This window comes from Triticum aestivum, chromosome 7D (assembly GCF_018294505.1).
Source record: "Triticum aestivum cultivar Chinese Spring chromosome 7D, IWGSC CS RefSeq v2.1, whole genome shotgun sequence".
In the NCBI taxonomy this organism is placed as follows: Eukaryota; Viridiplantae; Streptophyta; class Magnoliopsida; order Poales; family Poaceae; genus Triticum; species Triticum aestivum.
The window spans coordinates 42,621,041-42,693,129 of record NC_057814.1 but is presented as its reverse complement, the minus strand read 5'-3'; the positions used below and the strand labels follow the sequence as shown (position 1 = coordinate 42,693,129).

General features: G+C 45.6%; 1 protein-coding gene, 1 long non-coding RNA gene and 1 pseudogene across 2 annotated transcripts; all 3 read right to left on the bottom strand.

The window, feature by feature from the left end:
* Nucleotides 1-17,592: 17,592 nt before the first annotated feature.
* Nucleotides 17,593-18,012, bottom strand: LOC123170725 (uncharacterized). Its single transcript, XM_044588515.1, has one exon. It carries the CDS (start codon nucleotides 18,010-18,012, stop codon nucleotides 17,593-17,595), a length of 420 nt encoding a protein of 139 aa, XP_044444450.1.
* A 10,117-nt stretch (nucleotides 18,013-28,129) lies between these two features.
* LOC123163648 (uncharacterized) lies at nucleotides 28,130-30,552 on the bottom strand. The gene is made up of 3 exons (XR_006481936.1): nucleotides 30,538-30,552; nucleotides 30,235-30,312; nucleotides 28,130-28,286 (listed from the first exon to the last, which is right to left on the bottom strand). It is a non-coding gene; the product is annotated as an uncharacterized lncRNA (long non-coding RNA).
* A 2,115-nt stretch (nucleotides 30,553-32,667) lies between these two features.
* On the bottom strand, nucleotides 32,668-33,556 carry LOC123166615 (uncharacterized protein At4g22758-like; annotated as a pseudogene).
* Between the last annotated feature and the right edge of the window lie 38,533 nt (nucleotides 33,557-72,089).

Genomic DNA, 72,089 nt, shown 5'->3' with positions numbered 1-72,089 from the left:
TTATTGGTTTACAAGGATTTAGCCTACCTTATGGAATCATTTTCTCTCCACTTGTTGCCACTGGGCTCGTTGATGGTGTTCACATTTACTTGGATGTGATCATCTATTCGTAACAATATAAATGTCAAACAAAAAAAATCTGAGATTAAAATCATGGGTGTCACTTCCCCGCAAAAAAAAAATCATGGGTGTCACTGATTGAAAGTGGCCCAATGGACGTTGGATGCCTCGCTGATTTCCCGGATTCAATAAAACAAAGTATAAATAGGAAAAAGCAGAATCACAAAAACATATACCTTTGAACACGAGCAAGGGTGGTGGATTAATTTGTTACCAATCCTAGCGCTGAATGGCATGATCTATAAACTTGGTCCTACTGTCTATTAGATGCATCTGTACTTGTCCAATCATGTGAACGATTCTCCATGGAGGTTATCCATGACTGCGGAGGTCCACTGCCAAGCTGCCTCCTATTACCTACTACTACTGTTGTGTGATGTGGTGTTACCACCGAGATACAAGCGCGGACGTTGGGCCTAAGTTCATCAGCCTGCTCTACTAGTTTGCCTTGGACTAGAGAGATCATTTTGGGTCAGGCTTTTCACGAGCCGACAATACATCGATCTAGCCCGTGCCAATGTTCAAAGTTGCATGAGATTTAATAAATTACTTTGCTGTATCCTCTCGAACCTAGCACCAGGCCGGGCCCATAGGCGTACAAAAGGTGCGGCCCGCACAGGGCCCATAAATTTTAGGGGCCCCAAATTATAAGGGCATTGCTATTTGTCACGTTCAGCGAGTCGAGCGTTCCAGCTCGCTGAAGCCAGCGAGCATATGGGCCGGCCCACATGCATGGGTAAGCAGCCGCCTATTTCCTGTTTTTTTTTCATGATTTTCACTTTTTTCTTTTCTTTTTTACTGTTGTTTATACTTTAAAATATTCTAAATACATATATTACAAAAACACTCTCCCAAAAACACTTTTGAAAAATGTTGAATAGGAATTAAAAAATGTTGAACGAGAATTTGAATTTTTTTTGAACAAGTATTAAAAAGTGTTGAATAAGTATTAAAATGTTGAACACGTATTTGACAAAATGTTGAATAAGTATTAAAAATGTTGAACGGGTATATGAAAAATGTTGAAAAAGTATTTTAAAATGTTGAACGAGTATTTGAGAAATGTTGATTAAGTATTTGAAAAAATGTAGAACTAGTATTTGAAAAGATTTTGAACAAAATATTTGAAAAAATGTTGATCATGTATATAAAAATATTGAAAAACTATTTGAAAAATGTTGAACAAATATTTGAAAAAATGTTGAACAAAGTATTTGAAAAAATGTTGAACAAGTATTTGAAAAAAATGTTGATCATGTATTTGAAAAATGTTGAACAAGTATTTGAATTTTTTTGGCCATGTATATACGTATGTAGAATGAAAACAAAAAGGGAAACCAAAGAAGAATAAAAAAACAAAGAAAAAGGAAAATGGAAAAAAAACTGACAAACAAATGAAAATCTCGGAGAAGAAAAAAGAAAAAAGAAAAGAAAATGAAACAAACGGATAAGAAAAAACGGAGAATCAGGAGAAAAACAAAAAATCATGCTTTTCTCCTTCTAGCAGTTCGCGGCCTGCTTATTGAGCATGAACTTGCTTCTAGCGTAGCGGCAACGCTACTGCGTCCCAACCAGCTGATCGTGAGATCGATCCCACGCAAAAGATATATGAAAAATGTCGAATAAGTATTAAAAAATGTTGAACGAGTATTTGAGAAATTTTGAACATGTATTTGAAAAATGTTGACATAAGTAAATGTTGAACAAATATTTGAAGTTTTTTGAATAAGCGTTGGGACAACATTCAATGTGTACACAAAAAATGTTGATCACTTATATACAAATGTTGATCAAGTATATAGAAATGTTGGTCGCTTATTAAAAAACATTGATCAGGTATTAAAAAATGTTGATCAGGTACAAAAAAATGTAGAATGGAATATAAAAGGAAAGGAAAATGTTGAACAAGTATTTAAAGAAAATGATGATCATGTATATAAAAAATGTTTAACAGGTATTTCAAAAATACTAACCAAGTATTTTAAGAAATGTTGAACATGTATATAGAAAAGTAGAATGACAAACAAAGAAAAACAAAGAAAAAACCAAAAAATGAAACAAAATAGAGAATGAAAAAGAAAAGAATAAAAAAAATTGGAGAATAAAAAAGAAAGAAAATATTGAACAAGTGTTTGAATTTTTTTTGATCATGTATATCAGAATGTAGAATGAAAAACAAAAAGAAAGAAAAACAAATAGAAAGGAAAAAAGAAAACAGAAAAAGAAACATAATAAACCAAAGGAAAAACAAAATGAAAAATACAGAAGAAACAAATGAGAAAACCCGGAGAAAGAAAATGAAAACCGGAGAAGAAAAGAAACCAAATAAAACTAAAAAAGGAAAAAAATAGTCGCCGCGAGCGCAGCCAGTTATTTACATGGTCGCCGTGTAGTTTTAAGTACGGGGCGTCCCTAGTTATTTACATGAAACGAACTTGGTGTGGTGGCTAGCTTAACTTGCGATCCCGCTCGATACCAGAGTTCAACCCCTACATCTCACAATTCCCAGTTTCTTCAGCGAGCGCAGCCAGTTCGATCGCTTAACGCAATAAATAGTCGCCGCGAAATTTTAATATAGGCCTAATATCTATTTCTCAAAAAAAAAAAAGAGCTCTTCCTGGGCCGCTAGTGACCGCGTGTCCAGGCCGCTGCAGCGCTGCTCGATCGATCAGAAACAGGATCGTCACACCTAAAAAAAAAGGAAACTGGATCGTCGGGACTCGGATCGATCGCAAAAGGCAAGAGCTATCGCGTCGCCGTCGCTACAGAGGATCGATCGGCGACAGCCCGAAAGCCGGTTCCGGCCAACCTGGCAGCCAGCATGGGCCATCAGCGGGAGAAGGTCACGTGGTCATCGCGGGCGCTACCAGCGCCTTCACTGCTGCTAGTAGGGGTGGAATTCGAGCCGCTAAAGCTCGTTTCATTAATGAGCTAGCTCGACTCGACTCGCTACTATAACGAGCTTAAATCCAAGATTAGCTCGACTCGTATAACTAACGAGTTTCCTTGTTTAGCTTGTTAAGCTCGTTAAAGATATTAACATTAGACCTTACAAATACAATAAAAAGATTAACTGAGAATTTAGCATGTGCATATGTGGTCATTGATTTTTTTACCGAGCTTAATGAGTTACCCGAGTATTCATGAGATCGGCTCGTTTAACTTGGTATGTAAACGATCTTAAACTAAAGCTCGGCTCAGCTCGTTATTCTTCAAGTTCGAGTCGATTCGAGCCGAGTCACGAGCTACTCGTTTAGCTCGCGAGCTTCGACCTTTTTTCCAGCCCTAGCTGCCAGTAGCTCTTCTGGCAAGGCACCGCCTTGTCATTGGTAATCTCAATCTCACCCGCAAAAAAAAGTAATCTCAATCTCAAATTATTATGTATCAGAGTTTTCTACATTTTTTTAGTAAACTCCTAACTGAGGATTAGCAGTAGTACCAGAGGATGGCTTTCCTAACTTCCCTCTCCCCTCCCTCCCCTCACGCCGACCATGGCCGTCGATCCGCGCTGCCGGCAACTCATGCTGACGCCGTTCCACTAGAGACGGTGGTCGTGAGAAGGGCGCACTGGGCGAGGCGCTGGTCGGTTCGGTAGGGGCGCCAGATGTTAGTGCGGTGGTGGCGGGGGCGGCCGCAACCTGGTCTAGACGGGCGACATCGACAACGGTGGGCAGAACTCCTCCAACATGGACCCCAGGCGTGGGCAGTCCGACAAGGGGAGATGGGAGGCCACGCCCATGGAGTCGCAAAGTGATGGCCATTGGAACGAGAAGTGGGGTGACAACAATCAAGGCGCAGTGGGAGCTGGGATTGCTGGCCATCGACAACAACAGCAAGATCTTCACCAGCAACAGGACCGTCGATATCAAACTCCCGGCAAGAGGAATGCCTCCCCACTAGGGGGTCGTGCTGAGGTTTGGGTTACTTGCAAAGAACCTGGGCACTTGCCCGTATGCTGTCCTAATATGTGGAAGGTGTGGTTTACACAGGCATCTTGTCCCAATCTACAATACTGTGCTTCCTTGGGAATGTGTGGCACCAATGTGTGTATTTCATGCTAAGGGGAAGGGTTTTTATTACATATATGACTCCAGCACACCAAATCAGAACACTGATACGAATAGATTTATTGTGATCACTAGGCATGCCTCACGCAGACAGTTAGAGGAATTTTTTAACACTTACATAAATACTAATTGGAAGTGTTCTGCCAGATCAATTGGTCCTAATACTTTTGTGATGAGGTTTCCTTCACCCAAAGATGTGGATAAAGCTTGTTTCGCTGAAAGTATGAATATCAAGAGTTGTGGAGCTGTTGTGAGCTTGAGAAAGTGGTCGGAGTCTATGGGTGCCAAGGGTGTACTTAACATTGCTTGGGTCAATGTTAGCAACATTCCTTTGGATAAGGGACATGAGAAGAACATCGCTTATGTGGGCTCTTTGGTTGGGGTGACCCTAGAAATTGATCAATCCACTGTTAGCAGACCTGAATCTGTTAGAATTAAGCTGGGATGTAGAGATGCTGAGAATATTCCTGCTAAGGCTGAGGGGGTATTGGGTGGTCATTTTTATGACTTTTTTACTCTGTGGATAAGATCTTAGTGAAAAATCCCCGAAAAGAAAAAGTAGTTGTGCAACAAGATGCCGATGGCGGGGCTTCTCCTAAAAGAGCTAGACTTATTGCGGGTGGGCGACCTGAGGGACAGGGGGCCTCTTCATCTACTATGGGTGGTTGTTCTACCCCTTCCAATTTGGTTGAGGGACAAAAAAATTACCTATGAGGTTGGGGACTGTAGAAGAAACTGGGGAGAATACGAATGCAAATGTGAACAGTGATGAAGACCCTTCGGAGGAGGAAAGTGAGGAGGTGGACAATGAACTTCTCATTGATACTATAGCGGCAGAAAATGAAAGGGAGTAGATGAACGAGAGGGAAAACTTATCACCTGAAAAAATGTCTTATGACAAGATTGTGGTGAATTCTATGCAAATTATCCCTAGTCCTATGAAATAAGGAAATATAAAATAACAACTTTATTATTGCCTCTAGGGCATATTTCCTTCAATAACCTCCCGTCAACTTTTACTAGTCCATTAGAGCTTGTGATCAATGGCCTTTCCGCTCCTCTGTCCCTTGCCATGCCCCCACCTCCTCGTTTTAGCCTTGCACAGATAAGTAATGGAGATCCTTTTGATGATTGTTTTTCTTACTCGGTAGATACTGTTGGAGCATTTGAATTGATCTCCTCTACTGAAGCTAGTGATTAGTCTTCGAGTTTTACCCATGTTTGGTGCTTTGTTCGTGAGGCTTTGGGCCCGACCGGGGGGGGGGGGGGGCGTGGACCTCGCTGGGTTTCTCCAAACCCGGACCAACCAAATTGCGAGGAGGATATGCCTCTTCTAGTTTGTGTTCGTGAGGTTGGCTTGGACCCCTATGGACGACACACAACAAGATGGTCATTGAGCGATTTTCTTACGATGGGCTTCTGACTCCATACTTAAATTCCTTGCCTTTTTGCAGCATTGACACTTGCTATCTAGATAAGGAGATCGTAGCTGACTAGGCAACATGATGGATGCGGTGAATGTAGTTGCACGCCAACTTGCCTCATCTCACTATGGACGTGATGGTGCGTCAGATGTGATGGTGTTGATTGCCTATACTTCTGTGTTTGGCTACGGAGGCGCTGCACCAGACTATGGGCGCTGATGAATGCGTATGGGTGCCATCATGCAAAGTTCTCTAGGTTGGATGGCGACGTCTTAGCTCTCAAACTTTCCCCATTTCCCGTAACCTCTCGTGCACTCTTGGTTTCCATGGTGGCCTGACAGGGTGTCCTTTCCCTTGGTTGTCGACTGCTTTGTGCACCTTCCTCGATCGCACTACATCACATGATTCCTTGTTGGGTGCCCCTAGCCTTGGTGACAGGTAGTCTTATGCTTGCATCCGCTCTCTTGTTATGTGCATCAGACGCGCGGTGGTGCCAACTTTCCATACTACTGCACCACTGATGGTGGTGCCTGAGCGTGTGGCTATGGGAGCGCTCCAACATATGGTGGACGTAGATGAATGCTTATGGGTGCGTTCGTGCATAGTGCTCTAGCTTCTGCACTGTCCTCGATCCCGCAGGATCACGCCGTTCCCTACTAGGCATAGAGAAATATGAGTCAGACATGGTGTGGGCTTACAACACGTTTAGCGCTTTTCCTATCTTTCATAGAGTGTTTCCTTGTCCCACAATGTCGTTCGATGGAAGATCTCCTACTAACGGGCTTCATGGGTCGATGTTTTATCCTTGAGAGGGGGTGGGGTTGGAGTGGCGATGGGAGCCAGGCGGTAGATAATTTGACTTATCATTGACAAACATGACCATAAAATTTCAATTTTTTTCTTTAACAATTAATAACGTGTAAGAGTCATCTTGTACACCTGAATGTGCTAAGAACTTAAAGCTAGATTTAGGTATGACTTTCGGTAGTATGGAAGGATTCAAGAAGTTCTACAAGATTTATACACACAATGTTGGCTTCACACTTCAGAATGGGCAGAGGAAGATTGTAGATAATGGGATGGTCAGGATGCATTTTCTTTGTGGCAAATAATTTTTTCAAACATTGGAGAATGAAGCTAAAAGTATTCGAATGGAGGGAAGAATATAAGTAAACATTTAAGAGAGATCACTAGATGTGGTTGTGAGGCCAAGATAACTGTCAAGCAGAATGGAAAATACTTAGATATCATATTACCATGTAAAACACGCCAGTGAATTTGTCACCTAGCAAGGAACATTTATTCGAGCCTAACATAGAAGTGGGCGAAAAAATTTTAAGACACCACTATTCACAAGTCATGTAGCTAACATTGGTATATCTTGGGCCTTTCAGTTTGCTTTGTGTTGGCTCGGATGGATTTTAGTTTGTGGGGCACATAATGAGGGCCTGGTCAACAACAAATGACAAGTAACATATCATATGGTAGGAGCAAATACCCCTGGCCTCTTCATTGGATGATGCACACCGACATATTATTGAAACAATGCCAAGCCAAGCTAAGCATTAAGGCCGATCAACTCGGTATGAACAAAACTAAAAGAAAGAAAAAACCATGGGCATCCGCCTAGGGCAAGCTCTGTGCCAGCTTCTCCACATTCTACCACAAAACCTATAAGCTATATAGTTATAGTCCAATGGTTTATCACTCCAAGAATTAGTTAATAATGATCAGTCAAGTGAGTTTTGGAAGAACCCATGTTGGCATCGACCACTTCTTACTCCTGTCGAGACAACTCATTTCTCCTAGCCGATTTTTTTCCGGCCGTGCGACGTGCAAAGCTGGCTTGCATACCTGGCTAATCTGATACAACATCCAAGAGCTGGTCTAGCAAAGCTACCTAACAGAAGAGAACCTTGGGCTAAAGAACTGTCCAACTACCCTTCAGCTCAGCTGGTTATTTCTCAACAATGATGTAGAGCACGAGCTCAGAAGATCTAAGAACAACATGCTGTAGGGTAACGCAGAAAAAGACAAAAAAATTCCGACCTACGCACCAGCCCAGGACCACTATGGAGACTGCATACATGGTTTGATCTTTTTCGTTACCGACTCGTAGCGCAGCGGAAAGCAGAGTCGATGACGATCGGCGGTGCAGATCCCCGCAGCTAGGATTTACAACCTCCCAACCGCGAGGATGTATACCCTCATCCGCTCCTCAGACAGCCCTCCGGGAGGCGGTCGAACAGCCCCCCCCCCCGGACGGTGTCGTGGACAGCCCTTCGGGAGGACCTTCGAAACTCGAACGGTCACTCGGACAGCCCTTCGGGAGGACCTTCGAAACTCGGACGATCACACGGACAGCCCTTCGGGAGGCACTCACGAACTAAGACCGAAACTACGATCTCTCTACAGAGTTGCAAACATACGGTGTCATCTATCCGGCAGGGCTTCGCCGTCCAGAACTAGTTCCCACCGGAACCCAGACAGCCTTTCGGCTCTACAAAACTATTTCGCTGGGAGGGAGAGAGAAGCCAGATCATGCATGGCACTTGTATGTGAGAAGGGATGATCCTTTAGGCAGCCCCCTCCACCCCTATTTATAGGCCAAGCCCAAGGGTGGCTTCTCCAAGAAGCCAAGGGGGGAAATACCAAAAAGGCCCTCAAGGTGGCTTCTCCAAGAAGTCAAGCAAAAAACACTTTCACTATTCATGACGACATTTTTCAGCGTCCGTTCGAACTGAAAATATTTATGTGGGCTCAGAACATTTCCAGTACCCACTAAAATAATTTGCAACGCGTTCCGAAACAATTTCGGTTTAGTGATTTTCATCTACGAAAAGCAAACAAGAATGCGTTTTCACTATTCATGAAGACAATTTTTCACGTCCACTAAATCCGAAAATATTTCTGTGGGTCTTAGAATAATTCCAGTACCCACTAAAATGATTTTGGATTCGTTCTGAAACAATTTCAGATTAGTGAATTTCATCTGCGAAAAACAACCAAAGCGGTACCGGCAGCTCCGAAACATTTTCGGTTTTTATTTCTGAAAATTCCAAAAAGTTTCCAGAATGATTCTGGCACCCTCCAAGAATTATCAGGCATGTGCCGAAACCATTTTGACTTAATGGCATACCCCGAAACAACTTTTTCGGTTTCACCGAAACTCATCCGGTGACCTCTCTCTGCGGAACTTTTCCGCTGTCCGAAACTTTTCGGTGTCCGAAACTTTTTCGGTGATTTTCTCTCAGACTCCCTATCTAGTATTCAGCAGATAGATGACCCTTAAGCGTGTGACCCTATAGGTTCGGTGAAGTATAGACATGACCCGGAACCCCTTCCGATCAATGATCAACATCGGAGCCGTGGACACCCATATTGACCCCTATACTCACACGAATAAATATTCGAGTGAACCTCCAGTTGCCGTGTGCTATTCCTTTTGCTTCGCGATATGTTACAAATACCCGAGGTGAGACATGTTGGCATTTCCGTGGATTAACAACTTGTCCACTATGCTAGTTACCTCGTTACCGGTTTTGTTCTTTTTTCTCGTTTCGTGTTCCGGCATTCCCGTGATCAAATCACAAAGTGTCTGGCCAGACGATGATGGACACCGTAACACCGAGAGGGCCCGAGTATATCTCTCCATCGTCGGAGGAGCAAATCCCAATCTCGAGCTATCAAGTTACTTAACATACTTTTCCATGAACCTGTAAGCCGCCGTAATAGCCATCCAGTTACGGATGACGTTTAACAAACCCTAAAGTTCATGAAGCAAGCATGAAGAAACTTGATACTCTCATGGTCTAAGGAATTATGCAAACATTAACTATCTCTGTGTTATAAACCATTAACTTGTGACGAATGTATCTCATAGCATAACATCAATCCGGGTCGATTCAACACAAATGTTCTCTTAACATTGTGCCCTCAAAATTGCTGGCATAGACATGCCCATGATCAGGAAAACAGAACCATCATGCAACACTTGAGCTAGTCTTAGAGGCCAGACTAGGAATACTTCTTACCGTTTATTATTCCACACGTGCATATGAGTCTTCCTCCGAGCCTCGTGGATATTGCAGACTCGAGAATCATTGCAGTTATAGCATGGAACATAAACATAATTATGAACTCGGAGATAAATAATATCATTTATTATTGCCTCTAGGGCATATCTCCTACACATGCGAGGGACCGAGGGCGCTCATAGTGAAGAAACCAGTGTCCTCATAACATGAAACGGTGGTAGGTGTACAGAGGAATGTCAATCTCATTCCCGAGGTCTCCTATTCTGAGACTGTAGTTGTTCTTCATAGTACTTATTTTACTTCCTCTGCCATGTATTCCCCAGGCTAGCTTCTTTGCTTTTCCTTGCATGTGATCTACTCTTTTTTGTTGCAGCAAAAGGAGTTTTTGCCAACTGGTAGCTTGTGGAGCTTGCCTCTCCTTCGGTTGAGATTGAGCAACATATATATGTGCTAGAAATTATTTGTATGTTCTAAGGTGGTTGAGTATGTACTATTTTACATCGATTTTATGGCGATAAGTAGTACATTTATTGTGAGTGACCTTTTACGTGTTATGAATTACATTCATTGGTTTGGATTGATTGGGGGCAAATCATGCATGCATTTTGACAGAGAATTATTGTATCTCTCACAAAAAATAGCGGTTCCTTTTAGAGATTGGTACTTGGCCTCATAGTTAACCCACATTTTTAAAAATTTACTCAGATAATCATTGGTGTTATTTGCCAAGACCCGACCCCGTGGTCCGCTGGTTTCGATGTTCGAAACATGTACAATTGCCACAAATGTGGGTTTTTTTATGATAATGTTGCAGACAATTAATGCATAAAACGATCATAAATGAAGCATTTTCTTAACTACATAACGGACTGTTGTTCGGAAAAACCCACCGATGCGGCACACCAATCCAAATCATGTCTACGGAGACCCCGTACATCTAAGGGCAAACAACACGTGTGAAACAAGTGTCAGTATTCCACCGTGAATTTCCTGTGGACGGAAAGAATATATTGGTGGATGTTCTATCTAGTGTTCCCTGGAATATTGCCTTTCGACATATTGCCTTTCAAGAGAAAACATGTATTACATGTGGATGTTCTATCTAGTGTTCCATGTAACATTGCCTTTCGACAGTCGACTTGTCTTCAGTTAGTGCATCATCTAATGGCAGTCAACCTCACACAGGATCCAAATGTTGGACTAAACTAATCTAGTATCACGGTGACTACTTGTTAGCCATGAAAGCCAAATTTTGCGCACCAATGTATTATCATAGACAAAAGACTAGCCAACGAACCTGTAGATGACCAATGCGCATTCTGAACCTGAATTCGATGAACTAAGTATTATCACGTACAAACAACATATCTGGATCTTATTCTTACCCTAACGACACACATCTAAATATTAAACATATTGTACCAGTTATAACAATGTATGGGTGGGATACTGCCAGTATCTTATGGAAATTTTCACATGAAGATATTCATATAATCGCACAAGGGGTGCTACATTTAGACTTTGATGTTTCACTAATTATGTTTCTTATATCATTTATTTTACTTTACCTTACATGGCTAGGAAAAGCAACCAGTCAATGGAGCACTAGCCCATCTTTCTTGGGTTGATCGACATATTTCTATTCTATGACTTGTATTCTTGAGTGCACAGGTTCAACTCCATAAGATTTGATGTTGATCAGGCCAAGAGAAAATTTTGCCTCTTTCCCGGTGCATTCTATTCCTTGAAACTCTTCATATTTCCGTTGTTTGTAACTGCCTCTAGATAGGCTACTAAATATGTGTTTAGCTTTAGCCGTCCAAGACTACCACTGCAAGATGCATGAAATGAATGTTTGGAACTGATCATTTGTTACATGTTTCAATCAATTAGCTAGATTATGATTAAATTTATCTAGCTTAATTACTATAGATGGAAATAGCCCATTCAGTTTGCACTCATGAAATGTGCTGATGTCCTAGTTAAGTAACTCATTTTTAGGGAGCATGTGCTAGTTAACCGGGAACTAATTAAAACTAGTGAGTTGCGCTTAGAGGAGATAGGAGCGGGGAACTTAGTGTCGAGCACATCTCTCACTCAATCTATCAGTGGGTGATTGCAAGTACGAGGCAGTCAATATCGCACAAAGTACAACAACAAGGTAAATTTTGTATAGTTAAACTCTAGAAGAAAATTTCAAATAGATGAAACAAATCAAGATTGTGTGTCCTTAGTAGTTACATTCATTATCTAAAGATACTAAACTCCGTCTATTTCAAAGATCTTATGACGTTCTAGATCTCAGAAGATGGATTGCTAGCCCCCTCCATTAGAAAACTGAGTGGCACCAAAGGCACATATTGTGTGTTACGAAGCGTTTACAGAGGGTTTCCTTCGTGTGATGTCTTCCTTTCCTAATGTCTCCTATTCTCAAGCTCATCTATCTCTTTTTTTCCTTACATTCTACTACCTCCAGTCCTAATTATAAGATGTTTTGGATACTTCAATATGGACTATATACAGACTGAAATGAGTGAACAAACACACCAAAACACGTCTATATCATTCGATTCAAAAAAGTTGGAATATCATATAGTTCGGAACAGAGAGATAGTATCTAAGAGTTGATGCAGGACAAAAGGTAGGTGCCAATTCAAATGATTCATCATGCAAAGAACATACTCGATGTATGGTTCTTGGTGTATAAATTTGTGAGCCAATCGTGTGGTTGCTAGAACATTTATATCGGATTAATTATGTGCGGTTTTTTTATTGAAGCTCTTTTACATATAATTCAGTGTTATCTAGCAGTAGAATGGTAAAATTTGTGTAGCATGAATCGTCATCAAACCATGGATATGGTTAAGGATTTCTTCGATTCTTTGCTCCAAAAGATATAAATCTTTTATTTATAAGCATATATCAAGTCGCTAGTCAGCTTGTCTAACCAATCGCTGCAACTAACAAACTGCTAGTTGAAAAATTGAAAAATAGCGAGTACTAGGGTGCAAGATATGGGTGATCCTCACCTGTAACCTAATCAACACAAATTCGGTGAATGATATTGACAAATAATATAAAGGTTAATGTTTGTGGGCTGCATGACTTGCTTTATTTGTCAAACTATACAATTCTACTACGTTCATGCAAGCTCAAGGCACACTACTAGAAAAACAGTACTGGTTGATTGATCATCACAGATGGGAGAGGAAAACCGGTAGTATTTAGTACCAATGGTCACCTCACTCCCCATCAAAGTTAGAGTTATGAAGACAAACCTTGGAATCGAAAGGGTTTAGGCTTAGTAGAACTAAAACCGAGTACATGATGTGCGGTTTCAGTACTACTAGGTGTGAGGAGGAGGAGGTTAGCCTTGATGGCCGGGTGGTACCTCGGAAGGACACCTTTCGGTATTTGGGGTCAATGTTGCAGGAGGATGGGGGTATTGATGAAGATGTGAACCATCGAATCAAAGCCGGATGGATGAAGTGGCGCCAAGCTTCTGGCATTCTCTGTGACAAGAGAGTGCCACAAAAGCTAAAAGGCAAGTTCTACAGGACGGCGGTTCGACCCGCAATGTTGTATGGCGCGGAGTGTTGGCCGACTAAAAGGCAACATGTTCAACAGTTAGGTGTGGCGGAGATGCGTATGTTGAGATGGATGTGTAGCCACACGAGGAATGATCGAGTTCGGAATGATGATATACGAGATAGAGTTGGGGTAGCACCAATTGAGGAGAAGCTTGTCCAACATTGTCTGAGATGGTTTGGGCATATTCAGCGCAGGCCTCCAGAAGCTCCAGTGCATAGCGGACGGCTAAAGCGTGCTGAGAATGTCATGAGAGGGCGGGATAGACCGAATTTGACATGGGAGGAGTCCGTTAAGAGAGACCTGAAGGATTGGAGTATCACCAAAGAGCTAGCTATGGACAGAGGTGAGTGGAAGCTTGCTATCCATTTGCCAGAGCCATGAGTTGGTTGCGAGATCTTCACCTCTAGCCTACCCCAATTTGTTTGGGACTAAAGGCTTTGTTGTTGTTGTTGGTCACCTCGCTCCCCATCAGTGCTGTCATCATCAAATGGAACATTGTTAGCAAAAAAGACACCACCGTGAGCTGGAATTGTGTACATTATTACCATCGGACTCTATACTAGGCCTTCACTAGTTAAATACACGATAGAGATGAGACGCATATTAGGCTCACAAGTGTTGAATTATTTGCGATCAAAGATTCCACCTCACCTCCCTATAGCATATAAAACCCCTACTTATCCTAATTTCCTTTAGCTTACCCTTAGTCCCCTCCTATACCATTTCTCCCCACAACACACCCTCTCACTCCCTTCTCCCATTTCTTCCGATCCACTCTCTCTGTGCAACCGATTCACAAGTGTAGATTTCATAATTGTTTGCAAAGAAGAAAATTCACATCTTAAGAAGGCCACACAATGAAAAAGTAGTAGAAAACTAAAAAAATGTAAGGAAAATATGCGAGGGTGCATGCTTTGGTCCAAACTTGACTTCCAAAATTATGGGGGGCACTTAGTGTCGAACACATCTCCTGCTCGATCTTTGGTGGGTGGGTGCAAGTACGTTGGCTAGGCGGTCGATACCGCACATAATACAACAACGACGTGAATTTTGTATAGTTAAACTCTGAAAGGAAATTGCAAAGAGACGAAACAGATGGAGGTTGTGTATCCTTAGTACGTAGATTCATTACCTAAATAGACTAAACATATGTTATAGCTTCAAAGATCTCACAATTCTTACACCGTAGAAGCTGAAATGGTAGCCTGTGCCATTAGAAAATGAAGTGGCATCGCAGCAACATACATTTTGTTACAATGCGTCTGCTTCCTTCAAAGCCTTTCTCTCCAGATGTCTCCTCGAAACAGGCTTTCGCCCCGTATATATATAAAGTAACATGGCACAATACAGTGCATGGCCGAGCAATACAATATGGTGAGAAGGCTCTCTTACAAGACAGTATAAAAGATATAACAAGAAATCTAGAGCTAGCCTAACACACAGGATTTGCCGTCGCACAATCGCCCCCCGCACGTACGGGTTTCTTTGTATTTCACCACGAGCACGAACTCGTTCTCCTCAACGACTCACACAGGGAGAGAGGGTTTTATACCCGAGCGCACGGACATGCCTGAGCTGCTCCACGACTCACCCACCTCCCACTCGCCGCGCCCTGCACGCTCTGGCTCGCGCCCGCCCATCGCGCTCTGACGCGATCGCCGCGGCCACTCCACACGCCCTACGCGGCCCACGCCCTGGTCCTTCGCTAACTGAACCCACACACACGCGCTAACTCACGCACACACGCACACCTACACTTGGGCGCGCACGCACGCACCCAAGTTCGCTCCGGCCCGAGCCCGACGCGGCCCCTGCGGGCACGCACGCGCTCGCCGTGTGCAACCCTAGCCGAGGCTTATTGCCTAGATTTCACCCCCTTAAGCCGAGGCTCAGAGCAGGCCACCGTCCTCGACTGCCGGCGTCCGCCATCATCGCATGCTCCGCCGCCGCCGCCTTGCGCAGCTGCGGGCAATCCCGCTTGAAATGGCCCCGTTCGCCGCACTTGTAGCAGCGGCCGCGCTTGTTGCCGCCGAAGCCCGATGCCTGGCTGCGCGCGTTGTCGTCGTCCCGCGCTCCGCCTTGCTGCCGCTCCCGCACTCGCCACTGCGCCGCCGTGTACACAAGCCGCCCGCTCGCCGCTGCTTTGCCCACGGCGCCCCACCCACTACTAGGAAAAGGGCTATAGATAATATGGACACTAATGGCGCACCACACATGTGGTGCGCCACTACTATATAGTAATGGCGCACCATGTGTTGGTACGCCATTAATTTTTTTATTTTTTTTACAAAACTAGTAATGGCGCACCAGGGGATAGTGCGCCATTACTAGCGCACCACACCCTTGGTGCGCCACTACTAACAATTTTTTTTTATTTTTTTTAAAACTAGTAATGGCGCACCAGGGACAGTGCGCCACTACTAACAATTTTTTTTTATTTTTTTTCAAAGTTAGTAATGACGCACCGTGGGTGTGGTGCGCCATTACTAGTTAAACTAGTAATGGCACCCACGGTGCGCCATTACTAACTTTGCCCAAAAATTCCACCGAATGCACACCCCCACCCCCCACCCCCCGGACACCTTTTCAGTTTAAAAAAAATAAAGGAAAATGATGGAAATGTCAAAAAAATAAAATAAAATAAGTTTCCCATGTGATATGTGGTCTAGTTGTTGGGAAAATTTACAAATATGAATTTCGACTTTATTTGCAAAATCTCTCTGAAATTTGTAAAATGGACATAACTTTTGCATACGAACTCGGATTAAAAAATTTTATATATGAAAAATCATCTACTCGAAAAGTTACATACGAATTGAACCAGGGGAACCTTGTTCAACGTCTTCAAAATCCCCAAAAACCTAACAGAACGAAAGATACGGGGCTTTTAAGATCTAGAGGGGGAAAATGAAAAAAAAATTCAAACTTACTAGTGGCGCACCATTTGCTAGGTGCGCCACTAGTAACAGAAAAAAAATTGGTTTCAAAAAAACTTTTTTTTGGAATTTTTTTTCAAAATATGATACGTAATATTATCGGGAAGTTTGAAATATTTTTTCAAAATTTCATCACACTCATGCACAAAGTCCTAGACATCAACAAGGTTTAATAGGATTGATATGATAGATATATCAACAAGTGCCTGTCAAGTGAGCTGGTGCTGGGGTTGGATAGAACTCTGAAGTTAAGCGTGCTTGGGCTGGAGTAGTGTGAGGATGGGTGACCTTTTGGGAAGTTTGACCACGGAGTGCGATTTGACTTGAGATTAAGCCATAGTGACCCGAGATTAAGAAAAAAACAAAAAAAAATTGAAAAAAAATTATTTCTGAAAAAAATTTGAAAAAAAATTTAGTAATGGCGCACTTCTATGTGGTGCGCCATTACTAAGTCAGATAGTAATGGCGCACCATGTGGTGTACTAATGGCGCACTGCCTGGTGCGCCATTAGTATCATCATTAGTATGTGCGCCATTAGTAAAAAAAACTCTAATGGCGTGATGCTAGTGACGCACCTGTAGTGCGCCATTAGTAGGCAAAACAGGTGCGCCACTAGCAGGCCTTTTCCTAGTAGTGACCCGCTCGTCGAATGCGCGCAGCCGCCCGAGCGCCTCGTCGTACGTCAGCTCCTCGAGGACGCAGAACTGTTCGATGCAGGCGACGACGGGGAAGAGTCGGTCCGGCACCGTGTCCGGAGCTTCTTCACCAGCTCCGTCTCGCCCAACGTCTCGCCTAGGCCAGCAAATCGCGCTGCCATGCCTACAAGTCTTCCCGCGTACGCGTCCAGCGACTCGCCGTCCTCCATCTTCAGCCGATCAAGCTCGCCGCGCAGCGTCGCTCTCCTCGCCGCGCGCACCCGCTCGGCCCCGACGAACCTCACCTTCAGGAAGTCCCATACCTCCCTGGCGGTGGGCTTCGTCGCCACCGAGAGCAGCACGTCCTCCGGCAGCCCCGACAGGATCATCGCCCGCGCCGTCTTGCACTTTTTGCCATTCACCGCCGCGTCGTCCGCCGGCGCCACCGCCTCCCGCAGCGTGTGGGCATCAAGGATCGCCTGTGCCTTGATCGCCCACACGGTGTAGCCGTCCGGCGTGAGCACCAGCATCCCCATGGACACTGATCCGCCCGCGCTGCCTCTGCCATGTGGAACCAGAGCCATCGACGCCGGCGATCTCCCTCACCTCGCTCTGATACCAATCGTTGGTGCAGCGGGCTACGGCACACGACGGTGTCACCGGAGACAAGCTCGGCAGGGAGGAGAAGGAACACACAGGATTTGCCGGCGCACGAACGCCCCCCCCCCCCCCCCACGTACGGGTTTCACTGTATTTCACCACGAGCACGAACTCGTTCTCCTCAGCGACTCACACAGCGGGGAGAGGGTTTTATACCCAAGCGCACGGACATGCCCGAGCTGCTCCACGACTCACCCACCTCCCACTCGCCGCGCCTTGCACGCTCTGGCTCGTGCCCGCCCATCGCGCTCTGACGCGATTGCCGCGGCCACTCAAACCGTGCGGCCGCGTCTGTGGCGGTGTCATCGGCAGGGAGCGGCGGCCTGCGCCCCTCGGCGGCATAGGCGGCGACGGCGGCACACGCGAGGTCGGCCACGGTGGCGTCGGCGCCCAGCAGCACGTGCACCGGCCACAGGCTCCGCTCCACCGTGACGTTTAACAGCAGCCGCGTCAGCCGCGGGGCCCGCCTCTCCGACAGGGCCGCCACTGGGTGGCCCAGCAGCGCCTCCACCGCGGCTGGCACGTGCACTGAGCTCCTCATGGCCGGCCGGGACGGAGAGAGAAATCAATTAAGATTGTGCGTACGTACTCGTGGGTTCTAAAGGCGCGAGAGAGTGGACCGTTGTCTGCCTGACTGTTGTTTGCACTGACACTGACAACTTATATATATGCATGTATAGGCTTTGTGTACGTGGCTACGTGGCTACGTGGTGGGTAGTGACAGTGAGCAAATTCGATATGGTATTGGTCGCGGTCGCAGGGTAGAAGACGACGACTGAATCAGTGCTGGGTCGTGATAGGTGGAGGGAGCGAAGAGGCACGTACGAACGATACGAGGCTACGGGGCGCGGGATGACGGCAAATACGACGGCGTCGATGGAGTTCAACCGGGGGAGGCGTTAGCTGACTCTGGCTATGCGGTGATCGGTCGTTGTAACGTGCTTCGATTGGGGTACGTGCTGGACGGCCGGGGGCACGGCGGCCGGGGCGGCGAATGTACGTCCACGTCCTCCCCAAGACTCGAACGGAATTCATTACGGAAATGGCCCATGATTGATCGGGGTACGTGCTGGATGGCCGGGGGCACGGCGGCCGTGACGACGAATGTACGTCCACGTCTTCCCCAAGACTCGAACAGAATCCACTATATATGGAGACTGCCCATGATGGATCGCCTAACTGACAAAATGGGACACGCAGTTTTAGGAGCATGAAGAACCTGTCCAGTCCAGTCTGGCTTCCCGATTGATTGCAATATTTTTGTTGATAACTTATCAAGCTGACCACTTGGTGGCTGCCCCATTGTCTGATCCCTAAAGCAGTTGGATCCTGCATGAGGGCACGATAAATTTTAAGTTTTAATTTTTGAGACGTGCAATTTTGCATCTGAAATTTACAATTTTATCGGCCACTCATATCAAGTTTCAGAGTTGAAACTTTAAACATGTTTTTTCGGCCGTGGGTACTAAAGTTATGATTTTGGCGGTCGCTCGTACTAAGTTTTAAAAGTTGGAACTTAACAGAATTTTTAAAAAGTCATCAAAAGGTATTCAAATTGGATTTTATTTGAAAGCCTTCGTTACGAGAAACACAAATATAAAAACATAATTTAATTTGGATTTTTCATTCAAAAGATATGCAATGTTGAAAATCGAAAGCCAAAAGGAAAAACACGCTTGAGGGGCTTGGTGCCCCCGCACCTGCGTGTCACAAATCCTTTCCCTAGCTTGTCCCGGACTTCAATTAAACTCCCATTTCTTGGTGCATTCTGTTTTTCCCTTTCAACATGTCCTTTTGCGATCTTGTAACTTTTTTTTGTTGTTTTCATTGAAAAAGGCAGATGACCGGTTTTAAAATAACTTTGCGATTGGTTTAATTTGATCGCTCGAGCTCTCTTCGTGCAGGTCCAACTTTGATAAGTTAGATTGAACCACACAGATTGGCGCATTTACCACGAAACATAATGGCTACATTCGACAAACATGAGCTGGATGGGGCAATTTTGCTGGGAGTTGGTGCTTTGAAAGTGGGGGAATAAAAAGCCGAAGATATGAAGGGTCCATGGTTGGCCCCACAAGACAAAGCACACGAATTGACATGAAATCGTATACAATGGACAAAGCAAAACCCTTCCCATGCAGCAAAACCTGGAGATGCCTAGGAAAATTAAAATGTGGCAGTTTTTTTGTCGGACCGGCGGTTATTTTGCCGGATGTCTCTGTTTGCTAGAGATGCTCTGACTCCCGACGTCTCCTATTCCCTACAACTTATCTATTGCATTCACTTTCCGTCTGTCTCATCTAGATTTTTACTCTAATATTGGCCTTTCCCACCCATGACCATTTGATATGATAGCTATATAGAAAAGTTCATGTCGCCTAAATATATAAGGGGAGCGCTAGCAATCAGACTACTGGTAGTTGGCTTTCATCAGACTAGTGCTGCATCGTTGGATTGAAGTCTTGGACGTCTGATTGGAGACGTGGGCCTTGGTAGTTTGCATGTGCTAGTGTACTAATTACTACGTTTTGTTTCTGTCAATTACTCCCTGCAAATCACGTCAATAGCACTAATTTGTCTGACTGACTGACTGATGCTCGCACTGACACTGACAACCTATATACATGTGGAGGCACGTACTGAGCTGAATTGGTGCTGGGTACTGGCAGTGAGCAAATTCGATATGGTATTGGTGACGGTCGCAGGGTGGAAGACGACGACTAAATCGGTGCTGGGTGGTGATAGGTGGAGGGAGCGAAGAGGCACGTACGAACGATATGTGGCCATGGGGCGAGGAGGAGGCCGCCGGATGACGGCATGCATGCAGGACGGCGCCGATGAAGTTCAACCTGGGGAGGCGCTAGCTGACTCTGGCTGTGCGGTGATTGGTGGTCGTTACGTGCTGGATGGCCGGGGCACGGCGGCTGGGGCAACGAATATACGTCCACGTCTTGCCGAACTCTCGAACCGATTCCACCATGGAAACGGTCGCCTATAACTGACAAAATGGGCATGGCAGGGCAGGCTACCATGTCTCGGACTTCAATTGAACTCTCAATTCTGAGCGGGTTGTTTTCTTTCCCTTCGTGGAGCTGACAACGGCGCTCCTGCAACTACTGGATATATGATTCTTCCCCAAGCCTGTGTTGGTGTCCTATGTGGTGCTCTGCTCGCTTAGGAGGGCTTCTCTGGCTTCTAGCTGCATTCGCACTTTACTTTTCATATCTTTGCTAGGGGCGTTGCTGATGCGCGCACGTGCGAACGCTCGCTTTCCAACATGATGGGATGTCCTGATTTGGAAAGTGTGCAGCAGGTTACGTATAGGATTAGGGAAAGGATGATGGGGTAATTAGTGTGGCCCCCCGGACCCCTAAAAATCAGGGGGAAGATTATATATGGAGATTAATGAGTGGGCTTTGCACGTCTTGGCACATCTTTGCGATCATTTGGTGGCCCCCCGGCACGATACGAGGGAAGTTGTCGGAGAAGGCTCCGCTTTGATCGATTCGATCGCTCCAACGGGCGCATGCGAAGGAGCGTTTCCGCTTTGCTAGTACTCCTTCTGTCCCAAAATTCTTGTCTTAGATTTGTCTAAATACGGATGTATCAAGTCACGTTTTAGTATTAGATACATCCGTATCTAACAAATCTAAGACAAGAATTTTGGGACGGAGGGAGTAGTTTTGTTGTAGCCTGACGGCTTTTACACAGCACCATGTATCTTCTTGTTGTTTCGTTTTCCTTTGGTTCCTATGTTCTTTCAATGCAGTGCTGGCCGGTTGATAGATTTGTTAATTAAAGTCGGGTTCTCCTTGAGCCTTTGTTCGAAAAAACACACACAAGAATTGACATGAGTATAGAGTGGACAAAGCAAAACACCTCCCCATCGAGCATAACCTGGAGATCCCTAGGAATATAATGTGGCAGTTTGGTTGGAGTGAATATAAATGTGTTAGAAGCAATTAGCCCTTCTTTGTTACTAGAATAGTTTTTTTGGGGAGCAATATTACTAGAATTGTTAAAAACAAACAGAATAACTTGGTCATTGCGATTACAACTGTATATAGCTTTGCTTATAAAGAAAGGAAGCAACCTTTTATTTATGAATTACATGAGATGTTTCTAAATAGGCCAGGGCCTTCTATTGTCGATAACAGCCAAGGTCCACTACTGAGCCGCCTCCTCAATTATGCAAGCAAGAGATCTTGCTAACTAGCTTCTACTGTTGCGGAGTTGCCACCACGATACAATGCGGCTGCGGGGCCTGATCTTATCAGCCCACCTCTTGAGATTTGCTTCGGTGAGAGATTAATCTGAGCATGTCTTTTTGGAAGTCATCAATACAATTGCCAGTATATGGAAAGTTGCATGCGCGTGAATTAATTACTTAACTACATTCTCGAGCATAGCAAGGGGAGGCGTGTGTTCCCTGCAATTTCGCTAGCAGCACCTACGGGTAATGAAGCCTCATGTGCATTGTGTGTTTGGGATCAAATATGAAAGTGTCCCTAGTCCTAGGGATACATTAGAGACCTGTGAGGTGAAGCAAGACCCGTGCACTGATTCCCGATGTCTCTTATTCCCTACTACTAATCTGTTGCATAATCTTTCCATCACGTCCCATCTAGATTCATACTACTACCATTGGCCTTTCCCATCCATGATTGTTTGATATGATAGCTACAAAAGTGTGTGTCGCCTAACAAACCTGTGAGGTCATGGCTCTTATTAATTGTGCATGTGGGTGCATATATATTACTCGTCTGTCTTCACCCGAGAAGACAGGCAAGTAATATAGAGGGCATGTAGTCTTCTCGAGTAATATATATGTCACCATGGCCTCTCTGTCTTCGACATTGTGGCGAGACGGAGACTTGCTCTCTATCGACCGTGAGCCCTCATGCTCCAATGGCATGGGAGAAAAATCTTATACGATGAGGTCGTTCCTCTCATCAAGAGAGACTCGGTCCAAAAGATGCCACTTGACCACACATATGTCAAAGCAGAGCAATCTCTTTTTCCCCAATTTTCTTACTGCAGTTCTATTGTCAAAACCAGTGCCAGATCTACAGAAATCAGAATCAATCACGTTTGTAGAAATCATTCACATGTGATATGACACTTGCCCACGAGATAGGTGTTGGCCCAATCATCAACCAATTATTCGTCAAACAGATACGATGTGTCCGCCGCCATGGCCGGTAATACTCGTGCTCTCTTGCAGACGGCCACGCCTGTCACACATTTTTTATTTTGCATTGAGACCTGCTGCGAACTATGAGAATGAGGATTCTATCAGTCTCTGCTAGCTGAGGACATTGTCGCAACAGGGATATGGTACGCCTAGCGATGGTGCATGTGTTCTGGGCTTCTCTTCATCTACACTAGATAGGAAATGCGGCTTGCCGCATATTTATGTTCAATCTATTTACACAACCGCCAAAGCACTCCAAGTATAAAAAATGGCAAACACAATAAAGTAAATATAGTGGTACTCCTTCAGAGAAGAGTTCGAAAATAGATAATATAACATCAAGAAAAGTCACGGAACACAATCGTTCAAACCCAGCATCCAATTCACTCATTTCAAAGCTTAAATAAAAGACCGGATGGATAGTCCATAGTTGTACAGATCAAGCGTGAGTAAATACTCGTCAGATCCAACATTTGCTTGATAAACAAAATAAAGAGGGCCTAGTAGTGATAGCATCCAATCTTCTTCTTCGTCCAGGTGACCCCGGCTCTGCTGCTGTTGAAGGTACCAGCGCCCCTCCCAGAAATTGTTGTCATATGGAAAAATTGATGTGAGATTGTTTGGATAACATCATTGTAGATCAGATTGATGTGAAATTGATTTGAATTAGATCACCAGTGGATCATCCAGTTGGATTAATTGGATGTTTGTTCTGTAATTTGATGAGCGCCTAAACTGAATTGTATATCCTGTATAGTGACTGTAATTTGGAGTAGTGGCTGTAATTTGGATTAATTGGAGTAACCAAATGTTCAGTCTAAGCTAAGAATTAATGGACTGGGTTGACTAACTAAACTTGAAAACTGCATTAGATACGATTCAGTATGTTTCAGAACTTCAGATTCAGTAAATAAAAATGGAGTATAGCATTGGTTGCATCCTCATCTTCTTGCATCTTGATTCAGTAAGCTTCAGAACTGAGTGAATTGCAGAAAACATCGACATTCACGGCTAGGGTTGCAGAAACCACACTTCTACAGTTTTGTGCCAAAAACCACTAATTCCGAGGCTAATTTTTTGCAAATAACACTAAGTGGCCTATTTGTCCGTTTTAATGACAATTATGACAGATAGGACCCACATTTGCTGATGTGGCGTACCGGTTCGCAATGGACGACGTTAGACCAGGCCTTTTTCCAGAAAAACTCCTCCCCTTCCAAACAATTCCCCTGCCCAGCCCGATCCAGATCGGATCGAGTATTCCCAACTGGCGCACAAGACCGCCCTCGCCTCCTCTGACATCGTCGCCGGCGTGTCGCCGTTGGTGTACGGCGCACCGCCGCGGCCTGGACCAAGGTGGTCGCTGCCTCCTTTCTGTCGGGCGCCCTCGTCGTCGTATTCCCTGTCACCGTCGCGCACATCGGGATGGACGACAGCTTCCGCTGCGTGGTCGCCGGCGACGTAGATCCGCCCTCCAGCGGCTGCCGCGGGTCCGTTCCACAGCGTCACCACAGCAGTAGCAGTCTCAGCTGCTGCACCATGGCGGCGACTCAGACGCGAGCCCGAACCTGGCGGGCGCGTCGTCGGCCCAGTCGTCGACCCACAGACAGCCACTGTCGAGTCGGGTAGCCCCGCCGCTGCATGTGCACGGCCTTGTCCAGCCGCTGGTCCACTTCACCGCGCCGCCGCGTGCTCTGGCCGTCGCCTCGTCCAGCCGTTCGCCCGCGTCGCCATACCTCCGGGCGTGCTCTGGCCGTCACCTCGTCCAGCAGCTCGTCTGTGGCGGAAGAAGGCAGGGTGGGCCGGCGCCGGCGGAGGAAGATGGGAGGGCGTCGGGGCGGCGCCAGCAAGGGAAGATGGAGGCAGGAGTCGAGCGCTCGGGCTGGTTGCCCCGAGGAAGATGGGAGGGGCTGATTGCTTTCTTGCATTTTGAAGAAGGGTGTCCTTGTAAAATTATAGGGACTGTTTTGTAAATCTATACAAATGCCCCACGTCAGCAAATGTGGGCTCCACTGTCATAATCGCGCTCAAAACGGCCTAAGCCACCGAATAGTGATTTTTGCAAAAAATTAGCCTCGGAATTAATGATTTTTGGCCCAAAACCGTAGAAGTGTGATTTCTGCAACCCTAGTTTTCAATGTCGATATTTTTTGCAATTCACTCTTCAGAACTTTAGATTGGTTCTTGTTAGCTTGGTTGCAGCTCCATTTTGCCCTGCTCCTACTGTTAGTTCAGTAAGTTTCAGTAAGAATGGAGTATATTTTCCTGGTTGAACCAAGTTCAGACAAAACAAGACAAATTGCATTCAGTAAAGCAAAGTTTTGAATAAATTTTTGTCAAACAAGAGGACACATCTATCACCACGTGCTCTTGGCTGAACCAAGGTCACCACAGGGTGTGATTGGAATACAAGAAAAGAAAAGTGTGTCTATGGATGACACATCACACAGAATGGTAACCTACGGGCCATTAGTTACATATATGCACCTTCAAGCGGCACATAAATCAAAGAAGAAACTATCTGGTTCCAGTTTACAATTTTTTAGTACTGTAAATGTATTATCTAGGAGTAGAATTTTTTTTCATTTTTGAAAAAAAAGGTCAACCTGACCAGTCACTACTTCGCAGATTAGACAAGCAAAAAGAAGAAGGCATGACAGTTTTAATCAAGGACCAAATCTTAGACCATTGATAACAAAACAAATTACTTGAAGAAAAATAAGAATATGAGAAAATTATTTCTGTTAATAGCCTCTTCAACTTTGATGCTTGCAGCCTACAACATCTGAACCGTACAGTGCCAGCTAGCTCAAACAAGATGGAAATCAACATATTGTGGACTATATTTCTACAGTTGTATGGAACAAGGGAGCTGGGATGATTATGCATGTACTAATTCAGTCACTGATCATGTACTGATTGCCAATAAATGTATTACTGGCAATAATTTGATGCCAACTTACATGACACTAGTAGAAAACAGGGTTTTGGTCACAGGGCAAGATTCACATTAGTCCCGGTTCAGTCACGAACCGGGACTAATGTGAGCATTGGTCCCGGTTCGTGCGGCTAAGGCATTAGTCCCGGTTCACCTGGGCCCTTTAGTCCCGGTTGGTGCCACGAACCGGGAATAAAGGGTTCAAAGCCCATTAGTCCCGGTTGGTGGCACCAACCGGGATTAAAGGTCACCTTTAGTCCCGGTTGGTGCCACCAACCGGGACTAATGGGCTTTGAGGCATTAGAGCCGGTTCATGGCACGCACCGAGACTAAAGGGCCCATTTTCAAACTCCACGCCCCCCCCCCGGACCGCCTTTTCAGCTTTAGAAAAAACAAAAGAAAATGATGGAAATGTCAAAAAAATAAAATAAAATAAGTTTCCCATGTGATATGTGGTCTAGTTGTTGGGAAAATTTACAAATACGAATTTCGACTTTATTTGCAAAATCTCTCTGGAATTTGTAAAATGGGCATAACTTTTGCATACGAACTCGGATTAAAAAGTTTTTTATATGAAAAATCATCTACTCGAAAAGTTAACAGAAAAAAACCTAACAGAAAAAAGTTACGGGGCTTTTAAGATCTAGAGGCAAAAGCATTCAAAAAATTTCAAACTTACTAGTGGCGCACCGTTTGCTAGGTGCGCCACTAGTAACAGAAAAAAAGATTGGTTTCGATTTTTTTTTTTGGAAAAAATGTGGTCAAATCTGGTCAAACTGTGGTCAAACAATGGTCAAACTAATTATTCTAGAACATTAGTGTTACTAAATAATTATTTCAGTTTTTTTGAATTTTGGTCAAACTGTGGTCAAACAATGGTCAAACTATTTTTTCAAGAAATATTAGTGTTACTAAATAATTATTGTTTTTTAAAACAATAGTTTCAAACTCAAACAGTGAAATGTGTCACTTCATGCTCAAGCTAAATTCCTGAGGGTTAATAGGATTGACATCTTACTATTGTCAGGAAAACAACAAGTGTAGACTTGGAAACGAGGGAGAATAGAACCCGGAAGTTAAGCGTGCTCAGGCTGGAGTAGTGAGAGGATGGGTGACCGTCCGGGAAGTTAGATGATTTGGAATGATGAGGGGTGATTAGAGATTAGAGGATAAATAGAGCAGTGATGAGGGGTGGTGATTAGAGATTAGAGGTTAAAATAATTCAGAAATTTGAAAATAAAAAAAAATTCAAAAAAAAATCATAAAATTTCCTTTAGTCCCGGTTGGTGTTACCAACCGAACACTAACCGAGACTAAAGGTGGAGCTTCATGTGGCCGCGGCCTTTAGTCCCGGTTCGTGTAAGAACCAGGACTAAAGGGGGGAGGCATTAGTAACGATCCTTTAGTCCCGGTTCAAAAACCGGGACTAAAGGCCCTTACCAACCGGGACTAAAGCCCCTTTTTCTACTAGTGTGAGTTGCCAATTTTCTACTGATTAAGTTGGAATTATTTGATGCCAGTATGCACAGCAAAGCAGACATCTAAATCACTTCACAACATCCACAATTATCCCCAAAGATTAACAATGCCTACACCATTAACAATGTCAAACTAACAGTGTAAACTGAATTTTTGACAACTCTGTTGTAGCAAATGTGAAGTCCCAGATTTTCAGTTTAAACGGTTTTGTTAAACTGATAATTCCATTGTTGTAGCAACTCTGAAAACAGTCCGAGATTTTTGACAATGTAAATGGACTTCACAGTCCCAGATTATTGTCTGGTCAGTGTAAGATCTATGTTGAATAGGTTGAAGTTCTGTCCGTACTACAAATATCCAATTTTTGGGAAGCAGCAAACTTGGAATCACCAATGAAGATTCAAACAGGAAGACAACAGCATATTTGACTTTCATAAAAGCACTTCCGTATTTTGACCATTTATATATATCAAGTATATACACCATCGACTCAATTTCAGTCTTCTTTAATCTCTAACTGAAGCAAATGACAGAAGCTTAAGCTTAAGCATCTACACACACAGAAAATGCAAAACAAATCTCACATAAAACGGGCCCAAGTCAGATATGTTTCTGATAGGAAACAATAACCATAGGTAAATACATGCATTATTCTCCTGTCAGAAGGTACTTAGTTGTACTCCAAGTGGTACTGGGACATGAAACAAGCCATTGAAATTTTCAAAACAGAATAGATGATAACACCAGTGTAGGCCATGAACAAAATTACAAAGAAGAACATAATCAAGCATAACCCACCTCGACCGAAGCAATGGTTGATCAACAGCAGGAACCTGAACCTCGTGATGCTAGACCATATATCTATGGTTACCCTTTTATTTCCCCTGTCTAACAGAAGTAGTTATCTGGACAAAATAGGGAGGCAAACTTCAACAAATCAGTTCTTAGTAATTATAGAATGCCCTGTATGAAAGGAAGTAAAATCAAGCATGTATGTGCTCTAACTTTCATAACTGCTAGTAAACCCAGTAACTAACTTTATATACCAGAGTGTACGATTCTCAAGTTTAGCTGCAGAGACAAAAACAGGGATAGAGAGCGTGCACCTGAAACCTGACGGAGTTTGCTTGGGCGTCCCTCTCAATGGCCAACCTAGAACATAATCATCAACCATGTGCGCCTCCCCCATGCACTCCACAAGCATCTAAAAAAGATGGAATTGACATCAGCCATAAATCACAAGTTCTTGGCAAAGAAAATAGAACCCTACAAACAAGCCAGTGTTTTCAAATTAAGTTTGGCGACAGACACAACTTTAAATCATCAGACGAACCGGGACTAATGTGAGCATTGGTCCCGGTTCGTGCGGCTAAGGCATTAGTCCCGGTTCACCTGAGCCCTTTAGTCCCGGTTTGAGACACGAACCGGGACTAAAGGGTGCCATGCCCATTAGTACCGGTTCGTGGCGCCAACCGGTACTAAAGGTTAGACCTTTAGTCCCGGTTCGAGCCACCAACCGGTACTAATGGGGTTTGAGGCATTAGTACCGGTTCATGGCACGAACCGGTACTAAAGGTCCCATTTTCAAACTCTACCCTCCCCCCCTGTGGATCGCCTTTTCAGTTTTGTAAAAAGCAAAAGAAAATGATAAAAACTTCAAAAATTAAAATCCTTCCAGATGTAGTTATGTTACTACATGTACTAGTTAGGAAAATTTAAAAACTTAAATTTGGACATGTTTTGCAAAAAGTGTAGGGAAAATGTAAAACGGCTATAACTTTTGCATACGATGTCAGAAAAAAACGTATAGTATATCAAAATGTTCAGCACAAAAATGTATTAGTGTTACTAAATAATTATTCAAGAATATTAGTGTTACTAAATAATTATTTCAGTTTTTTTGAATTTTGGTCAAATCTGGTCAAACTGTGGTCAAACTATGGTAAAACTAATTATTCAAGAATATTAGTGTTACTAAATAATTATTTCAGTTTTTTTGAATTTTGGTCAAATCTGGTCAAACTATGGCCAAACTGTGGTCAAACTATGGTCAAACTACTTATTCAAGAAATATTAGTGTTACTAAATAATTATTTCAGTTTTTTTGAATTTTGGTCAAATATGGTCAAACTGTGGTCAAACAATGGTCAAACTAATTATTCAAGAAATATTAGTGTTACTAAATAATCATTTCAGTTTTTTTGAATTTTGGTCAAATCTGGTCAAACTACTTATTCAAGAAATATTAGTGTTACTAAATAATAATTATTTTTTAAAACAATAGTTTCAAACTCAAACAGTGAAATGTGTGACTTCATGCTCAAGCTAAATCCCTGAGGGTTAATAGGATTGACATCTTACTATTGTCAGGAAAAAACAACAAGTGCAGACATGGAAACGTGGGAGAATAGAACCCGGAAGTTAAGCGTGCTCAGGCTGGAGTAGTGAGAGGATGGGTGACCGTCCGGGAAGTTAGATGATTTGGAATGATGAGGGGTGATTAGAGATTAGAGGTTAAATTGAGCAGTGATGAGGGGTGGTGATTAGAGATTAGAGGTTAAAATAATTCAGAAATTTGAAAATAAAAAAAATTCAAAAAAAATTCATAAAATTTCCACCAACCGGGACTAAAGGTGGAGCTACAGGCTGCGGCCACGTGGACGGCCATTAGTCCCGGTTCGTGTAAGAACCGGGACTAAAGGGGGAGGCTTTAGTAACAAGGACAAAAGGCCCTTTTTCTACTAGTGTATCAAAAAGTCAATGGTAGAGACCGCAACCCCAGCGCTGAGCAACCATCCAAAGCAGCCCTACATAGCAGCAGCACCGGCGCAAGAACGGCGACGACGCGAGCGTAACAGGCAGCAAGCTCATAAGAAAGGAGAGGACAACCACCCAAGGTGTGGAGGCGGCCCACCACTATTATGTGCAACAAACCTTAACTGGCCAACATCTAAAATAGTTGCCATATCGGCAAGGAAGGAACAACCAACACAAAGACACACTAGTTTGTCCATACACATGTAAATAAAACAAGCTGAGAAGGAATTAACAAGCTATAGAAGTACATGTAGCCATTCGGAGAAAACAACTGCCTAGCACATAGAACTAAAGATGCATGGACGGGCAAAAAAAATTGAATCACCGGTGCGTACCTCTCAGACGACGACACCTCTCGAATCAGACAAACCTGTCTAGGAGGCGATGATGTTACAACCAACGGCGAGCAAGACCTGCAAAATAATAGATCGAGCCTACACATTAGCCCATGCTCAAAGAAGCCAGGACAACTAGGAGAAGGCATATTGAGGAAGAGGAAATGGAAACATATCGTCTGAGGAGAATGGATATGGCAGCGCCACCCTCTCCTCAACTGAGACTTCTCCACAAGCCGGATGGTGGGGTTACGACAGTAGGGAAGGAGAGGAAGGGGCCAGGGAGGGGATGTGAGAAATTACCTTTGCCATGAGGAGTCACAGGTCGTCCTCGTCACCTATCCCGCTCCGCCGCGGATCTGTGTCTCCGGCGCCGATGCCTAACCACTGCCCACCCTCGTTCCCATCTCCCATCCTCTTCTTTGCTGCAACATCAAATTAGAAGATCCTCGGGCAGATCAATCTCTTAACCCACTCTAACATCTCCCAAAGATTAATCTCAAACTACAGCCAAATTCCGAAGTGCTCATGCCCAAATTCCACAAAACATCTTAAGTACAGTAATACACATTGTAGCAAACCGACTGGACGACTTTAGTTTGAACAATCGACCAAACAATTCAGCAATAACAACATACAACTACAGTAAAGCAGGGCATAATTCAGTTCTAATCTGCATGGCTGAAACTTCTCCAATTTTGGTCCTAATCTGTAGGTATACAACATGCATCAGTGACCACGGAGCATACGGCCATAGTGAAGCAGGGGCGTAATTCAGTTCAGGCTAGTCGCCAGGCAGAGCAAAGTGGGGAATAAACGCACGAACCTATTGAGCAGCGAGGCGGACTTGGCCCAGAAGAAGAGGATGACGGCGAGGAGGAGGACGGCGTTGGAGAGGACCGACGCGAGGCTGTACCCGGCGTGCTCGAAGAGGAACCACACGAGCATGGCGTCCCCCGCGAGGCGTTCCTCCGCCTCCAGAGGAGCGGGTCGGTGACTGGGCGAGGAACGGCGAGGCAGGGTCAGTCAGCCTCGCGGAGGGAGCGGGCGCAGCGTGCCGTCCTTGCCGCCGTCGCCCCTGGAGGGAGCGGGCGCGGGCGGAGCGGAGGGGGAGGAAGGAAGAGGACGCGGAGGCGAGATGACGGCGGTGTGGGGCTGGCCCTGGACGGGAGCGGGGCAGGGAGGCGCGGGCGGGAGGAAGAGGAGAGGAGGCGACGGCGGGAGCGAGCGAGGGAGGAGGCGGCTAGGTCTCCGTCAAAGGAGCGGCCCCCTTTTATACCCCACTACGCGAAATGATCGAAATGCCCTGGTGGGGGCACAGTATTTACATTCTGTTGCCATTGGAATTTTATCCGACGGCTCACAGCGATTTGGTAAATATCCGACGCCTCACGTGAGCCGAGCCCGAGATCCGATGGCCCGAATCGCATCAGGAAACCGATCCGATGGCTGAGAATCCAAAGAGCTGGGGAGGCTTCATTTTGTCTCAGACTCTAACAATGGGATATATTTGCAGCTCATCTGAGCACATCTTCCTACTCATGCACTTTTGCACTCAGCATCACCTTGATCCTATTGGCATTCGAGAACGATGGTGCTCCTCGACTGAATGTGGATGCGTGATAATAGAAGAAAGAAGAAAATCAGAAAAGAAGAAGACTACAGTGCTCTTAGATTGGTGTTTCCACATGGCATCTTTGTGGCTGGGTCCCACTTGATAAGAGAAAAGACCTAGTCGTATTGGAATTTTTTTTCCGACGGCACATGAGCCATAGCCCTCCATTGGCTTTGACTATTCCTTGAGAGGTCATGATCAACGGTCTTGCGGCTCCTCTCTCCCTCGCCATGCCCCATCCTCCTTGTAGCCTTGCACATGCAAGTAATGGGGTTCCTGTTCAAGATTGTTTTTCTCCGTCAAACTATAATACCGAAACATCTGAATTGATTTGGTCTACTGAAGCTAGTTATTAGTCTTCAAGTTTTACCCATATTTATCAATGTTGCCGATGAGACCAAGGATAATTGGATTGTTAAATATCCGTAGCCAGTTTGTGCTGAAGTTATTTGTGTTGTTCCTGGAAAAATTAGACATCCATGAAACATTGAGCCATGCAGACATTGTATATCCATTCACAAATATGTTTGCTTCAAGTTGGCTGGACAAATGAAGCAAGGCTATTCTGAAACATTATGTGGCAGGCCATTCGTGGTCGCCTTTACGGCCCTCTGTTGGCCGTAAGCCGCCTTTCGACACCAGTTAGACATGGCTCACCGCCAGGTTTGAAGAGAGAAAGACGTGGTGAGATGGGTGCCCTTTCCTTCTGAATCTTGGTTCTTGGTCGACCCAAGCAGCGTGTGACGCTGCCCTTATTATGCAATAATCCATGTGCATGTGTGCGTATGTGCGTGCGTGCGTGCAGAGAATGCATTCAGTTAGTCCAGAAACGTAACATCATGGCACTAGGTACATACATAAACGTTGCATCTTGCAGCTGTATACATACAGCGTCGCCACGTACATATCTTGAGCTCGTAAATACGCCGGACATGTATCTGTATGTATCGTTGCTTGGCCGAACTGTATGTATACCTAAGCTAACACTACGTACACACTGATGCAGAGGATCTGGCAGACCGATCAACCAAAGAAGGATCGAACATGAGTTATATATACTCCACATATATAGGCCGACATGCCAACTCGTTTTACATGGCACACACTTTTTTCCTTCAGACATCAAGACATGTCAGTGATGAGCGAAGTCGCAGATGATGATCTGATCCCAGCGTCGACCTGGCGGCGCAGAGGAAGAAGTTGCGAGAGCCCAGGTCAAGCACCTTCTCTTCCGGGTCAAGAGCTGCATCAACAAATTAAGCTTGATTAATCAAGGTGGGGGAGATTTTATCTTCTTGTGATGGGCGGCTTCCTGCTTACCGTCGAGGGCGTACTTGGAGAGGTGCAGCTCGAACCGCGCGGCCGCGTCGGTGGCGCCGTCATCGGTGGGGAGCGGCGGCCTGCGCCCCTCGGCGGCATAGGCGTCGACGGCGGCGCGCGCCAGGTCGGCCACCGTGGCATCGGCGCCCAGCAGCACGTGCACCGGCCACAGGCTCCGCTCCACCGTCACGTTCACCAGCAGCCGCGTTAGCCGCGGCGCCGGCCTCTCCGACAGTGCCGCCACCGGGTGGCCCAGCAGCGCCTCTACCGCGGCTGGCACGTGCACTGAGCTCCTCATGGCCGGCCGGGACGGAGAGAGAAATCAATCAAGATTGATCTACGTACTCGTGGTTTCTAAAGGCGCGAGAGAGTGGTCCGTTGTCTGACTGACTGTTGTTTGCACTGACACTGACCACTTATATATATGCATGTACAGGCTTTGTGTACGTGGCTACGTGGTGGGTAGTGATAGTGAGCAAATTCGATATGGTATTGGTGGCGGTCGCAGGGTGGAAGACGACGACTGAATCGGTGCTGGGTGGTGATAGGTGGAGGGAGCGAAGAGGCGCGTACGAACGATACGAGGCCACGAGGCGGGGATGACGGCATGCACGACGGCGTCGATGGAGTTCGTTCAACCGGGGGAGGCGCTAGCTGACTCTGGCTATGCGGTGATCAGTCGTTGTAACGTGCTCCGATCGGGGGTACGTGCTGGTCTGCTGGATGCCCACGGGCAGGGCGGCCGGGGCACGAATGTGCGTCCACGTCTTCGCCAAGACTCGAACGGAATCCACTATGCAGACGGCCCATGATGGATCGCCTAACTGACAAAATGGGCAGGGCAGGCTAGCTTGTCCCAGTAATTCGCCGGACACGCAGGTGCAGGAGCATGAAGAACCTGCCCAGTCCCGCCTGACTGCCCGATTGCCTCGTGATCCATAAAGTAGTTGGGTCCTGCACAGAGGCACAGTCAATTTTAAGTTTTAATTTTTGAGACGTGCAATTTTGCATCTGAAACATACAATTTTATCAATTGCTCGTATCAACTTTCAGAGTTGAAACTTTAAAAGTTTTTTTTGATCGCGGGTACTAAAGTTGTGATTTTATCGGCCGCTCGTGCAAAGTATTAAAAGTTGGAACTTCATAGAATTCTTAAAAACTCGTCAAAACGTATTCAAATTGGATCTTCTTTGAAAGCCCTCATTACGAAAAACACGAATATGAAAGTAGAATTTAATTAGGATGTTCCATTCAAAACATATGCAATGTTGAAAATCGGAAGCCAAAAGGAAAAACATGTGTGATGGTCTTTGGTGCCCCCGCACCTGCGTGTCCCAAATTCTCTCCCTAGCTTGTCACAAACTTTAATTAAACTTCCAGTTGCGAACCAACCTGTGATTGGATAGTTAGAGAGACTGTGGTAACCCCAGTCCACCAGGGTTCAAGTCCTATGCTCGCATTTATTCCTGGATTTATTTCAGGATTTCCGGCGATGCGCATTCAGTGGGAGAAGACGTTCCCGTCGACGACGAGGTGCATACGGTGACTTCGTAAATTTTAAGATGATATGACGGCTCAGTCTTTCGGAGGTGCTCATAGGGGTAGGGTGTGCGTGTGTGCGTTCATATGGGTGAGTGTATGCGTGTGTATATGAGCACTTGCGTCTGTACTGTGTTCAAAAAGAAATTTAAACTCCCAATTCTGGGTGCGTTGTGTTTTTCCCTTTCAACATGTCTTTTTGCTATCTTGTAATTTTTTTTTGTTGTTTTCATTGAAAATTTTGTGAGAAAGGCAGATGACCGGTTTTAAAATAACTTTGCGATTGGTTTAATTTGAACGCTCGAGCTCTCTTCGTGCAGGTCCGACTTTCATAAGTTAGATAAGAATTAAAGCACACAAATTGGTGCATTTACCACAAAACATAATGGCCACCTTCGACAAACTTGAGCTCAATGGGGCAGTTTTGCTGGGAGTTGGTGCTTTGAAAGTGGGGGAATAAAAAACCGAAGATAAGAACGGTCCATGGTTGGGCCCACAAGACAAAGCACACGAATTGACATGAACGTATACAATGGACAAAGCAAAACCTGGAGATCCCTAGGAAAATTAAAATGTGGCAGTTTTTATGTCGGACCGGCCGTTATTTTGCCGGATGGCCCGGTTTGCGGGGTCTGCTAGAGATGCTCTGACTCTTGACGTCTCCTATCACTAGTAGAAAAAGAGGCTTCCATACGCCCCATTAGTCCCTAAAATAATCGAACCGCGACCAAAGGGGTCTTTAGTCGCGGTTCGGGAGGAGACCCGCGACCAACTATCTGGGCCCAGCGCGCTTGGTCGACAGCTGGCGGACGGGAGGGGCTTTAGCGGTCCTCAGGCTGGCCCGAAGGCCTTTAGTTGCGGTTGGCCAGGCCAACCGGGACTAAAGGCCCATCCCTATATATAGGACTCAGCTCACTTCACTTAGCCACAATTCAGAAGGGGGTGGTGGGTTTGCTTTTGGTTCCTCCTATGCAGACAAGGTGTTCGATGAAATGCCCGAGAGCATGAAACAAACATGATATGAAGTGTCCGAGCCACACTTGAGCTTTCTCATTTATTTTTCCTCCGCGATCGCGGTTAGCAACTTGAACCTTTCATGTGTCATTGATAAAATATGCATGTGTGTAGTTCATTGTTTAATTTGTATTATTTCTAGCTAGTTAGTTTAACAAGTGCATGATGGTTAATTATATACTTTATATAATAATAATGCAGATGAATCGGCAATGGATGTACGGTCCCCGACTCTCCGGCGAGTTCACTACGGGTTTGAAAGATTTCCTCGTAGTGGCAAATGCGAACAAGCAGCGAGGTTTTATTATCTGTCCATGTGCTGTCTGTAAGAATCAGAAGGGTTACTCCTCCTCAAGAGACGTTCACATGCACCTGCTTCGGCACGGTTTCATGCGAAGCTATAATTGTTGGACCAAGCATGGAGAAAGAGGGGTTAGAATGGAAGAAGATGAAGAAGGGGATGATATCGATGACAACTATCATGATCATTTCGGTGATACTTTCATGGAGGATGATGCTGAAGGTGGGGAAGGGTTAGGTGAAGGTGAAGAAGAGGCACATGATGAGCCCGCTGATGATCTTGGTCGGACCATTGCTGATGCACGGAGACGCTGCGAAACTGACAAGGAGAGGGAGAATTTGGATCGCATGTTAGAGGATCACAAAAAGTCGTTGTACCCAGGATGCGATAATAGTCTGAAAAAGCTGGGCTGCACACTGGATTTGCTAAAATGGAAGGCACGGGAAGGTGTAGCTGACTCATCATTTGAAAATTTGCTGAAAATGTTGAAGAATATGTTTCCGAAGAATAACGAGTTGCCCGCCAGTACGTACGAAGCAAAGAAGGTTGTCTGCCCTCTAGGTTTAGAGGTTCTGAAGATACATGCATGCATTAACGACTGCATCCTCTACCGCGGTGAATACGAGAATTTGAATGAATGCCCTGTATGCACTGCATTGCGTTATAAGATCAGAGGCGATGACCCTGGTGACGATGTTGAGGGCGAGAAACCCAGGAAGAGGGTTCCCGCCAAGGTGATGTGGTATGCTCCTATAATACCACGGTTGAAACGTCTGTTCAGGAACAAAAAGCATGCCAAGTCGTTGCGATGGCACAAAGAGGACCGTAAGTCCGACGGGGAGTTGAGACACACCGCTGATGGAACGCAATGGAGAAAGATCGACAGAGTGTTCAAAGATTTTGCAGCTGACGCAAGGAACATAAGATTTGGTCTAAGTACTGATGGCATGAATCCTTTTGGCGAGCAGAGCTCCAGCCATAGCACCTGGCCCGTGACTCTATGCATCTACAACCTTCCTCCTTGGTTGTGCATGAAGCGGAAGTTCATTATGATGCCAGTGCTCATCCAAGGTCCAAAGCAACCCGGGAACGACATCGATGTGTACCTAAGGCCATTAGTTGATGAACTTTTACAGTTGTGGGGCAGACCTGGTGTACGTGTCTGGGATGAGCACAAAGAAGAGGAATTTGACCTACGAGCGTTGCTTTTTGTAACCATCAACGATTGGCCTGCTCTCAGTAACCTTTCGGGACAGACAAATAAGGGATACAATGCATGCACGCACTGCTTACATGAGACTGAAAGTGTACGTTTGGGTAATTGTAAGAAGAACGTGTACCTGGGTCATCGTCGATTTCTTCCCCGAAATCATAACGTAAGAAAGAAAGGCAAGCATTTCAACGGCAAGGCAGATCACCGGCCGAAGCCTGCGGAACGTACTGGTGCTGAGATATTTGATATGGTCAAGGATTTGAAAGTCATCTTTGGAAAGGGTCCTGGCGGACAATCAGTTCCGCGGGGAGTTGACGGGCACGCACCCATGTGGAAGAAGAAATCTATATTTTGGGAGCTAGAATATTGGAAAGTCCTAGATGTCCGCTCTGCAATCGACGTGATGCATGTTACGAAGAATATTTGCGTGAACCTGCTAAGCTTCTTGGGCGTGTATGGGAAGACAAATGATACAAAGGAAGCACGGCAGGACCAGCAACTTTTGAAAGACCCAGATGACCGGCATCCGGAATGGTTTCAAGGTCGTGCCAGCTACGCTCTTACCAAAGAAGAGAAGGTCATTTTTTTTGAATGCCTGAGCAGTATGAAGGTCCCGTCTGGCTTCTCGTCGAATATAAAGGGAATAATAAACATGGCGGACAAAAAGTTCCTAAACCTGAAGTCTCACGACTGCCACGTGATTATGACGCAATTGCTTCCGATTGCTTTGAGGGGGCTCCTACCGGAAAATGTTCGAGTAGCCATTGTGAAGCTATGTGCATTCCTCAATGCAATCTCTCAGAAGGTAATCAATCCAGAAGATCTACCACGGTTACAGAACGATGTGGTCCAATGCCTTGTCAGTTTCGAGTTGGTGTTCCCACCATCCTTCTTCGATATTATGACGCACCTCCTGCTCCACCTAGTCGAAGAGATTTCCATTCTCGGTCCTGTATTTCTACACAATATGTTCCCCTTTGAGAGGTTCATGGGAGTATTAAAGAAATATGTTCGTAACCGTGCTAGGCCAGAAGGAAGCATCGTCAAGGGCTATGGAAATGAGGAGGTAATTGAGTTCTGTATTGACTATGTTCCTGACCTTAAGCCGATTGGTATTCCTCAATCGCGGCACGAGGGGAGACTAAGTGGAAAAGGCACGATCGGAAGGAAATCAACGATATGTATGGACGGTCATTCTATGACTGAAGCACACCACACAGTTCTGCAAAATTCCAGCTTGGTGGCTCCGTACTTCGAGCAACACAAGAATATTTTACGCTCGGACAACCCGGGGAAGCCTGAATCCTGGATTAGAAAGGCCCACATGGAGACTTTCGGCAGTTGGTTGCGAAAACATTTAATGAATGACAATGATGTTGGAGATCAGCTGTACATGTTGGCCAAGACACCATCTTCGACTATAACGACTTTCCAAGGGTACGAGATAAATGGGAATACATTTTACACCATCGCCCAAGATAAAAAGAGCACCAACCAAAACAGTGGTGTCCGCTTTGATGCAGCAACCGAGAATGGGCAAAAGGTCACATATTATGGTTACATAGAGGAGATATGGGAACTTGACTATGGACCCTCCTTTAAGGTCCCTTTGTTCCGGTGCAAATGGTTCAAGCTAACAGGAGGTGGGGTAAAGGTGGACGAGCAATACGGAATGACAATGGTGGATTTCAACAATCTTGGTTACCTTGACGAACCATTCGTCCTTGCCAAAGATGTCGCTCAGGTTTTTTATTTGAAGGACATGAGTAGCAAACCGAGGAAACGGAAAGATAAGAAAACGATCAGTACATCATGCGATGATCCAAAGCGCCACATTGTTCTTTCAGGGAAAAGAAACATCGTGGGAGTGGAGGACAAGACAGACATGTCAGAAGATTATAATATGTTTGGTGAAATTCCGCCCTTCAAAGTGAACACTGACCCAAGCATTAAGTTAAATGATGAGGATGCTCCATGGATACGGCACAATCGTAAGCAAGCAGGGACACAAGGGAAGAATTGATGTGTAATAATTTATTGTACCAAACTTTGTTGAATGGATCATGTGAATTAAAACGTACGATGGCGAATCCGGATGATTTGTATTTGGTCGATGAACTGAATGAATTAGTTTTATTTTTTTGAATTTTTTGATATATTATTTCTATTTTTAAGATTTTAAAATGAATTAGTTTTATTTTTCTGAATTTTTTGATATATTATTTGTATTTTTAAGATTTTAAAATGAATTAGTTTTATTTTTTGAATTTTTTGATGTATTATTTCTATTTTTAAGATTTTAAAATGAATTAGTTTTATTTTTCTGAATTTTTTGATATATTATTTGTATTTTTAAGATTTTAAAATGAATTAGTTTTATTTTTTGAATTTTTTGATATATTATTTCTATTTTTAAGATTTTAAAATGAATTAGTTTTATTTTTCTGAATTTTTTGATATATTATTTGTATTTTGAAGATTTTAAAATGAATTAGTTTTATTTTTTTGAATTTTTTGATATATTATTTCTATTTATAAGATTTTAAAATGAATTAGTTTTATTTTTCTGAATTTTTTGATATATTATTTGTATTTTTAAGATTTTAAAATGAAAAGTATATGAAAAAGGACCTTTAGTCGCGGTTCGTGACACGAACCACGACTAAAGGCTCTTTCCGCGCGGGAACGAAAGCGGCGCGAAAGAACCTTTAGTCCCGGTTGGGGACACCAACCGCGACTAAGGGGTACCTTTAGTCGCGGTTGGGGACACCAACCGCGACTAAAGGTACCCCTTAGTCGCGGTTGGTGTCCCCAACCGGGACTAATGCTCTGTCTATATATACAGCACTTAGTAAATTTTTCCCCACCTCCCATTCTCCTCTCGACGCCTACGCCCTGCCCCGACGCCGATCGACGCCGACGCCGCCAGGCTACTGCCCCGACGCCGATCGACGCCGACGCCCTGCCCCGACGCCGATCGACGCCGACGCCCCCAGTGAGCTCCGCCACCCCCGGTGAGCTCTGCCCCCACTTCCCCTGCCCTACGCCGCCGCCCTTGCCCTGCACTGCCGCCGCCGCCCCTGCCCTGCCCTGCGCGCCGCCGCCACCGCTGCCCCTGCCCCTGCGCGCCGCCGCCGCCGCCCCAGTGAGCTCCGCTCCCCTTCCCCCTGCGCCGCATGCCGTCCTCCGCCGCCCCCTAATGAGCTCCGCTCCCCTTTCCCCTGCGCCGCCTTGCCGTCCTCCGCCGCCCGCCGCCGCCTGCCTGCCGTCCTCCGCCTCCCGCCGCCGCCTGCCGTCCTCCGCCGCCCGCCGCCGCCTGCCGCCGCCTGCCGTCCTCCTCAAACAAAAACTTGAGCAGAGAGGAAAAAGAAAAGGAAAAAGAAAAGGAAAAAGAAAAGGAAAGAGAAAAGGAAAGAGAGAGCAGGGAGGAAAAAGAAAAGGAAAAAGAAAAGGAAATTTATTTGGGAATAATTGTATAAATCATTAAATTTGAGCGGCGGCGGAGGAAAAAGAAAAGGAAAAAGAAAATACTTGCAGTGCTCAAACAAAAACTTCTATGCAAATTAGTGCTCAATAAAAAACTTAAAAGGAAAAAGAAAAGGAAAGAGAGAGCAGAGAGGAAAAAGAAAAGGAAAAGAGAAAGGAAATTTATTTGGGAATAATTGTATAAATTTGACAAAAAAACATCAATTTTATTTTTTAATAGCTCTTAATCATTCAACCATCGCTGCTCCTCCTCTATGTCCCCTTAATATTATTTTTTAATTCCTTTATACTTAATTAATTTTTACTACATGCAGGAGTGACATATGGCGGACGATAGAGCCGAGCCGCTTAGGGATCCGGAGGCTGAACGTTATTTAATGGGCATCATAAACAACGAGATTCCTTATGTGCCGGGCTCAGAATATGAGCAAGAAGAGGATGTAGTCTCTTCTTTTGTGAACCTTGACGGTGGAACAGACATTGTCGATGATCAAGAAGGTGAAGGAACGGACATTGTCGACGGAGGTCAACCGTCAACAAACGACGATCTCGAATTGCAAGTAGCAACCACCTCCGGCGAGGTATATATATACATTGAGCCTCTCGTGATACAAACTTACTGAAATGTTAATACATATGTATTAACGCGCGCGACTCTCTTTCTTTTTTTAGCCCTCGGCCGGATCGAGTACGACAAAGCGTGGCAAATCCAAGGTGATGAAAACAGGAGAAACATATGCCATTGATTTTGTCAGTGAAACCGGCAAGCCCCTAGAGCACACCTCAAAGTTTATCAACCAATGCGGAGTCGTTGTTAGAGACAACGTCCCGATCACCGTCCAGGAATGGAAGGAGCCAAAGAAGGCACGTCTTGGTTTCAGTTTTGTCGACAAGAGAACGAAAAAGGATTGCTGGAGAAAGCTTATGGAACATTTCATTCTACCTCCGGAATACAACAAAGTCGATGAATTCGGTAACGAGGTTCCGGGTGGACGTGAGAGGAGGAGGCTAGTTAAAGAGTTCGCTCTTCAGAAGATGGGCGAAGCATTCCGGAACTTCAAGAAAAATTTAACCCGTGACTATGTCAACAAGGGCAAGACTCCGGATTTCAATGGACAACATGAGAAACTGAAAGATGATTGGCCAGAATTTGTGAGGCAAAAGAAATCGGAGCATTTCAAGGAAATATCGAAAAAAATAAGGATAATGCGAGTAAGAAAAAGTTCCATCATATTATGGGGCCAGGAGGATACCGCCTTTCGGAGCCTAAGTGGCAGAAGATGGAGGAGGACCTGAGGGTGCGAGGAATCCCTCTAGGTACAGAGGGATGGGACCCAAGGGCCAAAAGCTGGTGGTACGGGCATGGGGGATCGCTAGACCCGGAGACAGGGGTGTGTGTTCACCGGAAGAAAAAGTTTGCTCCCACCCAAGCCCTTATTGACGCAATGACCCAAGCTCAAGAGGGCTTGATCAAGTTCAACAGAGAGAAAGACGCACTGACAACAGCCCTCGGGAATGATGAACACGGAGGACGTGTACGAGGCAAAGGCAGAATTCCGTGGAAAGTAGGGTTTTCCCAGGACAATGACCCGTACTGTTACAGAAGCCGTAAGAGAAAGACGGACCGGGATGCAGATCTTTTGGCGAAGTTTGCATCGGAACTCCATGAGTTGAAGCAGACCGTGCATGAACTAGTAAAAGAAAAATCGGCTGCAGGGCCGCATGAAGATCATGAAGCGGATCGCGGAAGCCAGCAGCGGAGAAGCAGCGTGGCTTCCACGGATGCCCCGCCTGGTGCTAATGCACCGATGATCGAGATTCGTGCACCGGAGCCTCACTACCCCGTGGATGATGTAAAGGAGATGAAAGAATGTGATCTGCATTATCCCGTGGGGAACGTTTCCACGAAGGTAGCTACCGGCAGTGCTTTACCCTGTACACCTGGAGCACTCCACCACAACAACCCCATTGCATATGGCTATGCTCGTGTCACGGTGGAAGACATAGTCCAAGAGTTTGAGGACCTGGAGATTGACAAAGCTACACCCGAAGGGGAGAGAAGACTTGGAGATGTCAAGCGCCAGATCATTCTATGGAAAAAGAAGTACATAGTGTTTCCAGGCGAGGCGCCAAGGCTAACAAGTCCACCCCCCTCCGATGGTGGTGGTGGTGGTGGTGGCGGTGGTGGTGGTCGTGGTGGTTCACCTACACCTCCTTCACGCCATTCGACGCCGTCCCCCGATCCACAACCTCCGGCGGGTAAGCAGCCGCCGCCCCCCAATCCTCCTCCGGCGGGTACGACGCCCCCCAATCCTCCTCCGGCGGGTACGACGCCCCCCAATCCACCTCCGGCGAAGAAGCAGAAGCAGGCGGACAGCAAGGAAACCCGCTCCTGGACTATTAACCCGGACCCTTATGTACCTAAGACCACAAGGGTACCGGAGCCATCACTGAAGCCTCTCCTCCCAAGGCCTTGGGAACTTAGTGAAGCTGAAACCAAATTGGCCGCGTCTGCTCATTATGAGAAATGGAAGGCGGATACGAAGGCGATAAAAGAGCCTGAGCCCAAGCAAGTATTCACTGAGAAGCAAAAGAAGTGGGCTAAGGATTTTTGACGACACCGTCCCAAGCCGAGCTGAATATGCCTGACGACTATGGACATGAACTTCGTAGGCAAGCAAAAATATTGAAGGAGGAGAAAGAAGAAAGTAAAAAAAGCGGGAAACAAGTTGACCAGCTCGGGATGCAGAATAAACAATCGATCCCCCCGCTCATAGTGAAAGCCGGTCCGGAAGAGGACCCCGAGATCATAGCAGCTGCGGCAGCACTTGGATTGACTGTAGCGAGTGCCATGAAACAAGCGTCCGAGATGGGTTTGACTCTTCGTGCCTTCTTAGGCCTTGAGGATGCGCCAGTATGTGAGATAGCATTACAATATGTGCGGAATGGGCCTCTCGTCGAGCCTGCGCGGGAAAAGAGTCTACCACCACAAATGCGAAATCTGCTACGTTGGTACAAGCAATTCATAACATGGGCCGACAAAGAATATGTTTATGCGGATGTTACAGAGGAGCATCACACCAAACGGTACTCTGTACAAGTTCATATGAGTGAATTGTTCCAGCTGTTCAATCTGCGCGAGCTCGACAAATCTATCCTGAGTTGCTACGTTCTGTAAGTGATTTATTTCTACCTCATCTCGTTCTTCATTGCCTGCACTATATATATATATATATATATATATATATATATATATATATATATATATATTGTCCTAACTATATTGTTGCGTACGCTATTATGCAGATTGAAGATTTGGGAATGCAAAATAAGAAACATCCATGATGTTGGGTTCATTGACCCACATATCGTTAATGGACATGTGTTATAACATCACCCCGAAGACGTGGAGAAAGACTTGTACAAGTTTCTTAGAAAGCATCAACTCAAAAGTCATATTCTATTTCCTTACCATTTTGGGTGAGTGTTTCTCTCTTGTGCCCATTCTCTTTTGTTTACTCCATGCATGGTATGTCTAATCGATGAGTTATGCATGACTGTGCATGTAACGTGTCCGCAGGTTCCACTGGATTCTGCTAAATATTGAACTTCACACCTCCAGAGTTCTAATCATGGACTCTATGGATTCGGATCCAAAGCGTTGGGCCGACATGAGAAAAATGCTGCAAAAGTAATTATTTTCAATCATTTGAGCTCTATATCGATCGGTCTCTTTCGTTCATTTCCTAATATCAAGTAACTAATAACTCCCTTGTTCATTTAATTTTCTTTGCCCTGTAGGGTTTGGAGACGGTTCTCAGAAGAAATTGTCGGTGAATTCAAACATGAGCTAGATTTTAGAAGGTTAGTTAATGTGGATAAGCAGCCACCGGGGACCAATCTATGTGGATACTATGTTTGTGAGAACATCCGGAGACACACCTCTGAGCGGAAGGCATCGGATAGCGTGCGGAAGGCGACGGATAACTTGCGGAGGAGGCTTAGTCCAGAAGCTCGCTTCCGACCAATTCAAGATGAATTAGCAGGATTTTTCATGAGGGAAGTCATCAATCCTAAAGGAGAACACTATACCGAGGACGAAGAAATTTATATGCATACCCGAGATTGAAACTTGTTCGAAGTTGTATATGGTCATCCATCCTAATTGTGTATGGAAACTTGTTCGAAGTTGTATATGGTCACCCGAGATTGAATATATATTATATATTCCTCTTGAATTCTTCTTGTTTGAAATTTCATATGCATGTATATAGTAGCGTAGAATATGTGTACTGAAACTTCATCAAAATTAAAATAAAACACAAAATAAAATATAAAAGAAATAAAACACTACAAATTAAAAAGAAACCAGGTTTAGGGGGGCTAAAACCCTAAACCTGCGGAGGAGGCCTTTAGTCCCGGTTAGCCACGAGAACCGGGACTAAAGGTCCTCCGCCCCGACGGACTTCTGGCGCCCACGTGGACGGGCCTTTAGTCGCGGTTCGTAAGAGGCGCGACTAAAGGGGGGAGCCTTTAGTCGCACATATTTAGTCCCGGTTGCACAGCCGGGATTAATGGCCTTTGCGAACCGGGACTAAAGGCATATTTTCTACTAGTGTATGCCCTACAACTTATCTATTGCATCCACTTTCCGGTTGTCTCATCTAGATTTTTACTCTAATGCTGGCCTTTCCCACCCATGACCATTTGATATGATAGCTATAGAAAAGTTGTATGTCGCTATCAATAGCTATATATATATGTGTGTGTGCGCGCGCGCGCGCACATGCACCATCAATAAGTAGTTGATTTTGCATGGTTGAATGTTGTGGAGCTAGCCCATGCTACAAGCTAGTGCATTGATTCAGTGCTTGCATTAATTCTATGTGAAGATCTCAGGAAAACCAACAACGAATGAAAACTTAGAAACTTTGAAAGTGGGCCATTGGTTCAGTAAGGAACATCTGAGATCATAGGTACCTAATGTTCAGCTCATTAGTCCCGGTTTGTATTTGAGCCGGCACTAATGTGACCATTAGTGCCGGGTCCAACGGCTAGGCGGGCGGCGTTCATTAGTACCGGTTCGTGGCGAACCTTTAGTACCGGTTCGTGCCACGAACCGGTACTAAAGAAGTGGTGGCCTTTAGTACGGGTTGGTGGCTCCAACCGGTACTAAAGACCCCCCCCTTTAGTACAGGTTCGTGCCACCAACCGGTACTAAAGGGGTGCACTGCCACCCGCCGTGCACAATGTTTAGTCCCACCTCGCTAGTTGAGAGGAGCTCACACCGGTTTATAAGCCCCGCCGCGGCTACCGTGTGGAGCTCCTCTCTAAGCAGACCTTTGTGGGCCTATTGCAAGTCTTCTGCCCTATGGGGCCTACTGGGCCGTACGGGCCTGCATCCTGGCCCAACTAGAGGTTGGGTTTCTAGTCGTATGCAGGCCATGCCGGCCTAGTAGGTGGGATGTTTTTTCTTTATTTCAAAAAAAATCCTTTAGTACCGGTACTAAAGGGCTCCCCTCCCCCGGCGCTGGCTCGTGCCACGTGGTGGCCCTTTAGCGTCGGTTCGTGCAGAACCGGTACTAATGGTGGGCCTTTAGTCCCCGCCCTTTAGTGCCGGTTACAGAACCGGCACTAAAGGGCCTTACGAACCGGTGCTATAGCTCGATTCTGCACTAGTGGGTGGGGTGATAAGCTAGCCACTTAAACCCGATTTTGCAGTTAACCCTCCTCTTATCTTGCCCACCATCAGGAAAGTCTGATCACTTTGTCTTTGATATTGTGGCGCGATCGAGACTTGCCCTCAACCAACCATGAGCCGTCACCCTTAGATGGTCATGAGCCATAATCCCCCGTCATCAGTGCCGGAGCTAAACGAAGATGTCGGGGGGGGGGGGGGGGGGGGGGGGGGCTAAAGAGAAAACATGCATGCTAGGGGGGGCTAATTATTACACTCTCTTGTATTTAAGATCCTAAAATGTTTTTTCTACAATAATTATATCAAGGCTAGGGAGCCGCACCCCCCCCCAAAGACACACATAGCTCTGCCGTTGCCCGTCAGCTTTGACTAGTAGTCCTTTAGAGCTCGTGATCAGTAGGTACTGCTGAAGCATTTGAATTGATCTCCTCTACTGAAGCTACTGATTAATCTACGATTACCCATGTTTGGTGCTTGTTGTTGAATAGCGCATCTTTTCCAGATGTCTTTCGTAACTTCACGTATGTGTTTTACAGAGCCAGCTATAGGACATCGCGTCCATGTTGGTAGTTCAATTTCGCCAAAAAAGAAGAAGAAAAAGAGTCAAGAGCTAGTACAAGGGCCTGGGGTCGTTCCTTGCCCATAAGAAACCCCTTAACCAGAACCTACACCCACAAAGATGTTGGTCTTTGGGGTTGGGGGATAAAGACTGGCCAACTGCCTTTCAATGCAGCTCATTGTTTCTCAACAATGATCTGGAGCACGAGCGATCTAGATCCGGGACCAATATATGAGGGGCCAAGGGAGCTCATGGTGAAAAAAAATGAGCCTCCTTGCGGCTTGATATGTTGGAAGCTATACAGAGAAATAGCCATCTCTTTTCCGGGGTCAAGTATTCCCAGACTGTATTTGGACTTCATGGTGTTTATTTTCTTCCTCTGCCATATATCCCCTAGGCTAGCTTCTATGCATGCTTTTCCTTGCATGTGATCTAGTACTCTTTTGTATGGCGGCAAAAGGAGTTTTCACCAACTGGTAGCTTGTGGAGCTTGCCTCTTCTTCAGGGGGATTGAGCAACATATATATGTGCTAGAAATTATTTGTATGTTCTAAGGTGGGTGAGTTTGTACTATTTTGCATCGATTTTATGGCGATGAGTAGTACATTTATTGTGAGTGACCTTTTACGTGTTATGAATTGTATTCATTGGTTTGGATTGATTGGAGGCAAATCATGCATGCATTTTGACAGAGAATTATTGTATCTCTCACAAATAAAATAGCGGTTACTTTTGGAGACTGGTACTTGGCATCATAGTTAACCCACATTTTTTTAAAGTGTACTCAGACAATCATTAGTGTTATTTGCCAAGACCCAACCCCATGGTCCGGTGGTTCCGATGTTCAAAACATATACAATTGCCACAAATGTGGTGGTTTTTTATGATAATGTTGCAGACAATTAATGCATAAAATGATCATAAATGAAGCGTTTTCTTAACTACATAACGGACTCTTGTTCGGAAAATCCACCTGTGCGGTACACTAGTCCAAATCATGTCTACGGAGACCCCACACATCTAAGGGCAAATAACACATGTGAAACAAGTGTCTAGTATTCCACCGAGAATTGCCTTTCAACGGAAAGAATGTATTAGTGGTGGATGTTCTATCTAGTGTTCCCCGGAGTATTGCCTTTCGACAGAAAACATGTGGCTGTTCTATCTAGTGTTCCATGTAATATTGACTTTCGACAGTCGACTTGTCTTCAGTTAGTGCATCATCTAATGGCAGTCAACTTCACACGGGATCCAAATGCTAGACTAAACTAATCTAGTATGACAGTGATGACTTGTTAGCCATGAAAGCTAAATTTTGTGCACCAATGTATTATCATAGACAAAAGACTAGCCAACTAACCTGTAGATGACCGATGTACATTCTGAACCCTAATTCGATGAACTATGTATTATCACGTACAAACAACATATCTGGATCTTATTCTTACCCTAACTACACACATCTAAATATTAAACATATTGTACCAGTTATAATACTATATGTGTGGGATACTGGCAATATCTTATGGTAATTTTAACATGAAGATATTCATATAATCACACAAGGTGTGCTACATCTAGACTTGATATTTCGCTGATTATGTTTCTTATATCATTTATTTTGTTTTACCCATACATGGCTAGGAAAAGCAATGAGTCAATGGAGCACTAGCTCGTCTTTCTTGGATTGATCGACATATTGCTATTCTATGACTTGTATTCTTGAGTGCACAGGTTCAACTCCATAAGATTTGATGTTGCCAGGCCAGGAGAAAATTTTGCCTCTTTCCTGGTGCCTTCTATTCCTTGAAGCTCTTCATATTTTGATTTTTTGTAATTGCCTCTAGGCAGGCCACTAAATATGCGGTTTTGGGATTTCCGTTTGCAGCATGTTTGCTGATATATATTTGGTTGAAGATGAAGAACTTTTTAGACCCACATCATTGTCTATACAGAGGGTTGAAGGTTGGTGGGACGAGATGTACAGATGTTTGCACTTTGCGGTGCTTTTTTCCATCCTTCTTTGCTGCGACCAAATGTATAATTACCAATAGATGTGGAGACCACAGCACACAAGTAATTCATTTAGCCGTCCAAGACTACTGCTGCAAGATGCATGATTTGCATGTCTTGAACTGATCATTTGTTACATGTTTCAATCAATTAGCCAGTTTCTGATTAAATTTATCCAGCTTAATTACTATAGATAGAAACACTAGTAGAAAAAGGGTCAAATGTTCAGCTCATTAGTCCCGGTTTGTATTTGAGCCGGCACTAATGTGACCATTAGTGCCGGTTCCAACGGCTAGGCGGGCCGCTCTCATTAGTACCGGTTCGTGCTGAACTTTTAGCACCAGTTCGTGCCACGAGCCGGTACTAAAGAGAGTGGTGGCAGGATGTTGTCAGTCTGGGGCCCCTCCAGCACCTTTAGTACCGGTTTGTGCCTCGAACCGGTACTAAAGGTTGTCCTATATAAACCCTTCGTCCACCCGCGCTCTATTCTTCCCCCTTTCCCCTCTCCTCTCTGTTCTTCCCTTCTTCCTCGAGCTCATCACACATTTTGCCCAAATTTTGTCAAGATTTGAAGGCCCCCATCCATTCAAATGATCACAAAGGTTAGCAACTTTGTCCTTTCATCTCTCATTGCTAGATTAGCTCTTGCAATGGTTTATATAGTGATTAATTTGTGGGTCTTAGTAATTCGGGAGGAATTATATGTGGTAGTATTTGATTTATATGCAATTTGAGGTCAAAATAACACTTATTTTGCATATGTAGGTGTGGTTTACTTAGTGCCTTCTAAATCTCCGTCGTAACCACCATCGATCGCCCGCACCGTCCCATCGCCGGCACCACCTTGTGGTGAGCCTCTTGTTCTTATTCTTTTTATATAAAAAATTCATGTTTGTGTGATTTGGATATATAGTTACTCGTATAATTATCTTACCCGTACGTTGTTTGTTATACATAGTGCCATGGTTTTGATATCCGTCCCCGTCGGCCCTCGTTTGTGTTATGATTGAGATGTGGTATATTCTCTTTTAAAATTATTTGTTGCATTTCGTGTTTATGACAAATTATGCCCATCAAGTTGACATAGATATTTTTATCTAGGAGGTATGTGAACCGGAAATTCCAACCGACCCTATTGTCGAGAGGTTAAATTTAGTTGAAAGAGAAAACGAGTATTTGAAAGAAAAATTGAAAAGAATTGAGGGGGAGAAGGTGGAATTGGAGTTGCATGTTGCCGATGTCGTCGATGATCACAAGATCAAGATGGAGAAAATGCGCTTGAAGATTAGAAAATATGCCATTGATAGTGAGGCTTGGTATCATTATGCTGTTGGATCAATTGTTACCTTAGTTGCAATCTTGATCGCATTTGTTGTTGCATTTATATGCTTTAGATAGAGAGTTATTTGTTTGTTGCATTTAAGTGTTGTATGAACTTTATGTATGAACTTGTATTAATTTGGTCTTTTTCGGTGTTGTGTAATGAAGATGAGCCGACAATGGATGTACGATGACCGATGCTCTCCCGAGTTCATTAATGGAGTGCATACTTTTCTGCTTGCGGCTGAGGCAAACAAGCGGGCAGATGGTTTTATGCCCTGTCCATGTGCTGACTGTAAGAATGATCACAATTACTCTAACTCAAGAACCATTCACATCCACCTGTTTGAGTCCGGTTTCATGCCCCACTATAATGTTTGGACCAAGCATGGAGAAAGAGGGGTTATGATGGAAGACAATGAAGAAGAAGAGGATGACGACAGCTATCCTGGCCATGGGTTCCCTGAATACGATGATACAACAATGGGGGAAGAAGCTGAGCCGGCAATGGGGGAAGAAGCTGAGCCGGTAATGCGGGAAGAAGCTGAAGAAGAGGCATCAGATGAGCCCGCTGATGATCTAGGTCGGGCCATTGCCGATGCAAAGAGAAACTACGCAAGTGAAAAGGAGAAGAAGAAGTTGTAGCGCATGTTAGAGGATCACAAGAAATTGTTGTACCCGAATTGCGAAGCTGACAAGAAAAAGTTGGGCACCACACTGGAATTGCTGCAATGGAAGGCAGAGAATGGTGTATCTGACAAGGGATTTGGAAAGTTGTTGGTAATGATAAAGAATATGCTTCTAAAGGACAACGAATTACCCGAGAGTACGTACGAAGCAAAGAAGGTTGTCTGCCCTCTAGGGTTAGAGGTGTAGAAGATACATGCATGCCCTAATGACTGCATCCTCTACCGCGGTGAGTACGAGGATTTGAACGCGTGCCCGGTATGCGGTGCATTGCGCTATAAGATCAGTCGCGATGAGCCTGGTGATGTCGAGGGTGAGCGCCCCAGGAAAAAGATTCCTGCCAAGGTGATGTGGTATGCTCCTATAATACAACGGTTGAAACGTTTCTTCCAAAACAAAGAGCATGCCAAGGCGATGCGATGGCACATAGAAGACCGTAAGAAAGAAGTAAAGTTGAGAGTACCCACTGACGGGTCGCGGTGGAGAAAAATCGAGAGAAAGTACAGGGAGGAGTTTGCAGGTGACGGAAGAAACGTATGGTTTGGTCTAAGCACACATGGCATTAATCCTTTTGGGGAGCAGAGCAGCAACCATAGCACATGGCCTGTGACTCTATGTATGTATAACCTTCCTCCTTGGTTGTGCATGAAGCGAAAGTTCATTATGATGCCAGTCCTCATCCAAGGCCCTAAGCAACCCGGCAACGACATTGATGTGTACCTAAGGCCATTAGTTGAAGAACTCTTACAGCTGTAAAATGGAACAGGTGTGCGTGCGTGGGATGAGCACGGACGAGAAGAATTTGACCTAAAGGCGTTGCTGTCCGTGACCATCAATGATTGGCCTACTCTCAATAACCTTTCAGGATAGACAAACAAGGGATACCGCGCATGCACGCACTGTTTGGATGATACCGACAGTATATATTTGGATAATTGTAGGAAGAATGTGTACCTGGGACATCGTCGATTTCTTCCGAGCAGGCATCCCGTAAGAAAGAAAGTCAAGCATTTCAAAGGTGAGGCGGATCACCGGACGAAGCCTCGCCACCGTGCCGGTGCTGATGTACATGATATGGTCAACGATTTGAAGGTAGTCTTTGGAAAGGGTCCTGGCGGACAACCTGTTCCGAATGACGCTGACGGACGCGCACCCATGTGGAAGAAGAAATCTATATTTTGGGACCTGCCCTATTGGAAAGACCTAGAGGTCCGGTCCGCAATCGACGTGATGCACGTGACGAAGAATCTTTGTGTGACCCTGCTTGGCTTCTTGGGCGTGTATGGGAAGACAAAAGATACACCGGAGGCACGGGAGGACCAGCAACGTATGCACGGAAAAGACGGCATACATCAGGGTCATGCCAGCTACGCTCTTACCAAAGAAGAGAAGGAAATCTTTTTTGAATGCCTGCTCAATATTAAGGTACCGTCTGGCTTCTCGTCGAATATAAAGGGAATATAAATATGGTAGAGAAAAAGTTTCAGAACCTAAAGTCTCATGACTGCCACGTGATTATGACGCAACTGCTTCCGGTTGCATTGAGGGAGCTTCTACCGGAAAACGTTCGATTAGCCATTGTGAGGCTATGTGCATTCCTCAATGAAATCTCTCAGAAGGTAATCGATCCAAAAATCATACCAAGGTTAGAGAATGATTTGGTGCAATGTCTTGTCAGTTTCGAGTTGGTGGTCCCACCATCCTTCTTCAACATCATGACGCACGTCCTAGTTCACACCTATGCGAAGAGATTAACGTTTTGGGTCCTGTATTTCTACACAATATGTTCCCCTTTGAGAGGTTCATGGGAGTCTTAAAGAAATATGTTCATAACCGTGCTAGGCCAGAAGGAAGCATCTCCAAGGGCCATGAAAATGAGGAGGTCATTGAGTTTTGTATTGACTTTATTCCTGACCTTAAGCCGATTGGTGTTCCTGAATCGCGGCATAAGGGCAGACTGGATGGAAAAGGCAAGCTAGGAGGGGATCAAATAATATGTATGGATGGGCATTCTCTCACTCAAGCACACTACACAGTTCTACAGAATTCCGCCTTGGTGGCTCTGTATATGGACGAACACAAGAATTTTCTGCGCTCCAAACTCCCGGAGCAGTCTAACGACTGGATTACACGTGAACAAACGGGGACTTTCGCCGGCTGGTTGCAGACATGTGCCATGCATGACGCCGCTATTGAAGATGACTTGTACTTGTTGTCCCAGTTACCATCTTCGAATATAATGACTTTCAAAGGGTATGAGATAAATGGGAATACATTTTACATGATCGCCCAAGATAAGAAGAGCACCAACCAAAACAGTGGTGTCCGCTTTGATGCAGCAACCAAGACGGGAAAGGAAATATATTATGGTTACATAGAGGACATATGGGAACTTGACTATGGACGTGGTTTGAAGGTCCCTTTCTTTCGATGCAAATGGGTCAATATGACACGAGGGCGGGTCACGGAAGACCCACAGTACGGAATGACAACAGTGGATCTCAACAATCTTGCGTATGCAGACGAACCATTCGTTCTAGCCAATGATGTGGCACAGGTTTTCTATGTGAAGGACATGTCTACCAAGCCGAGAAAAAGAAAAGATAAGGAAGCAAATGCATCATACGATGAGCCAAAGCGCCACATAGTTCTTTCTAGGAAAAGAAACATCGTGGGAGTGGATGACAAGACAGACATGTCAGAAGATTATGAAAAGTTTGATGAAATTGCTCCATTCACAGTGAATATTGACCCGAGCATCCAGTTAAATGATGAAGATTGTCCATGGTTACGGCGCAAAGGGACACACGCGAAGAAAAAGTTTCACACCCAAAGATCTGGGATGTGATCGGCTTCACTGTCAGCACTTTCTTCTGTGTTTCACACCCAGGAGGGAATCTTTATAATAGTTAGGGTACTTATGTGTTTTGGCATTTGAAACGCGAAGAAATTTTATGTGCAAACAAATTCCTTCACGCATTTACTGATTTTTCAGCTAAATGGCCCTGAAATTGAAAAACACTTCAAATGAACTCCAAAAAGGTTGAAAGTTGGCATGGTATCATAATTTCACCCACATAGCATGTGCAAAAAAGTAGAGAGGGTTATGGCAAAAACTGGATGCACTTCGTGTACAAAATGGACGATCTCTTTCGAAGTATCAGGGTTTCGGACGAAAACTCATCTGTTACAAAGGCATTTCATTTTTTAAATAACCTAAGTATTACCAAATTGAATATAATGATAAAACACACTAATATTAAACATAAGAAAAAATAATCACTGAAAAATCTATTTTTAAAGTTAAGTTATTCACAAACTAGTGATTCACACAAATTTCAAATAATTCAAAATTTAAACTATTCAAATTTGAAAACTACCGGCACTAACAGAAAGTTTGTAATTTTTTGTACCTAAAGCAAAAATATTCACAAAGAAACTCTAAATACAGCAAAAAAACAACTCAAAAATAAATAAAAGAAAATAAATAAAGCAGCAAAGAAAAAAACTAAATGAAAAAAAGCCCGCCTACTGGGCCACAGCGGCCTGCATACGACTAGAAACCCAACCTCTAGTTGGGCCAGGATGCAGGCTCGCTAGCCCAGTAGGCACAACAGGGCATCACAGCAGAGGTAGGCCCAGAAGGCCTGCTTTAGAGAGGAGCTCGAGACAGCTGCGGTGGTGGGGCTTATAAGCAGGTGCGAGCACCCCTCGGCTAGCGAGGTGGGACTAAACTTCTGCACCCCTCGCCTCGCAGCGCACCACCTTTAGCACCGGGTCGTGGCTCCAACCGGTACAAAAGGGGGGTCTTTAGTACCGGTTGGAGCCACCACCCGGTACTAAAGGGGTGCCCTTCCCGCCGCTCCGCCTGGCCAAAACAGGCCTTTAGTACCGGTTGGTGGCTGCAACCGGTACTAAAGGTACATCCTATATATACAACACTTCGAAAAATTTCAGTTTCTCATCTCCCACTTCTCCTCTCTGCTTTGACATCGCCGCCGCCTCGTCCCGCGCCATCGCCTATCGCCGTCGCCCGTCGCCGTCCCCGCCGCGCGTCATCGCTGTCGCCGTCGCCCCCGTCCCCGTCGTCGCCGTCTCGCCGCCGCCCCGTCGCCGTCGCCGCCCCCATCGCCTCGCCGCGCCCCAGCCAGTCACCCCGCTGTAAGAACCCCAGTCGCCATGTGCATGGCGGGCCGCCCCCAAGCCCGGCCGCACGCACACACACACACACACACACACACTTAGATGTGTTTTTCTGTTTTCAGTTTTTAGTTTTTTCTATTTTTCTGTTTTTTATATATAAGAATTAATTAATTAGATTAGATTAATGTCAAATGTCAAATGTCAAAGGTTTTAGATGAATTAATTAATTAGATTAATGTCAAATGTTAGATGAAATTAGCAAGATATATTAATGTTAGATGAATTATTTTTTTATACTTTTAGTTCGATGAATTAGATATGTTAATTAATGTTAGATGAATTAGTTTTTTATAATTTTGTCAAAATGTTAGATGAATTAGCTAGCTAGATATATATAAGAAATCACAATCCAATCATTTAAAAAATGTTACGTTTGCATATAGTATTTGTTCTCGACGATGCCCTGCCCGCATCCTCACCGTCGACCCATTCGCAACGACGTCCTGCTTCAGAGGACCCATGTCCGGGACTGGGCTCCGCCGGCTGGCACTGGGAGGTGCTACCTTCAGGGGCTCGCCGCTTGGTGAGGAACCCGGCCCCGGGTCCCGTCATCGACCCTGAGCTCCTTTGGTGGCGTTCGCGTGGGCCACGTTCGGTGCAGAGGGAGCCGGCCCCGCCGGAGGTGGTGCGTCGCCATGTCAGGGAAGAGGACGAGCACGTCCGTCGCTACATGGCTGCTATGGACGTCAGGTTCTCCAATACCTGGCAGGTTCTTTGGGGAGATGACCGGAGCTATGATCCTGTGATGGTTCCTTCTCTTTGGGTGTCCACCGCCCACGCCTCAGGAACCGCGAGTGGCCTAGATTCTTCTGTAGTATTCGATCTTTATTAGCTAGCTAGCTAGTGATGTATTCGATATATAATATTCGAGATGATGTATTCGAGATGATGTATTCGAGATTACATATATTATTTGAGATGATGTATTCGAGATTATATATTATTCGAGACGATGTATTTGAGATTATATATTATTCGAGACGATGCATATTATGTACTATGATTCAGTTTTTCCTTATTGATTGCATGCATGCATTGTAATTTGAATACTAAATTCTTTTATATTTCTTCTGGATTAGTTAAATAAAAGCTATGGCGGACAATACCGACAGACAAGGAGAAGAGGCCCTGTTCGAGATCATACGCACCCCTCGCAGGCCAGATGATCAGAATGAAGAAGATGACGGCTCCCAATATCTGAACAATACCGGGGAGGGTGATGATATGATATTCGATCGCGATGACCGAATTGATGAAGTCATGAACTATGATTATGATGACGCCGAAAATGTTGATCTTGAAATAACAGAGATCGGCAAGGTATATTTATATAAGCAGGCATCTGGTGATCATCACATGTTTTTAATGATTTGAAGATATATATTAATGAATCGATCTTTCTTCTTTCAGCCCTCCGGATCGAGCAAATCTTCTACAGGCAGCAGGATAGTGCGAGGCCCGGGCAAAAAGTTGAAGGAGGGCGTAAAGTACAACATCGATGCCATCAAAACTAATGGCGAACCAAGCGCACCTAAGAACATTGCGAACAAGTTCGTTCATCAGTGCGGAGTTCTTGTGAGGGACCAACTCCCGATCTCCATTCAAGAATGGAAGGAGCCAGCAAAGAAACATCCAGATCTTACTTGGGTCAACGACAGAGCAAAATCAATGCTTTGGGAATCTCTCATGGAACATTTCACCCTACCAGATCATTTCACTGATGCAGATGTGCAGAAAGTCAAGGACGCTGCTCTTAGGAAGATGGCAATTGCATTCAACACCCACAAGAAAACTATATGGACCAAGTACGTTGAAGGAGGAAAGAAGACTCCAGAATTCAAGGGAACACTGGAGAAGCAAGGAGATCACAGGCCCACTTTCGTGAAATTCAAGGAAGCCGAATTATCTAAGGAACGGTCGAGAAAAAACAAGGCCAATGCCGCAAAAAAGGAGCAGTTACATAGGATGGGGCCAGGTGGCTACGCGGTGGCAATGCCTAAGTGGGATAAGTCTGAGCAAGAGATGCTGGATGCAGAGGTCACTCCAGTTACTAAGAGCTGGCCCCCCAAGTGCAGAACTTGGTTCTATGCGCATTGGGGGCGTTGGACCCGAAGACGGGCCAGGTTCCGAAGAAGGCATGTCTTAAAGGAGCCGAAGATAAGTTACTTGATGCAATAGAAGATGCTCGAAAGGGGGTGTTCACGCCCAACAAAGAGAACGACGACCTCACTACAACAGAACCCCTCATATAGCAACGCATTTTTCCATATCTAAAGGTCCATATATGCGTTGCTAGCGTCTTTACCAACGGTTTGTGATGCGTAGCCTTATCCAGTGTTGCTACCGCATAACGCAACGGTTATACTTCCGTTGGTAAAAGGAACCGTTGCAAGAGTACAACACATAAAACCAATTTTACAACACTCATATACGTTGGTGGTCAAATCCCATTGCTTGGCCACAAAGGATTTGCAACGCTTCAGGTGTTTTACATATAAAATGTGAATAATATTTTATATATTGACAGTAATTAAATTAATGATGCACATAATGGTGATATACGCGCGTCCTGGGAAATCCTGAACACCCAAGAAGAACACGAGGAAAGGGCGTTGTTCCGTGGTATGAGGGCTTTTCGGACTGGAACGCCGACTACAGAAGCCGTGCGAGAAGGAAGAAGCTAGAGGAGGAGCAGAGGAAGCAGGAAGCAGGAAGCAGAACGCCTTGAAGGCCTAGAATCAGCGCACGCGGACTTGGCACTCAAATTCCAATGGTAGCAGCAGCAGATCGACTCACTTAGCCAGGAAAGGGGGTCTCAGGAGCGGCAGCAGCTAGCGGATGATCCAGCATTGGATAGCACCGTCCCATCCATGCCGAGAAGTTGCGTGGGTTCCGCCCCGGGCGACGCACTGCTAGATAGATACCCTGTGGATGACATCATGGAGAACACTAACTGTGAGCTACACTTCAAAATGAAGAACATATCCATGAAGGTGGCGGACGCCATTGATTATACAAATCCCCCCGATTCCAGCCGGCTATGCTCGTGTCTTGGTTGATGAGGTGGTGGACCAATATTCGGGGCTAGAGCTTGACATTCCTGGAGGTGACGAGGAGCACACACTAGGAGAGGCCATACATCGTATCATCCCATGGAGAAAGGATTGCATCATCTTTCGAAGGCCACAGACACCGCGTCAGCCGACTCCTCCTCGAAGTCCGCCACCACTTCAGCAGACTCCCGCTCCTCCAAGTCCACCAACGCGTCAGGCCACTCCTCCTCCTCCAAGTCCGGCACAGCGTCAGGCCACTCCTCCTGCTTCAAGTCCGGCACAGCGTCAACCCACTCCTCTTGCTTCAAGTCCGACACCGCGTCAGGCCACTCCTCCTGCTTCAAGTCCGGCACAGCGTCAGGCCACTCCTCCTGCTCCAACTCAGCCCCGTCAGCCGTCTCCGCCGCCTCAGCAATCGTGGAAGAGAGCCGCCACAGCTATGGTGCATAGCGGTACGAGTCGAGGTAGTACAGGAGGTACAGGCGGAGGCAAGCGATAACAATATGGTCCAAGCCTCACTCCTCTTCCGCAGAGGCCTTACGACATGACCGAGGAGCAAAACACAGCCATAGTGAAGGCCCAAGTGGACGCCCATTTTGGACCGAAACCGCCGCCGCCGCCAAAGGAGAAAGTGCCTGAGAAAGCCATTGACCACTTTATTCATATGGCAAGAAAACCAGCTCCCAAGCCTGATGACTCAGACTATGAGCGCCAAATCAAGAAGGCACATCGAGCACGACTACAGAAGGAGTCGAGCTCGAGCTCGAGCCAAGCAGCTGGCAAAAAATGCGGGAAAACCATTCCCCAACTGGGAGAACAGGCAGCGCAATGGATCCCCCCGCTTGTTGTACCAACACATGAGAGTACCAGCGTCGGTCAGCTGGTAAAAACTAACGAGCATATAAGGCTGGCTAAAATGCTCGGTATCACTGCTGGACAACTCCTCGAGATCAAGCCCATGTCTCCGCTTAGAGAGGAGGACATAAAACGGAAATATGTCCGCGGCGAACCTTTGGTCAAGCCTGAGGAGGTCAAGAACCTCCCAACGAGAATGTATGAATTGCATGATTGGTACATGAAAATTACCAAGAGTTCCAATCGAGTGTCCCTCATTGTGAACGTCAAGGAAAAGCATTACTTCCATAAGCTAGCTCTGACCATTGAGTATTCATAACTATTTCAGTTATTCAATCAAGACGCACTCGACAAATCTCTCATCAGTTGTTATTGTCTGTAAGTGATTTCTTTCTGTAATTGAAGTCTCAAGCTAGCTGTAGTGCTCATTGATCGATCATTACCTGTAATTATCCTCACTATATTCTTTTTGTGGTATTATGCAGGATGAAGATGTATGAAATGAAAAAATCTAGACGCTATGGCGTTGGGTTCATTGACCCAAATACCATTAATGAACACACATGGAAATTGGAATGGTACAAAAAAGATGTAGAGAAAAACATGCTAGAGTTCTTGAAGCGCCTCAATACCAATGAAGATATACTACTTCCTTACAACTTCCTGTGAGTCACACTGTCTTGTACTACAAATTCTGTTTTTGCTTACTAGCTAGCTAGATGTTAATAATTAAGTGTATAGGGTTTAGGGTAGTTTATTAGTGTTATGCACATGCATGCTTAATTAAGACATGCAAACGTGTGCGCATGCAGTTACCCCTGGATCTTGTTAGTCATTAAAGTTGAAGAAGGAACAGTTGAATTACTGGACTCACTACTTAAGAAAGAAAGTGACTTCACCATCTTGAAGGGGATAGTCGACAGGTAATTTCAATCATTATTAACTATATCTCGGCCTATTTAGTTCGTCATTTCCTGATATCAACTATTTAATAACCCCTTTATTCATTTTCTTTACCGGCGGGCAGGGCTTGGGCAAAGTTCATCAACGTGACTCCAGGGAAATGGCGAAAAAAGCTGTTTTGGTTTCGACCCATGGTAAGTAATTAAGTAGTACTAGCTAGCTACCATCTCTTTAATTCTTGTTTCAATACCATTAATTATCACGCTTGATTAATTATTATCTGATTAAATTCTATTCTCTTAAAGGCCCTGAAGCAGGCGTCGGGGACTGAACTGTGTGCATACTACGTTTGCGAGAACATTCGCATGATGGCGTCCGAAAGAAGCAAATCTGATAGACAGCAATGGGTACGTTTGCCAGAACACTATTCACAATTTTTACATGATTATCGATATCTAGTCACACAACTAATACACATGCATATTGATTTCCTTCTTAACAGTTCAAAGAAGTGCGGGAGCAGCTCCTACCAACAGAGCGCATACTAGCACTTCAAGAGGAAATAGCGGGATTTTTGCTCGACCAGGTCATAGATCCCAAAGGAGAATACCATTACCCGCTACCGCCCCCATGAACCACTCCGAATTGTCATCGTGCTCCGAAGGCACCAAGGCAAATGCCACTGGCTCCGAAGGCAACATGTAGGAGAAATTGTATATATATATATATATATATATATCTCTGTGTGTGTGTGTGTGAATAATGGTGGTTGTGAGACATTCGATGATATATGTATATGATCGGTTCTACGAGAAATTCTATTTATATATATGCATAATGTGTACAATATGTAGTATCGTAAAATACCAGCAAACGAAAAAGAATTAAATGGAAAACACAAAATTAAAGGAAAAAGAAATCATGAATCCAAAACCCCCCCAAACATTTTAGTACCGGTTGGTGTTACCAACCGGTACTAAAGGGCTCCTCGCCCCCGGCACTGGCTGGTGCCACGTGGTGGCCCTTTAGCGGCGGTTTGTGCAGAACCGGTACTAAGGGGGGGACCTTTAGTCCCCACCCTTTAGTGCCGGTTACAGAACCGACACTAAAGGCCCTTACGAACCGGTGCTATAGCCCGGTTCTGCACTAGTGAAATAGTTCATTCAGTTTGCACACATAAAATGTGTTGATGTCCTAGTTAAGTAACTCATTTTTAGGGAGCATGTGCTAGTTAACCGGGCACTAATTAAAACTATTGAGTTTACGCTTAGAGGAGATAGGAGCTGGGAACTTAGTGTCAAGCACTTCTCTCACTCGATCTATCGGTGGGTGATTGCAACTACATTGACTAAGCAGTCGATATCGCACAAAATACAGCAACAAGGTGAATTTTTGTGCAGTTAAACTCCAGAAGAAAATTTTCAAATAGATGAAACAGATGGGGGTTGTGCGTCCTTAGTAGTTAGATTCATTATCTAAAGATACTAAACATTGTATGTTTCAAAGATCTTGTGATGTTCTAGATCTCAGAAGATGGATTGCTAGCCCCCTCCATTAGAAAAATGAGTGGCACCAAAGGCACATATTGTGTATTACGAAGCGTGCACAGAGGGTTTGCTTTGTCTGAAGTATTCCTTTCCTGATGCCTCCTATTCTCAAGCTGGTCTATCTCTTCTTTCTTACGTTCTACTACCATCAGTCCTAATTATGAGATGTTTTGGATATTTCAATATGGACTATATACAGACTGAAATGCATGAATGAACACACCAAAACACGTCTATATCATCCGATTCAAAAAAGTTAGAATATCTTATGGTTCAGAATGGAGAGATAGTTTCTAAGAGTTGATGCAGGACAAAAGGTAGGTGCTAATCCAAATGTTCATCATGCAAAGAACACACTCGATATATGGTCAGTGGTGTATAAATTTGTGAGCCAAGCGTGTGGTTGCTAGAACATTTATATCAGATTCATTATGTGTGCTTTCTTTATGGAATCTCTTTAACATACAATGCAGTGTTATCTAGCAATAGAATGGTAAAATTTGTGGAGCATGAGTCATCATCAAACCATGGATATGCTTAAGGATTTCTCCGATTCTTTGCTCCAAAAGATATAAATCCTCTATTTATAAGCACATATCAAGTCGGTAGTCAGCTTGTCCAACCAATCGTTGCAACTAATGGAAATATTGAAAAATAGTGAGTACAACGGTGCAAGATATGGGTGATTGATACGTCTCCAACGTATCTATAATTTTTTATTGCTCCATGTTGTTATATTATCAATCTTGGATGTTTTATAATCATTTTATAGTCATTTTATATCATTTTTGGTACTAACCTATTGACATAGTGTGAAGTGCCAGTTGCTGTTTTCTGCATGTTTTTTACATCGCAGGAAATCAATACTAAACTGAGTCCAAATGCAACGAAACTTTACGGAGATTTTTTGAACCAGAAGACACCTAATGGGCCAAGGCTGCGCCTGGTGGGTTGTGCCCACCTCGGGTGCCCCCGGATTGCCTCTTTGCTCTATAAATACCCCAATATTCCAGAAACCCTAGGGGAGTCGACGAAAATCAATTCCAGCCACCGCAGAGTCCAGAACCACCGGATACAATCTAGACACCATCACGGATGGGGTTCACCACCTCCATTGGTGCCTCTCCGATGATGTGTGAGTAGTTCTTTGTAGACCTATGGGTCCGTAGTTAGTAGCTAGATGGCTTCCTCTCTCTCGTTTGATTCTCAATACAATGGTCTCTTGGAGATCCATATGATGTAACTCTTTTTGCGGTGTGTTTGTTGGGATCGGATGAACTTTGAGTTTATGATCAGATCTATCTTTTTATATCCATGAAAGTATTTGAGTTTCTTTGATCTCTTTTATGCATGATTGCTTATAGCCTCGTATTTCTTTTCCGATATTTGGGTTTTATTTGGCCAACTTGATCTATTTATCTTGCAATGGGAAGATGTGCTTTGTAGTGGGTTCGATCTTACGGTGCTTGATCCCAGTGACAGAAGGGGAACCGGCACGTATGTATCGTTGCTACTAAGGAAAAAACGATGGGGTCTATCTCTACATAGATAGATCTTGTCTACATAATGTCATCGTTCTTATTGTATTACTCCGTTTCTCCATGAACTTAATACACTAGATGCATGTTGGATAGCGGTCGATGTGTGGAGTAATAGTAGTAAATGCAGGCAGGAGTCAGTCTACTAATCTTGGACGTGATGCCTATATAATGATCATTGCCTGGATATCGTCATGAGTTTTTGAAGTTCTATTAATTGCCCAATGATACGTCTCCAGCGTATCTATAATTTATGAAGTATTCATGCTATTATATTATCCATCTTAGGTGTTTTATATGCATTTATATGCTATTTTATATTATTTTTGGGACTAACCTATTAACCTAGAGCCCAGTGCCAGTTTCTGTTTTTTCCTTGTTTTTGAGTTTTACAGAAAAGGACTACCAAACGAAGTCCAATTGATGTGCCAATTTTTAACGATTTTTTATGGACCAAAAGAAGCCCCCGGAGTAAAAGAGTTGGGCCAGAAGAGTCTCGAGCCATCCATGAGGGTGGAGGGTGTGCCCTACTGTAACGCCCGGATAATCAAGCCACAGTAATCCCACGCTAATGGTGCCACGTCACCACAGTTACTGTTGCTAATCTACCATTAGGTCAAACCGTTTAAAAAATTTAAATTCAAATTAATGTCAATGATAAAAGTTTTTCAAAATTTAAAACAAAAATGTTCGGGAGATGCCAAATAAGGCATAGTTAATTATGGTGAAGTAAACACATTTTTAGAGAATGCCTAAATATTTTAAATTGAAATGAAACAGAAAAGAAAATAAATAAAAGAAAGAAATTACAAAAAAAGAAAACAGAACAAAAAAACAAAAAGAGGAGCCCCCCCACTGGACCCTGGCCCAACTGGGCCAACCCCCAGGCCCAGCCGGCCGGCCCACCGGCGCCCCACTCACCTTATCCACTCCCCCCACTCACCACCGACACTTCCACCCACTCCCTCCCGAAATATCCCCCTCCTCCTCTGCCTCCCCCGATCTGGATCGGGAGGAGACCACCGTCGCCGACCGCGCCAGTACGTCGCCGCCGCACGGAGCGCTGCCTCGCCGGCCTGCCTTCGCCTCCTCGCCGGCCTGCACCTCGTCACTGCGTCGCGTCGTCCCCGACCCCCTCCACGAGTCCCGCTGCCCCGTCCCTACAAACCTCGGTGAGGCCACGGCCTCGTCCTCCTCCTTCCCTGCCTCTGATCGAGGCCGACCGCACACACGCGCGCCCGCACGGCCATAGCCGCGCCCTCTCCCCCGTGAGGCTCCGCCTTCCTCCACTTCCCCGTGAGGCTCCGCCTTCCTCCACTTCCCCGCTCACCGCTGCTATTGCCCCGTCGCGGCCATCGCCCGCGCGCGCCCCGACTGCGCGCCCGCGTCGGCCACGCCCCGCCTGGCCCCCTCATCGCGCTAACCCCCGCCGTCGCCTCGGGCCCCTGCTCGCCGTGCCCGCGCCCGCACCACGCCCGTCCGCCATCGCCGCGACCAGAGCGTCGGGGCCGTGCCCGAGTGGCTCGGCCACGGCCACTCGCCCCCCCCTCTCTCCACGCGCGGCTGTTCTCCGCCTGACGTCGACCGCCTCTCCCCGCGCCCTCCGGCGCCGCCCCAGTGCTCGCCTGGCCTCGTCGCGTCGCCCTGCTCCGGCAGCCACCGCGGCCGCGCCTCCTCCCCTGGTCGCCTCGGGCGTGCGGCACCCTTCGCCCGCACCGGCCACCCGCGCCCCCGCTTTGGCCCCCTGGGCCACTGCCCCTGGGCCCGAACCCCCTGGCCCAATGACAGCCGGGGCCCACGCACAGAACGAATAAAAAATAAAAAAAATAAAAAATAAATAATAATAATAATAAAATTAATTAATTAATTAATTAAAATTAATAAATAAATAAAGAAAATAAAAATAAAAATAAATTTAATTAATTAATTAACTAAATTAATTAAGTTAATTAATCCTGTTTAAACTAATCTAATTAGTTAATTAATTTAACTAAACAATAGTTAATTAACTAACAGTCACTGACAGGTGGGACCCACCTGTCAGGTTGACTAGGTCAACGGTCAACGTTGACTGCTGACGTCAGCATGACATCATGCTGATGTCATAAATCCATTTTCGAATTAAATTAAATAATTAATTAAATTCCAGAAATTAATAAAATCTTTAGAAAATCATATCTTTTAATCCGTAACTCGGATTAAAATATTTTCAACATGAAAGTTGCTCAGAACGACGAGACGAATCTGGATACGCAGTCCGTTCGTCCATCACACCTCCCTAACCTATCGAACTCGCAACTTTCCTCCTCCGGTCCGTTTGTCCGAAAACGCGAAACGTCGGGAATACTTTCCCGGATGTTCCCCCCCTTCGCCGGTACCACCTACTGTCGCGTTAGGACACACCTAGTACCGCTCTTTGTCATGTCACGCATCGTCATGCTTATGTTTGCATTGTATTTACTATTTCTTCCCCCTCTTCTCTCCGGTAGACTACGAGACCGACACTGCTGCTGCCCAGTTCGACTACGGAGTTGACGACCCCTCCTACTTGCCAGAGCAACCAGGCAAGCCCCCCCCTTGATCACCAGATATCGCCTATTCTTCTCTATACTGCTTGCATTAGAGTAGTGTAGCATGTTACTGCTTTCTGATATCCTATCCTGATGCATAGCCTATCCTTGCTACTACTGTTGTTACCTTTACCTGCAATCCTACATGCTTAGTATAGGATGCTAGTTTTCCATCAGTGGCCCTACATTCTTGTCCGTCTGCTGTGCTATACTATCGGGCCGTGATCACCTGGGCGGTGATCACGGGTATATACTTATATACTATATACATGACACATGTGATGACTAAAGTCGGGTCGGCTCGTAGGAGTACCCGCAAGTGGATCTTTGTGGCGGAGCGACAGGGCAGGTTGAGACCGCCTAGGTGAGAGGTGGGCCTGGCCCTGGTCGGCGTTCGCGGATACTTAACACGCTTAACGAGATCTTGGTATTTGATCTGAGTCTGGCCATTTGGTCTATACGCACTAACCATCTACGCGGGAGTAGTTATGGGTATCCCGACGTCGTGGTATCAGCCGAAGCTCTTTTGACGTCAGCGACTGAGTGGCGCGCGCCGCATTGGACCGTAAGCTCGCGCTTGTATTAAGGGGCTAGGTCTGCTTCCGGCCGCGTACGCAACGTGCAGGTGTGCATAGGGCGATGGGCCCAGACCCCTGCGCGCATAGGGTTAGACCGGCGTGCTGACCTCTCTGTTGAGCCTAGGTGGGGCTGCGACGTGTTGATCTTACGAGGCCGGGCATGACCCAGAAAAGTGTGTCCGGCCAAATGGGATCGAGCGTGTTGGGTTATGTGGTGCACCCCTGCAGGGAAGTTTATCTATTCGAATAGCCGTGTCCCTCGGTAAAAGGACGACCCGGAGTTGTACCTTGACCTTATGACAACTAGAACTGGATACTGAATAAAATACACCCTTCCAAGTGCCAGATACAACCCGGTGATCGCTCTCTAACAGGGCGACGAGGAGGGGATCGCCGGGTAGGATTATGCTATGCGATGCTACTTGGAGGACTTCAATCTACTCTCTTCTACATGCTGCAAGATGGAGATGGCCAGAAGCGTAGTCTTCGACAGGACTAGCTATCCCCCTTTTATTCTGGCATTCTGCAGTTCAGTCCACTGATATGCCCCTTTACACATATACCCATGCATATGTAGTGTAGCTCCTTGCTTGCGAGTACTTTGGATGAGTACTCACGGTTGCTTCTCTCCCTCTTTTCCCCCTTTCCTTTCTATCTGGTTGTCGCAACCAGATGCTGGAGTCCAGGAGCCAGACGCCACCGTCGACGACGACACCTACGACACTGGAGGTGCCTACTACTACGTGCAGGCCGCTGACGACGACCAGGAGTAGTTAGGAGGATCCCAGGCAGGAGGCCTGCGCCTCGTTCGATCTGTATCCCAGTTTGTGCTAGCCTTCTTAAGGCAAACTTGTTTAACTTATGTCTGTACTCAGATATTGTTGCTTCCGCTGACTCGTCTGTGATCGAGCACTTGTATTCGAGCCCTCGAGGCCCCTGGCTTGTATTATGATGCTTGTATGACTTATTTATGTTTTAGAGTTGTGTTGTGATATCTTCCCGTGAGTCCCTGATCTTGATCGTACACATTTGCGTGCATGATTAGTGTACGGTCAAATCGGGGGCGTCACAAGTTGGTATCAGAGCCGACTGCCTGTAGGAATCCCCCTTTCCACACTCCTTGGCCGAAGTCGAGTCTAGACATTACAAAACTTTTACTAACATGGCTGTGTGTCTTACGGGCCCACGTCGCCATTGGGTGGTACTAGGATCTTTTACTCCTCGACCTTTACTCTGGGACTCTGAACTCTCTTCTACTCGGGTTAAACGAATTTACTAACTCTAACACTAGGATCCCGTGACCGCATTCACCCCAAAGTTGGATAAGCCATAGTTGTTTCTTAGAATAGTATTTTGAACAATTCACACACTGTCATTTGACTCCTTTGAAACGTCTTTGCTTTCAGATGGAACCCACGAGGCAGGTCGTGCGCCACACGACGGCCATTGGTGCCTCGGGATCACCTGCTGTGCTAGCTGAGATGATGACCTATCTGGGTTATCGCTGGCACCCTGAGTACACCGTCTACGAGGAGTACCAGGACTTTAACCAGGAGCAGTACCGTGCCATCGTCCACCTCTACTCGCGGGAGTATGACTCCACTACTGTGCTGCACACCGCACATGGTGTTGGTGTGACCATCGATATGGCTGTCCACGATGCTGCCTATGCTGCTCTGACACGTCTTCGTGGAGAGTATCGGGAGTTGGACACCTCCCCTTTCAGGCACATTGCTATCGCATCTGATGTTGGTGCGGAGGGATACTATACTGCTGCCTACTCCACTGTCACCCGAGAGCCCTTCTACCATCAGAACCTGGTTCTGCATGCTGATGGGCTGGATCGAGCTAACCGAGCTCTTCGCCACGAGATGTACACCACCCGTCAGCACCTTTACCGTGCTCTGACGCTGCTGCACCCCTTTGTCCGATCTGGACAGCTACCGCGTACTGCGATCTACCCAGCCAGGACCGTGATGCCCCACGGTGTCGGTTGGCCAGAGGTGGGAGGCTACTCTCCCGCACTTGGTCCTCTTCTGCCACCTGAGCGTCGGCTCTACACCTGAGTATCCGCGGCCCCCAGTCTGCTGACGTGGAGGGCTATCCGTTGCCTCACTACCAGCTGTCGGGCTACGATTACCTCCACAGTACCTCTTGGGACTGATGTAGGCTTGCTTGTAGTGTTAGATGCATTCGCCGTGAGCCTGTGTGCCGCCTATGATGTTTTAGTCTATGTACTGAACTCTGTGTACTGAACTCTATGCATGACCCCTTTTGTAAGTTATGCCGACTACTATGTAGTAGCTATCGTGCTCCTTTCATTGTGCATGTTTCATCATGAATGATCCTTGTCTTTGCAAATTTCTCAATGCTGAACCCCTGTTATATATTAGCAGGATGGTTAGACCAGGTGGTCGTGGTAGTGGTGGCAATGCCCCACCACCACCTGAGTACATGGCTGGTATGATCCAACAGTTCGAACTGAACCGCCAATTCATGGAAAATATGATGGCTCAGTTTCCTCGCCCCAATATGAACCAGCAGCCAGCCCAAGTGACTCTTCAAGATTTCATACGCCTCAACCCAACCATCTACCGCAGCTCAACTCAGCCTCTGGATGCTGATGACTGGCTCTGTGACATCACCTATGAGATGGAGTCTGCTGATGTAGCCCCTGCCAGCTATGTCACCTTTGCTTCCTTCTTCTTGAAGGGACCCGCAGCTCAATGGTGGGATAGCCACAGGCGTACTCTGCCAGCTGGAACAATCATCACCTGGCCAGACTTCCAAGCTGCTTTCCGCGCCTGCTTCATTCCTCAAGGAGTCATGGACCGGAAGAAGCGTGAGTTCCACAACCTCACCCAAGGCAACAAAACTGTTGAAGCTTATCAGCGGGAGTTTCTGGACTTGTCTCGCTATGCTGAGGAGGACATTGCAACTGATGCACGCAGACATGAGAAATTCCGTGATGGCCTTCAAGCTAACATCAAGCTCGCACTTCTAGTGCATGACTTTGCTGATTTCGCCACCTTGGTGAACAAGGCCATCAATGTCGAAACTGGTCTGCAGGAATACCAGAGCTCTCACAGGCGCAACCGTGACACGGGCTCGCCCGCACAGAAGCGTAAGATATGGATCCCGAACAGCATGTACCGTCCAAATGCATCTACCCCAAGGCAGACCTATGCTGCACCTCGTCTGCCTCCACCATCTAGGCAGTCAAGACTTCCAGCTCCACCATCCCAAGCTCCTGTTCCCACTCCCAATAATGGTCTGTGCTACAAGTGTGGACAACCAGGTCACCGTGCCAGGGACTGCAATCAGAATCAGAATCAACTTGCCCTTCCAGCAACTGTCCGTGGTAACAACCAGCCCCGCAACAACAATGCTAAGTCTTATGGTCGTGCTCATGCCAACCACGTTGATCTCAACGAAGCTCAAGACCAGCCTGCTACTGTGATGGGTACACTCCTCGTAAATTCAGTACCAGCATCCGTTTTATTTGATACAGGTGCATCGCATTCATTCATGTCAGAAGATTTTGCATACAAGCACGACGTTAAATGTGAGGAGATGAACACCTCGGTATTGGTCAAAACCCCAGTGGGACAGTGTCAAACCTCCCTGGTTGGCATCGACGTCCCCGTGGAAATCGAAGGGCTGGAATTCTATGCCTCTCCCATTATCCTGAAGTCGTCTAACATCGACCTCATTTTGGGGATGGATTGGCTGAAAGCGCATACTGCTTCTATAGTTTGCGCCACTAAGACCGTCCATCTGCTACACCCTTCAGATGAGATAGTTACTTACCAAGCCCATCTGGTGCAAAATGCCGAGGCAAGGCTCTATGCATTGAATGCCTTGAATGCCGCACCACTCGAGGGCATTGAAAACATTCCCGTCGTGCGTGAATTCCTCGACGTCTTCCCTAAAGAACTTCCAGGGATTCCCCCTGCTAGAGCTGTCGAATTCATCATCGACTTGAAACCAGGCACCACTCCTATAGCCAAACGACCCTACAAGATGCCGCCACATGAACTCCTTGAGCTTAAGGAGGAAATCGACAATTCTCTTCGCAAAGGATTCATTCGCCCAAGTTGCTCTCCTTGGGGAGCACCTTCTCTCTTTGTCAAGAAGAAGGATGGGACTAACCGATTGGTTCAAGACTACCGTCCTATAAACCAAGCTACCATTCAGAATAAATACCCTCTTCCTCGGATCAATGATCTGTATGATCAACTAGCGGGTTCGTCAGTGTTCTCTAAGCTCGACTTGAGGTTGGGTTACCACCAGATCCATGTTCGCGAAGAGGATATCCCAAAGACCGCCTTCGTGACTCGATATGGTTCATACGAGTACACCGTCATGTCTTTCGGTTTAACCAATGCTCCAGCCACCTTCTCTCGTCTGATGAACTATATGTTCATGGATTACCTCGACAAGTTCGTCGTGGTTTATCTGGATGATATCCTGGTATTTTCCAAGAACGAAGAAGAACATGCTGAACATCTTCGACTTGTGCTGGAAAAGCTACGAGAGCATCAACTATATGCCAAGTTCTCCAAATGTGAATTCTGGCTACCGGAAGTAACCTATCTTGGGCATGTCATCTCTAAGGATGGTATTGCCGTCAACCCTGAACGAGTCCAGGCTATCCTTGATTGGACTCCTCCCAAGAACGTTAAGCAAGTCAGAAGTTTTCTCGGTCTCGCCAGCTATTGCCGTCGATTTGTCGAGAACTTCTCTAAGATCGCCAGGCCTCTAATTAACCTGTTGCATAAGGGTGTGCAGTTCCAATGGACAGACAAATGTCAGGAGAGTTTCCAGGCACTCAAAGACAAGTTGACTTCTGCCCCAGTTCTAGCTCCACCTGATACTAAGAAGGACTTCGTCATTTACTGCGACGCTTCCTGTCAAGGATTAGGCTGTGTCCTAATGCAAGACCGCAAAGTGATTTCTTATGCCTCTCGACAATTGCGCCCTCACGAAGAGAACTACCCAGTTCACGACCTCGAACTTGCTGCTGTCATTCATGCGCTGAAGCAGTGGCGACATTACCTTCTCGGTAATTGTTGCGAGATCTTCACTAACCACCAAAGTCTGAAGTATCTGTTTACTCAGCCAGACCTGAACCTCTGTCAGCCGAGATGGATGGAGCTTGTTGCAAACTTTGACTTGGGTATTTCCTATACGCCAGGCAAGGCTAATGTAATGGCTGATGCCTTGAGCCGCAAGTCTTACTGCAACCACCTCCAGGTTCACAAAGTTCATCCCTCGCTTGTTGAAGAATTTAGGAAGCTGAACCTCCATATTGTTCCTCCGGGTGCACTCGCTCCCCCTCCTAAGGAGTTTGGCAAGGTGAACCTCCACATTGTTACCCAGGGTTCCCTCAATACCCTAGTTGCTAAACCAGATCTCGTGGACAGCATCAAAAGGCTACAGAAGTATGACTCTGAAGCCCACAAGATTAAGCGCTACCTCGCAGAAGGAAAGCCCTCATTCTTCACTATTGCTGAAGATGGCACTTTATACTTCAAGGGCCGCCTAGTGGTGCCATGTGCAGAGAAAAACCTGGATATGACAAAGGAAGTTATGAAAGAAGCTCATGATACGCCTCTATGTATCCACCCTGGTAGTACAAAGATGTACCAAGACATCCGACAGAGATTCTGGTGATCTAATATGAAGCAAGACATTGCTCGATATGTTGCTGAGTGTGACGTTTGCCGTCGTATCAAAGCAGAACATCAAAGACCTGCTGGAACTCTGCAACCTATCTCTATTCCTGAATGGAAATGGGACCATGTTGAGATGGACTTCGTCACTGGATTTCCAAAATCACA

Bases quoted from the DNA above. Each gene is read 5' to 3' on its own strand.
- LOC123170725 (XM_044588515.1), bottom strand. From the start codon at position 18,012: ATGAGGAGCTCAGTGCACGTGCCAGCCGCGGTGGAGGCGCTGCTGGGC.